Source organism: Phragmites australis, chromosome 19 (genome assembly GCF_958298935.1).
Source record: "Phragmites australis chromosome 19, lpPhrAust1.1, whole genome shotgun sequence".
NCBI classification, from domain to species: domain Eukaryota; kingdom Viridiplantae; phylum Streptophyta; class Magnoliopsida; order Poales; family Poaceae; genus Phragmites; species Phragmites australis.
The window spans coordinates 5,401,144-5,473,232 of record NC_084939.1 but is presented as its reverse complement, the minus strand read 5'-3'; the positions used below and the strand labels follow the sequence as shown (position 1 = coordinate 5,473,232).

Below are 72,089 nucleotides of genomic sequence, written 5' to 3'. Positions count from 1 at the left end.
TTCCTTAGCCCTTTTTTGAGGATATTATGGGGAACATTGGGGATTAAACTTTTATTTTCGACTACTCGTCATCCCCAAACTAACAAACAAACTAAAGTTGTTAATATAACTTTTTATCTACCATGCTTAGGGTTGTTTTAAAATAAAATATAAAGATATGGGAAGAATGCTTGCCTCATAATGAATTTGCTTATAATTGTTCAATGCATTCTAGTACAAAGTGTTGCCCTTTTGAAATTGTCTATGGCTTTGTTTCTTGTTCTCCTATTGATTTGTTACCTCTTCTATCTTCAGAAAAGTTGAATTTTGATGTGGAACAACGTGCTGAATTGATGTTGAAATTCATGAAACCACTAAACAAAATATAGAGCGCATGAATGCTAAGTATAAACTTGCTGGTAGTAAAGGGAGGAAGCTTTTAATTTTTAAACCTGGAGATTTGGTTTGGTTGTATTTGAGAAAAGATCAATTTCCTGAAATGAGAAAATCAAAGTTGATGTCTAGAGCTAATGATCCTTTCAAAGTGTTACAAAAAATTAATGATAATGCATATAAGCTGGAGTTGCCTACAAATTTGGGGTTAGTCCCACCTTCAACATGCAGATTTAAAGTTATACTTGGGAGAAGAGAATGAGCTTGAGTCGAGAATGACTCAAATGCAAGAAAGGGAGGATGATGGTGACATACTTTCCACGGATACACGTATTCCTCCTACTACACAACACACTGAATATGTGATAGAAGGACCAATAACGCATGCACGAGCACGCCAACTTAATCATCAGGTGAACTTGTTCCTAGGGCTGCCCACAAATGTTTGCAAGAATGGATAACTATTTAATTGTTATGATGATTTTATTGTCCTTAGGAACTAGGGAGAAGAACCACACAAGTACAAATATACAAGTGGAGATGTGTTCAATTTGGATTCGGTCCTCCTGACAGCTGCAACTGACAAATGTCATAACTGTTGATCCCAAAGTTTTCTTGGGGCCCATGAGTACTTGATGGAAAGATGGTTTCATCTACTTTTAGATGTATCCGACCTCACCTCGAAATTCCTCTTGAGCTATCCGGAATTGTCAAAGAAAGTCGCATTTGTTTTCCAGTCCGAATCAAACTTGGGTCTTGTATTAGAGTCCAGTTCGGTTTCCTGTTGTTTTAGACGAAACCTCTCTTCTTCTATCTCATAAATAGACAGCTGCACCCTCTTCTAGGGTTCGGGTTTTGATAGATTAGAACTAGCTTTTGCTACTTTGCCTTGTAAACACACGTGTCGGCTAGACCGCCCGATTACTTGTTATCAGAACCTTGCCACTTCTATTTTCAGATTGTGTTCTTTATCTATATTCACAATTAAGTTGCTTGTTCATCTTGTTCTTACTCATTCTCCGATTACTTGCAGGAACAAATATCCTCGTGGTTAGGTTGATCGTGCTCCGAAAGATCACAAACAACTTATGGAGTTGATGTATCGATTGCTAAGACGTAGCGTTCTTAGACGGTGTAGTCGGATCGTCAACGTCTACTCCACCTAAATCGAAATATACCCCTCTCATCAAAAAATCGTGACCAATACATCTATCAAATCGGCATGCAAAAAATTGTTTGATTTAGCTTTAAACACTGTCCTTTTGTGGGTCGGTTATATTTTATTTAACTTATACAAAAAATTAGGTTATAAATAATCCATAGTATGAGTAAGAATTTTTCTGAATTTTTTAAGTCAGTTACTAATTTTTAAATTCAAAAAATATTTTAGCCCTAGGCCAACATCGCCATGTCAGCACTCATCACCTAAAACCACTCTAAATTCATGCCAACAAGGTTGAAAAGTAAATGGTTTTAATATTTAGGGGTTTAAAAGTGAACGATTTCATAGTTGAGGGCTGAAACCAGACCGAGCTCATAGTTGAGAGTTGTAAAATGAACCTTTTCTTTTAGGAAAAGCAAAGGTTTCTTGTGGACCTTAGCTCTTCCAATGTTTCTTCATGTGTGCCGATGCAACTAGCTTTCTGTTAGCGCACATGAAAAACTAGATGGAACGGAATGGCACTGCACACGACTCACACGGTGACGGAAGTAGCAGAGGAGAAACAGAATTGGAAACCTCTTATTTCTTTGGGACCTGTACAACTGGCCACGCAAAAAGGAAATTTTTTTGATAGCTGTGACTAGAGATTATAGATCCAAGATCTCAATCTTGATCTTTACTTGTTGAATTGTCCTTTGATTTGATAATTTGTTAGAGGATTTTATGCTTCATGGGTCCAAGCACGCTATATTGATCTAAATAACATCTCCCTTAGAATGTAAGAAGATAAGTGAAGGCAAGCGGAATTCTAGGACGTTTCGAGGGTAGCAACTTGATAGTTGTTTCTATTCGGATGGCTTTTAGAAATAGTAGGAACGTTTTCATGCAGTACCTCCTAGTAACGCCATTGTCTACTAAAAAATCTAATGTTTATTGTGGCAACTTGATAATTGTTTCTAATCGGATGGCTTTTAGAAATAGTAGGAACGTTTTCATGCAGGAGCCTCTGTCTGTTTTTACCATTCTAACGCCATTGTCTACTAAAAAATCTAATGTTTATTGTGGGTGTTGCTCTTCACATGTTCCGTCGTGTGTGTGTGTCAATGCAATTGGTTTTCTATTTGCACAAATGAAAAAAACGAAGTATAGTATCAGTCATGTCCAATAAAGCTAAAGGTCTCGTGGCTGATAGAAATGGAGATCGGAATGTCTTGTCTCTTTTTTTGAGAGAAGTGTGCGTAGAATATGGCGTACATGTCATGTGCGACAAGATATTAGAAAATATAGGTAACTCCTAAAAAAATGCTTCTTGAGAGCTAGTCTGTAGTCTTGTAAAAAGAGGCGTACTGACATGGGCTTCTAGTGATACTTGTATGCCGGAAGCAATCCTTAAAATTTTTAGATTGCAATTGGACTTTCAGATTTTCCCTGGTTTTCTTTCACCATTTGAGGGTTCTATATCCTTTTTTTCCCTATAGATTATGAAATAATTTCATGCTTAACTCGAATTAGATCAGTTGACACAATTGTGCGCATTGTGCTGTATCTTGGTGCAAGTTTCTTCATTGGTAATTTACGAGTCTTTACCTTCTAGAACAAAAACGACTATTATCTTCAAAGAACTATTATTCTAAACTTCGAGTTTGACATATAGTACATGTGTCATAATGCATTTATATATTACTACATTTTGTGATATTACAACTATTATTTATCTTAAATAGACAGGCAAATTTCTGAAATCCGTTGAAATGCATGCCACCATCTTTTACTATACAATATGCTATTAGTACTGCTATTATTTACATGTATAGCCAAATTACATATTTTTGTGCACATTATCAATATTCCTGTTGTCATCTTGATATTACTGTTGATGAAAACGAAAATACCTTGTACCTGAGTAGTGGTAGGATTGTAGGAGCAAATTTCAGCATTCCATACTATGTGAAACCTTCTAGAACAACATATTTTCAAAGCAACTGAACTACCACTACGTCGGCACTCAACAACCAATGGGTCCAACAAGAACAGTGGATTGAGTATGTAAAATGTGTGTTTCTGACTGGTGATCATGCATGCTGATCATTCACTCTGCATGCAGTCGGCTGTCATCACCTCCTTCCAAAACATTCGTCAAGGAGTAGTAAAAGGCTGCTCGTTTGTTAGGTATGGTCATTGGACAGCCAATCATGCCTCGTTAGGTCGGTCGGTACTAGATATCGGTCCAAACCGTCTATAGCACCACTCTTCTGACTGACATCTAGCTCAGCTCGTCCTGTGAAAGATAGATTAATCAGGAGGGTCCAAGGTTTAGGTAGCACTGTTGGCAACAACCGAGCATATGTAGTCATCCACCGAAGATCGAGGAAAGTTACTTACATATGTAATTTCAAATGGTAGTATCATTTTGGTTGGCAACCTCTGGTGTTCCACCATAACAAAAAAAGAAGAACGAATAGCAATACCATCCACTTTAAAGTTTTCTATGGGAGTCTAGTGACAAACATCTCTTCTATACCATCATTACCACTATCCGACACCAACACCTATGTCCTCTACCGTAGAGCTGCCGCACCACCCCATTGTAATGATCCCTCTTCTTCTATCTCGAGCTGCTTGCCACTGCTAAAGCATCTCTAATTGTCATTGATCTCTTGTGCCTACCATACCAACAACGTGTCGTGCATACCATTGACGTCGAGAATGATTAGTTTCTAATTGAATATTGATTTAATGGATACAATCGTGAATTACGCTTAAGAATTACTTGATAATAAACAAACCCCCCCAAAAAGGACAGATTGAAGAAATTTCTCGTGGTGATAAATTACAGAGTGTCTAGTTGGCGTTCTACTACTTGTACTCCTATCTTCTGATCACCTTCTGCGTGGAATGCCCTATCGTCAGGTCAATTTATGTTCACCAGTCCTTCCAAATGGAGTCAAGAAATCAAAAAGAAAAGGGGTGAAAAAAATCAAAACTACGGTAGCAGCACAATCTTTTGCATACTACATGATAAGGTGTGCCTCGAGATCTCCATCTTCTCCAGCCCTCCGTTTGACCCAACTGGCTTCGCGCCCTTTCTTCCCCGGGGCCGTGCACGGCGTCTCGCACATCTTTTCGCACCGCGACCGCGCACCCGCATCGAGCATTTTTTTACGGCGCGTAACGCAAGGTGATGAGTAGTACCCAGATGAGATGAGAAGGTGTAGCCATCTCCTCTCTCTCTCTATCTCATGCATGGGTGTCCGTGATGCTGCGACGTGACTTGCCGGGGATGCAAAAAACGAAAGGTCACTTTTTTTTTATTTACTGCACAGAGAGAGAGAGGAGAGAGCTCTTGGTCTACGTACGGCGGCCGGGAGGCTGACCAGCGGCAGCGCGCGCGAGAACCCATGCACGCCATGCATGCGAGCCGGGCTGGTGGCCGGCCGGCCGGCGCGTTCGGCGACACCACCCCGGTCTCCCAGCTCCTTTTTGAACGCCTTTGTCCCCGGCGACGACTAGCTTTTCCCCGGCGGGCGCGCGCCTGCGTGCGCCGGCATTCGCGCGCGTGGCCCTGCTGGATCTTCTGCCGCCTCCTCCCCTCGGTCCACCCTGACCTCCGGTCCAGCGTTGAACATGCTGCTGCTCGAGTTGTATGCCTGCCTGGCCACTGGGTTGATCTATTGATGATATGTCAGCCAAAAAACATTTTTTGACTAGTTGAGGGAGATCAATCTGCAAACTAATAAAACCGATGGATGAACTTTCCATCTCCATGGGAAAAAGACTACCATCTCCGACAAGAAAAAAGAAATCATAATTCACCTTTTGGAGTTTCTATTCTTACCGCAAGATTTCATATTCTCGTATGACTAAGAGTAGTTCTAGGTAGTTTGGATAATTTTCGAAGGTGAAAAGAAACCAACCACCAAAAGATTACAGACTAAGAATTCCCAACAGGACTTTGACATAGAAATAAATATGTAACAATTGTACAAAACCATCGATCACTTATTAATATAAACTCTCGAGAAATGTTGGATATCTTGTAGAGCTTTTCTTTTGATAATTCAAAACTAGGTGAAGTTTCTGAGAAACTAAGTTGAAATGTACCTTAGTTTATATGTGATGAGTGATTGATAAGGTTGTCGATTTGGTTTGTCGAGTTTTGGATTGTTTGAGCATTTTGATTATGGACTAACTGGAGTTGAAGTTGAAGAAATATGTTTGCTTGTATCATGGTGTGCAGGTGACGGATGCAGTTTGGTGATCAAGAAGGTCAAGCGGAGTCAAATGTGATCCTAATTGAACACGTGTAGGTCAAGCAAAACATGAAACAGAGGATGAAGACAGTGTGTTGACAAAGTAAAGCAAAAGGGATACCGGTGCAAGTGATAAGACGGCCCGAGGGATCGGGAGCGGGAGAGACTTGGCAGCGGTCAGGATCGCAAAATGGAGTACAAGTGTCGACATCAGAGCATTTGTTTAAGGTGTAAGCAAGTAGCGAGTCACGTTTTAAGAAGCGTGCAGAGGGTTTCACGGTTGGGCCTCAAAACTGTGGGAGAATTGTAGGAGTATGTGGCACCATCGTGAAGCTTGGGTCAAGGCGAAGCTAAGTCGTGAAGGCGTCACGGCCGTTCGATGGATGGAGCAAGAAATGTATCAAAATGCCCTCGGTGGTATGTAGGAGTATAGTATAAGAGAGGAGTATTTTGGTAATAAGCTAGGAAACTTATGGATCAAATTTTCTAGACCCATAAATAGAGATGTAAGGCTATAAAAAAGTTTGAACCAACCACTTGAGCTATTTATGTCATCTATTTGAGGGTATAGTGCTAGGAGAGAAAGATAAGTGCTTAGCCTATGTAATATGTGAGAGTTTTTAAGAGAAAAATCTTTATAACCTGTCTAAAAAAGGTTGATCTCTTTGAGTAATGAAATTTATATTTTTGCATATGCTTAAATTCCCTTCATTCTAGTCTCTCTCTATTGGTTTCCTTGCAAGTTTGTAAGTTTTCCTTTTTCGGTTGTGATTTTCTTGTTGATTTTTGTTTTTGCCTTTTAACTGCAATTTTTCAACCTTAGGAAGTTGTTCTTCTTATTACTAGAGGTATAAGAATTCATATACTCATGTATTTGAGAGGATCTTAAATCTCCTTGCCTCTATACCATCAAGTTAGAGAGTTGTTTCTTCTGGTGACCGTCATTTTTGCTTTGTTATTCATTCAAGTTTAAAGCTTTTGTGCATAAAGATATATGAAATAATTTTGAATAGAGTCTATGGTTTATATTCAGTCCGTGGAGTCATGTTGACTTAGAAACTTCTTTCTTACTTTATCTATTTAAAGTTTATGTTTCTGTTTGTATGTTTTTGAGAGTATTGAGTGAAGAGGAGTAGACCATTTATTTCATAAAAATTTTATAAAATGTTTATTCACCCCTCTCTAATCGCCTATCTCGATCCTACAATTTCTTACTAAGAAACTGATCAAAATCATTCCATTCCAAGTTCTTGCTTCCTTAAAGTGTCAATATAATAGGGAGTAGTTCCATTTTTTTACCAGCGAATTTATGACCCTGAGTAATGTCTATATAGTTGGCCATTCAGAAGTACTATGTCTTGTACGTTTTTTCCTCATGTTTTATTATTTTACCCTTTTTAGGATTTATTATTTTACCCTTGAGCAAATGTCAATGCCCACGATTGATCCTATCACGCCCTATGGCTAGAATTTGTGACTTAGGCCCCGTTTGGTTGCACGAATCTGAAACGTTTCTCAGGCGTTTCTCAAGAATCGCAAACAAACGGTGTTTCACGTGGGCGGATTCTCTTCGGAATGGTTGGAGCGTTTCTTCTTTTTTTGCCTTGGACCGAGAAACGGCTGCAGAGGTGTTTCACGCGTGAATCACCCCACCTGGAACCAACCTCCCACTGAACATTGAAGGGAATTACCCACCTGCCATTTGGATGGATGAGGACGAGACGAGTCGTTGAGATTTTTTTAAAACGGGTGACTTTATTAGATTATTATCAGTACAATTTTAGATTGCAAGAAACGTTTCAGATTCTCTGCTGATTCTCTAGAATCTCTGCCAAACACATCAAAATATGAAACGTTTCACCTTAAATCATCTGAAACGTTTCTCATTTTTAACACTACGAGGAAAATCACCTAAAATGGTGTTTCACCCATTTCGAGAATCACTCAGGTCATTTTTCTTCAAGAATCCGAATCCAGAATCCCTGCCAAACGTTTTCAGAAAATTGAGGGTGATTCACCCGAGAAACGTTTCCAGGGAGAATCTGAAACCGAAACGTTTCTGGAAGAATCTGGAGCCCTGCCAAACGAGCCCTTAGTGTCTCCCGATTGATGATTTCCCAGAATCTGTCCATTTCACTATGAAGAAGCATAAGACTCGCACGTCGCACCTTGTTGTGGCGTTTCTTTAGTTTCTAAAGATTGTCACATAAGCTATATATAAATAGTGATTAGTGGAGATTCATACTTTGGGATCAAGGTTTCAGTAACACTACTACAAAGCAGATCATAAATAGTGATTTATCAGTGTCAATTATATAAAAATCAAAATTAAAAATATATTACTATCAATTCTTAACCTCCCATGCCCGAACAATGATCGAGGTGTTAAGAACCACCACTGAAACCAACTATTAGTGTCGGTTGGTGTTATAAACCGACACTGAAGGTATGCCTGGACCCAAAATTTCCCTTGAATCACATTTTGGCTTGCCCCTGATGTCCATTCGGCTCTGACCGCTCCACCTTATCTCTTCCTCTCTCTCCCTCCCTCACTCCTGCCTCGCCGCTTCTTCTCCTCCTCTCTTATCTCTTTCCTCCACCACAAGATAGCCCCTCTCTCCCTCTTATCTCCATAAGTGCATGAGCCTCTTTGTACAAGCTCAACGAGGCAGTTCCTACTCCAGCTGCTATGGGCTACGAGTCGACGCACGCAGCTAATCTGCCAGGCCGGGTCCTAGCTCGACGAGGCGGTCCGGGTCCTAGCTCGACGAGGCGGTTCCTACTCCATCTACTCTGGCAGCTGCGGGCTGCGGGTCGACGTGCACGCAGCTGATTCGGCAGGCCGGATCCCAGCTCAATGAGGTGAGGGCGGTGGACCTCCTCATCCCGTTGTCATCTGACCCGTTGGCGTCGTCGTCGACATACAGCTCGACGAAGATCCTCTCACATGCGTGCAAGAACTTCGCTCCTCCTCTGACCGCTCCTCTGGTGTGCCGCTGGGGTGCAGCGGCCCCGAGAGATGCAGAGATGAGGGGAGGTGCAACAGCAGCCCTGAGAGCGAATGGCGAGGGGAGCTGCCGCAGCAGCGGTGAAGGAAATGACACCAGTAGCAGCCCTAGGAGCAACAACGAGGGGTGCGGCAACCCTGGAGCGAACGACCCTTCTCCTGTGTGCTGTTGTGGTGAACTTCGTGTCACCGCGCATTTTCTTATATAGGGCCGAGTTGTGGCACGGCAGCGGCAGCGGAGCTTACCAGCGGTGGCGGTAGCCGAGCTAGATCAAAATTGAGCCGGCTAGGCTACCGCCACCGCTGGCAAGCTCCGCCGCTGCTACTGTGCTATAGCTTGGGCTCGTTTCTTTTTTCGCTCCTGAGAACACCTATCACTGCCGATTCTAGTCCCGACAGTAATAGTTACGATTATCACTGCTGAGTAATGAATATCAGTTCCAAGGAACTGGTAGTGATCAACCTGCAAAACCGGATTTTTCCATAACAGCTAGCAGCCAAGCCAAAAGCCCATTGTGGCCAGCCATGACCCAGCGGCAAGCAAAACGAGGTCGGAGCTCTCGGCTCTCTAGTTGCTCCGATCCCCAATTGCACGCGTCGAATCCCCCAACCCTATGTCGCCAGCATGCACTACGGACAGACAACGGCGCTACGGTATGGCGGATGGGCTGACGACTCACGGCAGGCAGGTTGCCAACACGGCAGCACGCGCTGCCCCCCGCCCTCGGCGGCGTGTGTAGCATCTAGGCCCCTAGGTAAGTGGTAAGTGTTTCGGTGATTAATGACAACTATATCATTGTGACTAATGCGTATGTTTTGAAGGAATCAAATTCTTTAATTCACAATGATTGAATGATTTTTCTTGATCCCTCATGGAATTCTATTGGTCGGTCAAAGACTTATGCGTCAAGATTAAGGATCTTCTAGTTCTAAGTGTCACAAGGTGATGAAGTACACTTAGAGTAGTTATAGGTCTCATTTTTGTCTTTTGACCGTACTATAAAGGTGGGTTAAGTGTTGTAGCTTGACCTAGTTGAGTCTAGATATAGTTGAATGCACACTTACAAAAATTTAGTACTAGGTAGCTCAAAGAAATCCATGGGTGAGAAGTTGAGAAGTTAGAACTCAAAGTCGATTGAATTGGATGAGTTCCAGAAAGATTGTTCTCACCGGATTGTCTGGTGTGAGAAAGATTATACTCACCGGATAATTTTTCTTCTCTGTGAAGATTCACAGAAAAAGTGAATGGTTGGACAACGGCTAGATTTGGACCTCTAGCCTATATATACCTAATCACTTGGTTTTATTCGTCACTCTTGCAACCCAGAAGCATTCGTACATATTGTGTATCATCTAGATGCAAGGGAGAGCAATTGAAGTGATTTGTAAGTTCTTAATTGAAGATTAAGGACTCCATTAGTGTTTTAAGAGTAGTGAGTGTGCATCTAGCTGTTGTTTTAGGCTTGATTGGGATCAAGTGAACCAATTAGCTTGTTATTCTTGGTGGTTGGCAACACCTATCAGGTCGTGGAGATTGGAGGTGTCATCAGTGAGCTCTTGGAGGTCTTGTGGGAGCCCCGGGAAGCTCGTGTACTTGGTTTGATGCCCGCCAATCCGGAGATAGAGAAGTGGCAATCACTAGTGAGCACTTGAGTCTTGGTGACTCAAGGGGGAGCGACATCCTTGTGTGGATGCTCCAACGAGGATTAGTGGAGAGTGCCAACTCTTCGATACATCGGGAAAAACTCGGTGCCCTCTTTCCCTACTCTTGTTACATTCCGTATTTTGCTTCTAGCATTTCTTTAATGCAAGTTTCAATTCCGCACTCTACTTATGTTCTATATGCTTGCATGTTTGTGCTTATCTTTCTAGCTTGCTAGGTCGTCTAGTTGCTTTTATACATTCTAGGCTAAGGTTGCTCCTTGTTCTAGAAATCGGTAGTTGGTTTAATTTTTTTATTAGTGCTCTATTCACCCCCCCCCTCTAGGGCCATTAGATCCTTCCAGGCGTGGCCCAGCCACCCAGCGACCCGTGCGGCCACGCGCGTCCGCGCAACGGCTCGAGGAGCCGAGACTGAGCTGGAGCTGCTCACCTGCTCTACTGGCTGGAGCGGTGCTACGGTGGAGCCGGAGCCCTTTCCTTCTCCCAGTCTCTCTGAATCTGGTGTTTTTTTTCTTGGCCTCCATGTTTAGATCTCACTATGTTCCCTTTATCCCTTAGTGTTTTGTCCAAACTAATACCTAAAATTGCACAATGGCACGAGATGAGCTCAGTCCTAGGTGAGCTTCTTAAGATGAGAGGTCAAGCCCATGTGAGGAACAGGACTGGTGAGGAATCCTCAACCCAATTTGCTTCTTAATTTATTCATTCTTTGATCCTTGCGGTTGCACAATCTAAAATTTTGAATGAAATGTGTACGTTTTAATGTAGATAGAGCAGTTGGCTTTCAATTTGAAAATGAAGAAGAAATCAGTTGCTTTGAAAACTTTATGGGAAATGGCTGCAAAGGCACAGGAGGTAGCATCCTCATCGACTCCAACACCAATTACCATTGAGAGTGCAGCTGCAAATCAGAGTAGTCCTCATGATGTAAGTGAGATGCAACCTGAGATGGCAAGCACTGAACCAGACATAGGAATCACTGAACCTGAACCAGAAATAGCAAGCACATAACCATCCTCTTTGCCTCCAATCATAGAAGATGATGAATCGGAGGATGATGGTGATATTTATGATCTTGAGAACCTTCCTTGTGATCCTGGTAAGAGGACACCCATCTCATGCTATGATGTCAATGAAAGAAATTCAGTTATAAGGGGATACATTGCATTGGGACCATGTCAACCACGGGGGCATGTTTTTCCACAAAGAAAGATTGGGGTTATGCGCAGCTTCAATGTTAATTGGTTTGATGAATATCATTGGCTTGAATATAGTGTGGAATTAGATGTTGTTTTCTGCTTTGTTTGCTATTTGTTAAAGCACAGAACAAATTGTTCCAGTGGAGATGCTTTTGTGAAAAGAGGATTTAGAAATTGGCACATGAAAAAGAGAGTTGATAAACATGTTAGTGGTATGACTAGTTCTCACAATATTGCTTAAGAGAAATATAACTTGTTCATTAGGTCGAAAGCAGCAATTGTTGAGTCTATTCCTTCCAATTCCATGCAAGAGAAGGTCACTTACAAGTGTCGTTTGACCTATTCACTTAAATACTTGAAGTTTCTTTTGTATCAAGGTTTAGCTTGTCGTGGACATAATGAAAGTGAAGATTCACTTAATAGAGGAAATTTTCTTGAACTTTTGAATTGGCTAGCAGAAAATTTTGAAGAAGTTAGCAAGGTGGTTCTAAAGAATGCTCCAAAGAATTGTCAAATGACTGCCCCCAAAATAAAGAAAGATATGATCAACTGTTGTGCCAAAGAAACTACCAGACTTATCATGGATGACCTTGGTGGCGACTATTTTGCAATATTTACTGATGAATCTAGTGATGTGTATTAAAAAGAACAGTTGGCTCTTTGTTTGTGTTATGTAGACAAAAAAGAAAGGGTAGTTGAAAGATTTCTTGGTGTTGTGCATGTTAAAAACACTAGTGCTTTGACACTTAAAATTACAATTACAATCATACTTATGGACCATTCATTGGGCTTGTGTATGATTCGTGGGCAAGGGAATGACAGAGCTAGTAACATTAATGGTCATGTTAATGGTCTAAAGAAAGTAATTATGGATAAGTGTCCTTCTACTTATTACGTGCACTGCTTTGCACATCAACTTCAGCTATCTCTTGTGGTTGTGGCTAAGAAAAATACAGATTGTGTTTGGTTCTTTGAGCAACTCAGATATTTGTTGATTGTCATTAAAAATTCTTGTAAGAAGACACAAATGCTTCTAGTGGTGCAAGCTCAACAAATTGTAGAAGCTTTAGAATTAGGTGAAATTCAATCTGGAAAGGGTTTGAATCAAGAGATGGGTTTAAGGACACCGGTAGATACTCGTTGGGGATCTCACTATAAAACTGTTATGCATGTTATCTCTTTGTATCCCTCAATCCGACGATTTCTCATAAAGGTTGGAAAAGATCCCTCTCAAGGCGCAGAGGCTACACAAGCTCAAACAATGTCGAAGTCATTTACTTCATTTGAGTTTGTTTTCATGGCACATTTATTACTAACTATATTTGGATACACATATGACTTGCAAAAGAGGGATCAAGATATTGTTAATGCAATAGAGCTCATCTATGATACAATGACTCAACTACAGTTTTTGCGGGAGGATGGTGGATGGGAAGATTTTTTTAAAACTATCAATTCCTTTTGTGACAAGCATGGCATCAAAATTCCTAGTATGGATGGTTTTTACAAGCCAGTTAGAAGAGACAGGAGGTTCTTTCCAAAAGCTAAGAATCTACATTATTTTCATGTTGACGTATTCTTAAGTGCCATTAATAGGATACTGCAAGAGCTTAATGACAGATTTGATGAGGTAAACACATATTTGCTTCTTTGCATGACATCATTCAATCCTGTTGATTCATTTGCTGCATTTGACAAGGACAAATTGGTTAAACTTGCTCAGTTCTATTCTAATGATTTCTCACGCACTAAAATGATCCATCTTCCTTTTCAACTTGCACACTTTGTTACTGATATGCATAGAGATGAAAAGTTAGAGCAGCGAAAAATCTTGTTGAGCTGTCCATTATGCTTGTTGAAACAAAGAGAAATCTCAACTATGATATTGTGTACAAGCTTCTCAAATTGGTGTTACTTCTTCCTGTGGCAGCCGCTAGTGTTGAGAGGGTCTTTTCTTCAATGAATTATGTGAAGAATAAGCTGAGAAATAGAATAGGGGATCAATATTTGAATGATTGCTTGGTTACCTTTTTGGAGCGTGATTTTTTTGTCCAAGTCAAGGATACTAATATTATAAATCGGTTCCAAGATATGAAGAAACACAAAGTTGAATTGTAATTTTCTTTATATATTTTGTAATTTAGACTATTTGTACCCTAATTTAAGCTATTGTGGACCATTTCTATTTTGGATGGAACATTTTTTTTTTTTTGCGCTTGAAATCTTGAATACCCGGTCAATAAATTCTGGGTCCGCCACTGGCTAGGAGGGCCATTACCTAAAGCAACCATTCCTTAAATGAAATACGACCTGACCCTATAAATTACTACCTCCGTTTCACAATTTCGGAGTATTATATAGAAGGTATATCTACTAGTGTTTTTATCTCAGAAAAAAGTTTAATTATTTTTGAGTGGCATTTCATGAATGTCCCAACTATGAGATATGACTCAGTTCTAGGGGTTTCCATATTTGTGTGCTTCGCATACCTAGAAGTCATAAAAGTTAAATAATTTTTTAAGTAAATTTTGCAAAACTATAGATACATTGATAAAATTATCATAAAACTATATATTTAAGTAATAATTTCATAAAACTACATATTTAGTGTTAATTTTATCGCAAACTACAGATACTTCGATAAAATTAGCACAAAATTACAGATTTAAGTAATAATTTCATAAAACTATAGATTTAACACCGATTTTATCGTAAAACTACATATTCCAGAGGAGCTGTTCCTAACCCCATTGCCATGACGACGAGTCCCGCTTGCAGTCTGGCAGGAGCTGCCGGCTCATAAAACGGATCGTCTGGGAGTTCATGTGACTACAAGTGGGGTCCATTCATCATGTTAACATGTATGTGATAGAATCTATAGTTTTATGATAAAATTGATGCTAATTTTGTAATTTTGTGAAACTATTGTTCAAATTTGTGATTTTGTAATTTGTAATAATTTTACCAAAGTATCTGTAGTTTCATGAGCTACCGAACGGTCCGTTTCATCAGCTTTCAAAATATTTAGTTTGAAAATATAAAAAATCATATATGTAGATTTGTATTGAAAAATACTTTCATAATAATATATTTTTATCATATATTATAACTATAGTTTAATAAAAATAGTGATCAAAATTGCATATCAAAAATTGTAAAAATAAAAAACATCATAAACTTTTTTACCAGATGGAGTACGACAGCTACACTCGAGGTTCGAGGCTTTGCATGCATGGAAAGGAAAGGTGAACACACATACTCACACGAGTGTCACCCTCACACTTACGCCCGCACGCACACATTGGCTCTCCTGGAAACCGTGCATATTGCTCTCTTGAGCTCTGCGCGACTCCGGCTGCGTCATGCGTAAGGAATCTAGTTCAATCCACCCAATCCTACCGTGCATACATACACATTCTTCGATCCTTTAAACAACTCTATCCTCTCCTTTTCAAATCCTCTTCGAGCACTCCGATCGAAACCCAAGTTAAGCCACACAAGGAGCGTGTTCCTCTCCAAGGTGGCAAGCCTTACCAAGTTTCTAGGACACGCATCACAACACCATTGCATGACCTCAGAGAGAGAGAGAGAGAGAGAGAGAGAGAGAGAGAGAGAGAGAGAGAGAGAGCTAAGGGATCTTTTTCTTGGGACGGCAAGAGAAGAGCATGTGATGTGTGGCAGGGCTCAGCTCAGAGTTTGAAACATGGAAAAAGGGTTAATCGGCTAGTGTTGCATCTAAGCTTTGATTTGAGGTCTCATGGGTTAAACTAATGAGGAGGTGCAAATGGATAGATAGGGACGGGCCGGATAGGCCCTAGAAAGAAAGAATTCTTTTTTTCACATCCATGTGTGTTAAACAAGTGCCACTAGATAGCTTTATCTTTCTGTAATATATATGCAAGAGTGATACAATATTCGGGATTATTGCTTTACCATAGTCGGTTTTTTAAGAAATAGTTGAATTTTCTGATCGTAGGATCAGCTTGGAGATATGTGCACAGCTACTTTCACCTCCATCCATGGTGACACACTCCGCCAATCCTTTTGCGGTGTGTTTTTTTATAGGGTTAAGGCTTTGGGTTTACTATGTCTCAAGGCCTTCGAGGGGATGGGGTGACGACACTACCTATATATTGCTTGTCAAAGGAGTACAACATGCGATAGGGGCGAGAAGGCTCCAGATTTACAATGTCTTGGGATGCGGTTGAATATTTCGACAGTAGTTACTGATAATACAAGAAAGGGGAGGTGCGACAAAGGAGATAGGAGTTGAGTGGGGGCAGGGGAAGGGGCTCTAAAGCTTTGACAGCAAGGTCGGCTACGTAACTTCTGTATACGAGGAGGGTACAGAATATGAAAGTTAAATCTAGAACCAACGGCCCAAAATTTGTCCTTTTCACTAGGAAAAAAACGCTTTCAAGATTCAATCAAAAAGTGCTCCCAACAAGATTCATGGTAATTGCCAGGAAAGAGTTTAGTACTGCCTTTTATTTCCTTATTTGTGATGAGCACATTGTTTTTGAACTAGTATCAATTCTTATCAAGACTTCCAAATAAGTATATATCAAGCTCTAGGAAGTAATTCACGTTCGGACAGGGAAAAAAAAGGAAGAGTTAATTATATAACTTGAGAAAATAAGCATTGAATTTGTTTTTTCTTAGTGAGGGGAGGAGTGCAGAGGAGGGAAGAAGATTGATGTGCCGAAATGCACTTGAAAACCAATCATAGACCTTCCAAATTAAAGTATTTCTACTACACAAAATAATATTGTACATTTCTTTAAAGAGGAGGCACACACTCACACAGTTACACATGAGCTACACGAGCGCCTCCGAAAAGAGCGCTGGGGCTCGAACCCGGATCGCTCCCCGAGAGCTACCTCGAGAAACCAGTTGGTTCGACAAACCTCCTAAATAATGTTGTACATAAGTAGGAAAATTGTTAACAACTCCTGTAGCTGGACGGCTAGGAGCTCAAGCCTGTAACCGCCCATCAGAACTCGACTCCCAGACTCGGCAATCAAGTCCAGTGATTTTGGGATTACACATGCGTGCGCGCCTAGAGAGAAAACACATGCTTAACTCATTAAGACTCAGCTCGTTAAAGCTCGCTTCAATAGTAAGCTGGCTCAGCTCTTCTCGCTACGACTAGCGAGTTGAAAGCAGAGATTGGCTTAAAAAAACTCAAGCTAGATTGTTTCCTTCGCAACCCAAGCTTAGTTCAACTTCAATTCAGGGTGCATGTGAGATTAAGCACTTCGATAACATTTAAGCATGTTAATACCATCTAAAATGATAATCCAGGAAAGGAGGCTCGGTTAAGTTTGTTTGAAAAGCGGAGAAGAGCCGAGGGAGTTAGAGTCGGCTCACGAGCCTCAAGTTTTTTCTTTTTCAGCCCTACACACCTGTGTGTGCGAGGATGGTGGTTTAAATTGATATATTGAGTGTGCACGTCTGCCTTATACTCTCTAAAAAAATTATTAGCATCTTCTCTCGGTCATTTGGATGATGATTAGTCCCGGCCCTTTGCTTGGCTGCACAATGCATGCATGGACCAGTGGACCTTGTGGATACGTGCGTCATCGGTCCTACAGGACAGATCCCGTGGCAGCCGCACAATGCAATGAGACAGACATACAGAGAGAGGCAGTAGCTCAGGATGCACACGCAGGCATCAGAAAATGACAGCAAAAGCCAGTCAGTCACAAGCAGCTAAGCTAGCAGGTGTGGTCAATCGCACACAGCATCCGTCGACGCATGCAGCAGTCAATGACCACCACATCATCTGCAGACTATTCCTGCCGCCCATGCATGCACTGACAGCGAAGTCGTAGCCGACCATGACCACTGCCATCGATCGACCGATCGCCATCATCTGTCGATCGGTAGACTGTTAATCTGTTTCCAACTTCCAAGTTCATCTTTGTTCCAAGGCATGTGCTTGGACTAAGTTTCAAGGTTGCATCTCTCTCTCTCTCTCTCTCTCTCTCTTCTCTCTCTTCTCTCTCTCTATATAGTAAATCATTGATCTCACCGTCTCTGCCGGCGGCGGCAGTGGGTCGCAGGTTAGTTGCGACTTGCAACGATTCAGGATGGAGATGTCGTTGAACAGTGGTTGCGAAGGATTAGCTAGTTTTCTCAAATTGACCATTGTTGTGTAGGCATCCCCGCCGTAGTCTCCGGCTGCACTCTTCAGTCTGCAGTGCTTTCCAGATGCTTGTGGGCGCACCTTGAATGATGGTAATCCAACATTGGGGAAAAGTCGCATTTCGGAAAATCAACAAACATACCAACTATAGTGTGGTTAGTGGGACTAACACTTATACAATATTCGTCGAGCATTTTTATAGTACCTTCTACTCTCGATGTACTCCCTTTGTTTCAAAATACTTATCACTTTTGACTTCACTGCTTAAAGTTTGACTAAGGATATTTCTTAAATTATCGGGTTAAGTAAAGTGAAAAATAGTATTATTAGTTTTTCATTTAAGGTGCTATAAGCATGTTATATACATATAATCGTTAGCATATTTTGTTAAAAATTGTCAGCCAAAATTCAAACTAAAGGTCAAAAGTGACAAGTATTTTGAAACGAAGGGAATAAGAGAACGCCGTGCAGGACATGATATATCATATCCATTGGTGTGCGCACCTTTCGGATCGCTATGGTACAACTGCTTCAGTGCTTTGCAACATGTTCACAATTAGAAAAGGTCGACAAGTGTAGAGTTATTTTTAAATATATGGAGAAAATTGATTGTGGAGCTTAGGCTCTAAAGGTGAGAATTCTACAAGTAATGGGGTTTGTATTGAAACCTACATTCTAAATAGAATCGGCTGAATTGACTTTGACTTGAAGCTAACTCAAGTGAAGCCATTTCCAGGTTGAGAATCCCATCTTTAGTTGCATTGATGGCAGAAGGAACATACAACAGTCCAGGCCTCGCCCGATGAGTAGCTTTTCAAGGCTAAAGTTTCAGCCTATTTTTTATCAACTACAAAATGCAAAGAAAAAAAAGAACACGCGTAGAAAAAGCAGCAGGCCAGCGTACAACCCAGCCCGAGGAAATGTCAGCCCAGCCAATATAACCCGGCAGGCCTAATTTCAGGCCTTTCCCACTCAACTAGAAATAACTGATACTTTTCTGGCCTTTAAGAGACTTTCCCCGCTGTAATTTAGCCATAATACGTCTCCTTTTTCTGGAGGGAAACAACACACTGACAAAACATCTGGACCTTCAGATTTCATGAAGCACCTTGTGCCAACATTATATACAGGACCGAGAATGACGATCAGAGAAGGTTGATAGACGTTTTATAATTTTTTTTAAAATAGATGACATACTCCTTATTCATTTAATGTTTCTAAAAAACGTACAAACGAAAGCATAACATTTAGAGACACAAAACGAGAAATAAAGTTTCAATGCAATATAACTCCACGAATGAAATATAAACCATAGGCTCTATTTAAGACTATTTTATGTGTCTTTGAGCTCAAAAACTTGAAACTTAAATGAAGAACAAAGCAAAAAGACAGTTATCGAAAGAAGCAACTTTTCAAATTGATGGTGCAACGATAAGAGGATTCAAGACCATCTCAAATGCATGAGTATATAAACGTTTGTGCCTCTAATAACCAGAAAAATAACTTCACAAGGTTGAAAAATTGCAGCTCAAAGGAAAAAACAAAAATCAACAAGAAAATCATAACCGAAAAAGAAAAACTTGCACTTGCAAGAGAAACAATAGAGATACTAGAAGGAAGGGAATTCAAGCATATGTAAAAATATAAACTTCATTACTCAAAGATGTTAGCTCTATTTTAGACGGATTACAAGGATTTTCTCTTAGAAACTCTCACATATTACATAGGCTAAGCACTCATCTTTCTCTCTTCTAAAACCCTAACACTATGCTCTCAAATAGGTGGCATAAGGGGTTTAAGTGACTGGTTTGAACTCTCTCATAGCTATATCCCTCTATTTATAGGTCTAGAAAATTTGACCCATAAGTTTCCTTCATCTCTTTTAGTATACTCTTACCTACCACTCAGGGTATTTTGGTCTATTTCTTGCTCCGTCCATCGAACGGCCGTAACACCTTATTGACTTAGCTTCACCTTGACGCAAGCTTCATGATGGTACCACATACTCCTCCAGTCCTCTCACGGTTTTGAGGCCCAACCGTAAATCCCTTTACACGCTTCTAAAAGCGTGACTCGTTATTTGCTTACACCTTAAACAAGCGCTCTGATATTGACACGTGTACTACTTCTTGTGATCCTGACCACCTTTAAGTTTCTCCCGCTTCTGATCCCTCAGGCCGCCTTATCACTTGCTCCGGCATCCCTTTTACTTGACTTTGTCAATACGCCATCTTCATCATCTGTTTCATGCTTTGCTTGACCTCCACGTATACAGCTAGGATCACCCTTGACTCCGCCCGACCTCTTTGATCGTCTGGCACTAAGCACCCGTTTAGCCCCGATCACTCGTCGTCGACCGTCAAATTACATATGTCACCTGTACACCATGAGACAAGCAAATATATTTCTCAAACTCCAACTCCAGTTAGTCCATAATCAAAATGCTCAAACCAAGCTCAAGCAATCCAAAACTCGATAAACCAAATCGACAACCTTATCAATCACTCATCACATATAAACCAATATTTATTTCAACTTAGTTTCTCATTATATCATCAGCAAGTTCCCTACCAGTGTATGCTATCATTTGACCCTACATCGTTGATGGACTGATACACCGTTGCCAGCGCCAGAGCCTGAAAGCAAACAAGTGTCAAAACAACCGGAAGTTATAGTTGTCGTGCCGACAAATTTCTTGGTCTAAAGGTATACCTACCGAACGCAAAGGTTAAAAACAGTGTGAAAAAAATAGCGTGGCTTGTGACTTGCGACAGCTTGGGTTCCTCGGGTGAATTTTTTTTCCGCTTTTTTCCGGCCAAAAAACGTCGATTCGGGGACTAACTACCACAGACGGTTCGCTTAAGCGAACCGCATGTAGTAATTGATTTTCACAGGTGATTCGCTTAAGGAACCGCCTGTAGAAACCTATTATCACAAGCTGTGTAGAGGGTTTTCACATGAGGTCTCTTTTACATATGTAGAAATCGAACCACATGTGATAATAGATATTTATAGATGGTCTCTTTTGCGTATGTGAAAATCGTTTATTTTCACAGACCTTCGATTACAAACGAATTAGCTAAATATCTGTGCAAATGAGTTACGATCCATCTCTAAAAATAGTTTTTTAATAATGGTACTAAGTACCCAGGCATCTGAAAAGAACAGTATGTTGCGACGTAAATGCCTGTTGTTACAGTAGTTCTTCGCTTCGTTCCGCCTTTCGGTGGGTCCTCGGTGCTCTTGAAACCCGTCGGCACCACGACCATGGGCATCCCAACAAGGTTTCCTAGACAAACTAGCTCCCAGTCGGTCACATTGCCGATCAACGCGTCAACTGTGAAGCTATATATCTTTGACCTCCTTGATCAGCTTGCCCCGTGCTCGTGCGCCTGTTCGGTTCCAATTAACAAGGTTAGTCAAAAGTGTAGTTTAATTTGACTTGTAAAGCACCTGCATATAGTCAACTGCTGGGATTAATTGTGCCCGACGAAGCTCTACCGGCCATTGGTCTTGCGCCTCATAGTCGTCATCATGTCCTTCGCGTTGCCTGTCGTCAAAATTTTTAGATAAGAGAATATTTTTTTATTCCGATCTCTACATTAGATATGCACACAGCTATTCATTATTATATCGTTCCAACCATAGGCTAAAAAAAAACTAACAAATGGCACAACTAAAACGAAACCAAACATAAAACATAATCAAATAAGCAACTTCACGGATCGAACCTCCTAGTGTAGTTCAACTTAAATGGGATAAGCTTTACTCCTTTAACGGAAAGAACATGGACAAGCTGGTATGATCAAAACAAGAATATAAAGCAGATCAGGAACGAGCAATGCATAAACCGCAGACTGGTGAGCAGATCAAAACCATTCGCTACCTCCATTTCAGCGTCGTCAAGATAGCCAACAGCGAGTTGTGTGACGTCAACAGGAAATGGATCGTCTGAAGGAACCTCACAAGATGATGGATCACTGGCATGCTTGCCACGAATTGTATCGAGTACAATAGCACAATCTACTGCACTTCTGCAGAAAGGACCAAGTTTATCCTGCCATTTTATAGTGAGATACTCATCATTCAAAAGATTGGCACGAATCGGACAGTGTCAACAAAGAGATTATATGTGAATCCCAAGCTCTCAGAAATGCTCATGACGTCGGTCCGTGCAACTGTTCCAAATGTGCAGAAATGTTATGGATCCTGCAGTTTCTGAACCAATTGCAAATGGAACCATTCCTAGTGCAGTGCAGAAATAGCGTTCAGCATATACTTTATAAATTTATAGGTTCACATATACATTTCATATAAACTAACCTGCAGAGGTGCTAGCCGCTGGACCTGCAAACGAACCAGTAGAAAATTCTTCGATGTTCCATGGGTTCCGTGTCCTTCCCCAAAAACCATATATCATCATAGGTCAGTTAGCCTGTGACAAGATTTGCTACAGGGACTGCTCCGGCCGACTTCAACCTGAAGGACAATGACATACATGAAGGAGAAGTAATCAGCTCTGATTTCACAAGATGCTTAAAATATGATGGATAAACTGGAAAAAGGAGCAGACCTTCTGTACACGTAAGCTTCGGTATCAAGGACTTGATTCTTAAACGTCCTTGAGCCCCAAGTGGTCTTCTAGTGTGGTACTTCCATATATGTCATGGCATCGAGATATCATCACCATAACGCCTATATATTGGTGTGGCGGAGAACGACGCCTTACCACGGGAATGCCACGGCTTTGTGCGTTGTGGCAGGTGCAACAGAGGGAGAGGGAGAGGGGTACCTGTCCGTGTGGATCTCCGTCCAGCGTCCGCCTCGGGCTCTCGTCTGGATCTATGAGCCAGTTGCCCCCGACCGCCGCATGTGCTCGGTGCAAATCCAGTAGGAGCAGGCGGGTGCAGGGAGGGTGGAGGGAGCAGCGGCGCGGGGAGAGCGAAGTGAAGGCTAGGGTAAAAGTTAAGTAGAAGAGTGGCTGGGCTGACTTATATGGGCCGAATTAGTGGGCTGGGCTAGCTAGCAACCTCTTTTATTTGTGTATTTTCCTTTTCTTTCCTTTTTATATATACTTTGAGAAATAATATGTACTATGAAAAGTATTGAAATGTGTATTTGTCACGTCGATGTGTTTACAATGTCGCCACGTTATGTGTTATTGGCGTTGTAAAGTTGTGAAGGTGGTGGGTCGTCGCGTATCGTCACGCCGCCGTAACAACTATGGGTACTGAAATTATATCTTTTAGGCCATACGGAATGCCATGCAGAGGACCTGGTACCAAGAGTTGTAAGCGTGGCTTTTGAGCATAACGTTGACTGGGCAGTAAAAACTTGTTTGGGGCTGAAAGGCTTTGTTGTTGTTGTTGTTGACTAGGCAGTAAAAACTTAAAGTTTGAATACCCTAATATTAATAAAAATGGCATAATTAGCCCTAGAAAAAAAAACAATTGTTAACATTTTTCACCACAGATTCTTAGGCAGTCAGGGTAACAATCATATGAGCTTAAACATCGAATTGTGCATTTTGCAACAAAATATACTCAGATAACACCCAAAATGAGCTTCAGTAGTAATGAGAAGCCACAAATACCAGACAATATTCTCAATGAAGCAAAGGGAAGAAGGTAGATCAAAGATACAGCCAATAGTGGAGATAGTAGTAATCTTTAAAAATCTCAGGCTGGTTAGTTAATACCAAGATATTTTCCCTGAGCCAGCAAGTCATCTGCCTCTTTTGCTTGTTTGTATGCTAAATCTTCAGTAAAAGTAATAACAAATTCGAGAAGATGATTGTACCTAATAAACATATCAAACAGTTACATGATTAAAATACAATATTTTTAGCCAATATTGTGTTCACATAAGTCGATATGAAGGACATAAGAAAGACAGAATAGGCTTAATAAGCTCATATGACAGAATAGGCTTAATAACGCGATGTTATTTGGTTTGTCCTAATAAGCTCCCCGAGCTCAATAACCCGACTTGAATATTACTTATTTTATTTGAGAAGGAATAGTCTTTTATAACCAATGTGTGACAAGATGGTTAGGAAAACTGACCGACATTAAGGTAATATCTTCATCATTACTTGGACGATGAACTGTAGACGCACGAGTGTAGTCAAAACTTCTACTCTCACCATGCTATCACCACTCCATGATGATTTAAAGAGTAGAACAGAAGGGTTCTGCAATCCACAATTTTCCACGGCGACCAATTTCCGGTTTTCTCTGAATGCAGGTACATTAATTATTTTGCACCATCTTCCATCTCACGTAGCTACAAGAAGCGAAGCCACATAGATTAGACAACAATGTTAACACATTATTTTGCGTAAAGAATGTAAATGAGTCTTTCAAATTTACTTTTGAATCGTTGAAGAAATTAGCATCGAAGTACTTCATGGATTCCATTAAAGTAATCACATCGCTAACTGGTTCTTTCTTCAGAGCATCTTTTGCAGAAACAAATTCCTTTGTGTCCTGAAAATCAACAGATAAACTAATGGGCCAATAGTCCAGAACTGGATACAATAAAATTTGGTTTAAGTATTTAACATTGAAAAAAGTCGTGCCTTCCAAAACTCCTCCCACTGTTTGGCAAGGGTAACCATATCCATTTTGATGGCCACACCTGTGTACCACAATGAATAAACAATAACGGTATAAGAGCTTTTCTGAGAGGAGACTGTACAGGAACTACTTACGGTCTTGTAATTTGGCAAGATTAATCTTGAATAGAAGTGAAAGAAAAGCTTAGCTAGTAAATAGCTTGCCGTGAATCCATTGTTATTTCTAAAATCAACTGAAACTGTTTGATTTCATCATTTTGTCAAGGTAAACTCTTAGCTGGCCTATGTGCCTACACTTCCAAGTTCTAACCATGTGCCCCTTGAACACCTGTAGTTAGAAACTGTACAGAAAGCATTGGCACCTGACACTGAGAAAAATGAATATTAAAAATGCGGCTGAAGTGGAAGTAACATTTGGCTAATACCATCAAAAACATATCATGATTATGTTTCTATCAGTCTAAACCATTCAATTCGCTCAAAATTTTCTGAATACAAATTCAAAGCTTCGCGCCCAACAGTTATGTGCAGTTCCAGCTTGCAGCAATGTGGCCATGCATCCCTTGAACACGCACACCAATCAAACTAAAATAACGGAGTGATCCTAACTAGGTCCAATCCAACTACAAATATTGTACGCATTGTCATGGTCCATGTCCCCACTAATTTTGACCATCAGTTTGCTGGTTTCCGCAAATTCTGAAGTACGAGCAATCAATAACTGAAGAAAGCACCACATAATTTTACCATCAATGCATCCACTCAACAATAATGTTACCAATGCCGTATCCGAGCCTCAGCTCGGCTGGCAATGACGGAGGGAGCCCCTTCCGAGCCACCCGTGTTCGAGCCACGGGAGCTACGTGGGATGCATGCCCCGTCAAAGGCTAAAAAAACCTTCAGAAAAGGGGCCTGACGTTCTTAAAATAAATAAATAATGTTACCAATGCCCATCTTGGTTGCATTTTTAAGCCCATGCAGTAATGCAATTACCTCCGCTTGGAAGGGATCAAGTAGGTGATCAAGCCGACCATGGCCTGCGCACTGAACATCACCGTCACTATCTCTGATAACAAATCCCCACCCACCAGAGCTCGTCTCTTTGTTGAAAGAAGCATCGGAGTTTAATTTGAGGAAATCAGGCGCCAGTTTCTCCCATCTCTTCTTCCTCTTGGTTTCACTATGGGTTTCTCGAACATAATATTTCTTGATTGCGCTGGCTTGAGCCTTGACCTTTACGTGATGTATGTTTGGTGATTGGAGTGCAATTGAGCAAAATTGGGTTTGGTTGTGGGTTCCATGGGCCCAATTTGGCTAGATAATTGTCCAGAAAAATGGGCCTGGCTTCTTCTTATTCTGAGGGAGAAGGCATGGGCAAAGGAGTTTTTTTTTAATATATTTTTTCAATTAAAAATTTAAATAAATAGATTCCTCGTGAAAAAAATTGCAAAACTAGACGCCTGTAGCTCCCTGAGAGGGCGGTTAGGCCACCCGCCCTCTCAGGGGTGGTAAGGAGGCCTAACCACCCCCTAAGAGGGCGGGTGGCCTCGTTCTGTGTAGGCTGAGTCCGAATTGGAGCACTGAGTACCTCGTTCGGGACTTCTTTAGGGGCACACCAAACTACGGTATCCTCTAGTGGTCCCAAATACTCAGTGCTCCACTTCGGACACAGCCCACATAGGACAAGGTCTCGACACCGGTGCTCCCTACTAGGCCTACCAGGCAGGTCGGTCCACCCGACCCCCTCACTTACTCCAGGGGTCACGTGAGGGTCAACCAGCGGCAGCGACAGCGGGACCACGATGGGGGGAACGGCCGACGGCAGCGGGGGAGACAGCAGTAAGATTGTACATTTGTTTTTGTAACTTACATATGCATATTCGATTCGCGATGTACTCTTATATATTCGGACGCGTGTAATTTTTATGGTCAACTTAGCATGTCGTAACTGTATTTCTTATTCCAATGTGATGGCATGCTAGTTGCATTTCTTAATCCAATATGACCACACGCTACTTTCTATCGCCCTCACCCATGTATGAACCGTTCAAGACAGACCTAGAAAAGTATATCTTACAAAGCTACTTATACACGAAGTGAACGCTCAATAACTCTGTCGGGAGTCTAACTTTAATCACGAAGTGACCACACTACTGAACTTCAAACATTAAACGGCCTCATCTCTTTCCTGGCGTAATCTGTAGAAACGATATGACCGCTCAACTTTAACCATGAAATGACAACACATATCTCCTTGCGTAGGCTTTAGACAAGAAGTGACAACACGGGATAGCTTTTACCACAAAATAAATGACAACACATGTATCAATACACATGGAATCTCTGTCCAGCATCAATGCCACAACTTTCCCATTCTTCAAGATGGAATCCAATGCTCCTGCCACCTTCTAAGCCTTCCACTCACTCCTTTCTTCAAGAGGGAATCCAATGCTCCTGCCTTCCTCCACCATAAATAATCCAACCTCCATACATTGATGCACCACTCATTTCTTAGATCTCTCAAGTGCAATATCTTCCTCAGCTCCACCAAGCCTACCAAATAAACATTAGGGGATTTTTATCCCTCAAGGGATCGAAGAACCACCGATGTGCTTCTGTGGTGACCGTTGCAGACTTCGCGAGTCGCAGGACATCTCATACACCTATGGGCTGCGCTTCTTCATGTGTGCTAACTACCAATATGACAAGCCTCAACATGGAATATATGAGTATCCATCGGTATAGCAACAAATATTAGCCACAACTTTTCCGATTTCGCACCCTGTTTTACTAACCTCTCATCTTGTTCTATTTGTTCAGTCCCCTCCACCGCTCTGTGATTTTATTCAATGGCTCGACAATGAGCAAAATGAGGAACAGAAGTAGTGGGTCGACATGACCATGAGGTGGAGAAGGGAAGCTTACGCACGTCGGGAGTACGAGCAACAGTAAGAGGAACTTCGCCTGAAGCGGCAAGAAGAAGAGCATATGAGGAAGAAGATGCACGACCATATCGTGGCTCAGGCTCGGGAGGCTGAGAGGGCAAGGAAGCAGGAGAGAGCCTGCCGTGCTAAGGCAGCAGATCCCAATGCCCTCCGAAAGTGAAAATATCCTAGACGCACTCAGTAGAGAGTATCTAATGTAACCCGACATATTTCAACTTCCTAAGGTATGTTATGATTAGGAGCGGCGAACTAATAAGTAGGTCTTTGTGCGAACTGTACATGCTACATTCTTTTTCTCGTCGTGTCGTCATGGTTACAGTCTCATGTAATGTTTTCCACCATATGTTTAATCTTATGTTTGTTGCCGTTCGCAACCTTATACCCGTGTAATATGCTGCGAGTGCTTCACATATACAATTTGTTCACAAATATTAATTTTTTATTTTTCGAATATTACGTAACCTACTCCAAATTCTCGCTTCCTCAGTATACCGTTTTCACTACTATTCAACCTTTTTAATTCCAAATTCTGCAAAATCCATATTTCAAATTTTGACGAAATACACTAAATTTTGCATATTTTACAAAATAATATGCCATAACCACCCCTTAGGAGAGCGGCAAGGCTGCTAACTGCTCTCCCACTGGACGGCAAGCCCTACTCGCCACCCGCCCTCTCAGGGGGTGGTAAGGAGGCCTAATGGCCCTCTTAGAGGGCTGCAGGGCAGGGGGCTGCAGACGCCTAGTTTTACAAATTTTTTTACGAGAAATCTATTTATTTAATTTTTTTAATCAAAAAAATATATATAAAAAAAACTCTGGGCAAAGGCAGCACCTACAGTGCCACCATGGATTGGATTGGCCACGCTTAGAACCCTCCACAGTGTTATCTCCCCATCAATGCCTCAAGAGGAGAGAGAGCGTTGAAGAAGGGTGGAAATTTTGATTACATCATTATACATTGAACAATAGTTTGCTGGATCACACTTATAATTTGTAATTGCGGAAAAAGAACGAGAATTCGCTGCTTGATTTAGGTGCACTTGAGGATTCTCCACTCCATTGTCTCATTGACACGCTGGTTCTAGGACCACGTGTCAGTGAGATATCAGATGGCAAATCATGAAATAATATTCTTTATCGCTGCAAATCAACTATAACTTTTATCCTAAGGGTGATACATTTAATATATAATTATATATTCGACCAATGGTTTGCTGGATTAGAGTACTCACTATTAATTGGAAATATTTGGATACACTTACAAGGGATGAAGCTAGAGTGAACTCAAAGGATTTTTCAATTAAGACCCGATTTATCCTAATGATGGCAGAGCATTCAAGTACATAAGATATGTTTGACTAGCATTGAAGATTTGACCTATTTGGACATGTTTATATTGGCAAGGACGAGCTCACGAGGAGGATAAACGGGGTTGCCAATTAATACTTGACAAAATTGTAGTGTGATGTGGGATCACAATGAGTACGCGCCTTCTGTCTTGAAAATCAATAAGCACTCTACTAATACATGGTAAATGGATGAAGTATAGAGTCCATTTCTTTTCAGTCAAAAGATTTCATTTTTTTTTTCAAAATGGCAGCAGGAGCTTTGCCGATATTATTAGACGAGAAGGAAAAATGAGTTTGGCTAAAGAGAAAAAACACGGAAAACAAAAGAAGAGGGACAAATAACAGAGCCCTCCGCAACAATAGCCAGATAACACAGATAAGAAACAACTACAGGGGGCTGAAAGAAGTCTTACTGGAGGGGAAGGATCACCCTATGTTGAGAGAGGTCTCAGGTTAAAATGGTGGCTACTATCACACCCAGGGGCGACTTGAATCTGCATCTCAACACAATAACATTGCCTTTTGAAACTCTTCAAGTTGATCCAACGTTCCCTGAGCTACTTACGGTGCGTTTGTTGATTTGTTTTGAAAGGTTCTTCGATTTCTCTCCTTCTAAATGTTCCACCAAAAGGTTATCACCTTGCCGTTGAATTCCCTTCATAGTTGCTTGTCAATTTTGTTTGATGCTACCTTCCTCCAACCCTTCAGGGTTTGAAACTGAGAGAACGGCAGCATGCCAATTATATTTAGTCCTTGAGAGATAAGCAACCAAACTTCCTTTGTGAAAATGCAATCTTTGCACAGGTGTATTGATGTTTCATCTTCTTGATCACATAGAGTGCATATTTGATTCCAGGGCCAACCTCTTCTCGCTAAGTTATCTGCAGTAAGAATTTTGCTTTGCAGAAGTATCCATGAGAAGAGTTTGCATTTTTGTTCTTTTTTGGCTTTCCACACTTGCTGCATGTTGTGCTTCCTTGTTCGCCCCACAAATTGAATTTTGTATGCACTCTGAGCGGAGTAATTTCCATTTGTCGTCCATCTCTAGGTTACAGTGTCCATCACACCTCGAAGTTGTGCCCACAAGCTCACAATCTGGTTAAGTTCTTCGTTAGTCACAATGGACTCAAGATAACCAATCCATCGGTGATCGGCAAGGCCTTGACTGTAAATTTTTTTCTTCTAGATTTTGCATTAATGAGTGGCGCGATATTTCTTGGGGCTTGTCCCTGGAGCCAATTTGAGTACCAAAAGCTCGCTTCCTCACCATTGCCAATAGTTATTGTGGTTGATGCATTGAAAAGCTCTCTGTCTCCTTGATCGCAAGGCACTGGAAGGCCCTTCCAATGTTTATCTTCATCTTGCCACTCATACTAAAGCCAACGTAATCTGAGGGCCCTTGAAAATATGTGCAAATCCTGTATGCCTAAGCCTCCTAGTTCCTTTGGCTTGGTGACGATCGCCCAATTGACCAGACAATGGCCCGCTGCAACATTGTCTGGTGCTTCCCCTTGCCAAAGAAAATTGCTCCTCAAATGATTGATTTTCTTTGAAAGCCATTTTTTGAAGAGGCAAGGCTGTTAGATGATACGTTGGTTGCGCTGACAACATGGATTTAACCAAAGCTTCACGGCCTGCAAAGGAAAAGAACCTGCCTTGCCAACCTAACAGATTATTGTGTAATTTATCAAGAAGAGGTTGGACGTCAACTCTTTTGAGCTTTCTTGTATGGATTGGAAGGCCAAGGTACTTGGATGGGAAGGTCTCTACCTTGCTAGGGAAACCTTGTAAAATGTTTCGCAGAGGGAGCTCTCGGCTTTGGATAGGATAAATTTATGTTTTTTTTTAGGTTTGTCACAAGGTCGGAGCATTTTTCGAAGGCATCTAGGATCTGTAGCAAAACTTCCAATTCCTTTCTATCTGGGTTCGTGAAGAGTGCGTCATCATCAGCATATAAGGAGCATCTAAGCTTTGCTTGTCCCAGAAGTATGGGTTTAAGAATCTGTAGTTGCGCCGCTTTGACGATCATCCGTTGCAGTGGGTCAATAGCCAAAATAAAGAGCATTGGTGATAAAGGATCTCCCTGGCAAAGGCCATGAGTGTGGGTGATAAGTGGCCCTGGGATTCCATTTAGCATGATCCTCGATGAAGATGTAGCAAGAATTGCCGAAATCCAGTTTATCCATTGCCTTCCAAAACCCAAGTTCTGTAAAACATCGATCCAGTAATGCCAACTCACTAAATCGAAAGCCTTCAAAATTTCCAACTTAATAAACAACGATGATCATTTTCTTCTGTGCAGCTCCTTAATCACATTGTTCCCATACATGTAGTTGTCATGGATTGAACATTTCTTTATAAAAGCACTTTGAACTCTCGACACCAGAACATCAAGGTACGGTGCTAATCTATTGGTGAGCATTTTGGTTATGATCTTCGACAGACTACTAACAAGACTGATAGGGTGATAGTATGAAACCGATGTTGGATCCATTTTCTTGGGAAAGAGAATGACATTTGTAGTGTTCACCAAATGAAACTTGTCAGAACCTAGGCTGGAGAACACGTTGGCAACATCCACAAGGTCTTCATTAATAATATTCATGCATTTCTTATAGAAAAGGCCGATATACCCATCGGGGCTTGGGGCCTCTTCAGGGTGAGACGAGTTTATTGTATCAAGAAGTTCTTGCTCGCTGAAAGGTGATTCTAGACCGGACAAATCTCTTCGTTGGTAACCAAGTGTTGTCCAATCTAAAGCTAAATGCCTCGGTTTGTTGGTGCCCAATTGATTAACAAAGTGGCCATGTATCACGATTTCCTTGTCTTTGTGTGTTATAGCGACTTTGTCACCTGTGTGAAGGGCCTGAATGTATTTCTTACATCTTTGAGCATTTTCCTTAATGTGAATTTTTTTGTTTGCATCCGATTTCTTTATGTGAACCCATTTGGAATATTGCTTGGCCCTGCACTTCTCTAGAGGCGCGAGGCCCCTAAGCTTCCTTTTGAGATTCTTCTTGAGCTCTAACTCATATTTATAAATGCTATGGTGTTCCTGCGCTGCATCCAGCCTAAGGATCACCTCACGTGCAATTTCCATCCTTAGCTTAAGATGTCCTATATTTTCCTATTTCCATCTTGTTAGCACCTTGGTCGTCCTGTTTAGTTTGACATGGAATCTCATAATTTCATCAAAGACCAGCACTGGCTTAGCCCAGGCCTCTTGAACTGTCTCAAAGAAACCAGGTATATTCACCTAGAAGGACTCAAAATGAAAGACAATTGTTGCTGGGCGTAAAGTCTCCCCAGTTAAGAAGAGTGCTACATGGCCTGATTCATTAGAGGAGAGGGCTTGCAAGTATGACGTAGGGAAATGAAGCTCCCACTATGGGCTGGCCAGCATTGTGTCAGTCCTCATCTAGGTTGGGTGATCTTTCTCATTGCTCCGAGTGAAATTGTGACCATGGAGTTCTAAGTCTCTAAACTGAAGATTATCAATCAACTTTCTAAAGCGACGCATCATTGGCAGGTTTATTTTAGCGTTGTTCTTGTCAGCCATGCTACTTATGAGATTAAAATCCCCCACGATTAATCATTATGGCCGCATCAAGTTTTTTAGGAGAGTGAGTTCTTGCATAAGCTCGATCTTCTCATGATCTTACTGAGGGCCATAGACTGTGGTGATGGACCAAGCAATGTTGTCAGCCAACATAGTAATGGTACCTAAAATGGTGTGGTATGTCCGGTGTTGATCTGTTAGATTGAAGAAGTTGTGGTTACAAGCAAGGAGAATTCCCCCGCTAACACCTTGAGTAGGAAGCTCAGCAAAATTATCAGCGAAGTCTGGGCCTAGGGTCTCCACTATTAGCTGATTGTTCCAAGATTGAAGCTTTGTTTCCTGGAGGCAAACAATAGTTGCCCCATGCGAGGTCACCAGGTTTCGAATGCTTGATCTTTTGGCTGTTGCATTAAGCCCGCGTGCATTCCAACATAATATATTACAATTACATTGTGACATAGGCGATAAGCAAAACAACTCTTCTAGTGTAGAAGCATAGACACATTGAGGTTACACAGGTGGAGCCTTCCTAAGCACCGAAGAATGATTGACATCGCATCATGGTGAGTGGCTGGTACACATCTTAGGAGCAGAAGCACAGACACAGCGACGACTTGAACAGGGCCTAGAGGAAGCGAAAGGTGGAAACAACAACATCTGGGCTGGAATACTACAAATCAACAAGCATAACATGATGAAGAGTAGTGGATGGTGACTTGGACTTGAGCCGGCAATCTGCATCACGCAGTGTCGACCTCCCCTACAGGTGCCAGGACAAGGGCAACCCTATTGTGGCTCCTCTTCTTCTGCTACTGCTGGCCTTTGTCCACTAGCACCTTAATGACCTCAATCGAGTCCTTGGATAATGGTTGGACAAAGCGCTGCATATAAGATGCTCGAAGGTTAGAGATAGATTTAACTCTAGGCAAAAGCACCCTCAGTTTTCTTCTAGAACATCTTTGGCCATTTGCATCTGGTCCTTTCCTGGCATGGTTTTTCTTGCAAGTTGGTCACTTCTTCTATTGGATTGAGGTGATGCAGATTCTTCAGCAGAGGCCATGACTGTGTTCACGGCTAGTGAGTTAAGGAGAATATGTGAAGGCAGATGCCGAATAACGCTGTTGATGAAAGTCTGTACCTCGGATGTCTCTTGTTGTGGAAGGTCAGGTGGCACGTTGGTGTGGATCATTGGCAGCTACACTTCTCACCTCATTGTTCAGTGTCCATCTACTGTAACGTGGACTCCACCTGTGTCCTCACGCAATCGACGAGGTTTGCGAGGGAGCATGGAGTTGGATCACAGCAGATGGGCGGCATGGTTGGCTAGTGTAGATCTTGTAGATTTGGGAGCTCAGCTGTTGCAGTGTCATTGTTATCCCCACTGACCTGGGAGCATGTGTGTTTTGGTGTTGGGTCACCAAGCGACAGGACCATCCCTAGAGGCATCTGGATCTGATCGTCAGTTTTAGGGGCCTCAGTGTTGCTGTCAGAGCTCGGAGGAAGAACAAAATGACCTATAGGCACATACAGCATACAAAATTCATCCAGCATATGGAGTCGGGAGGATTTGAGCTTTGTCTTTCACCTATTCCAAAATCCAGAATGATAGCTATGGGTGAAGTAAATCGCACTTTTCTGTAGGCCGTCGTAGTGGCACTGCCCACCAGCTCGTGTTGATTGCAGATTGGGTTGAGCCGGGGGGACGTAGACCCATGTCGATGATGACTGAAGCCGTCTTGGTGACGCCCCTGGTAGCCTCGGTCGACGTGGACCCTGGCGAAGTCCCTTGAGTCCCGACAGGACCTGGATAGCTAGGACCAGAGGGAACAGTTGCGGTGCCTCTGGCACACCACCTGGCGCGGTCTTCATTAGCGTCATCATCACGAACCCACCTAGGGCCATCATCGTCGCGGCACGACCTTGGCAACGGGGTGACAGGAGAAGCCACACCCCCATCAGGCACGCCATAGATCCAATCAAGGGTACGCTCCTAACATCTTGAGTCTCCAGTCGCCCTCGAAGGATCGTCAGTGAGGAAGGTCAGGTCATGCACCACCTCCAGGTGGACAAAGCACCGGTAGGACTAGCCCCTTTTAAGCCCCGATGGATGATCGTAGCGGATCTCCACCTGAGGTAGAGGTATGTCGACCGATGACAACTCCCTAACACTCTCTAGGACGGTGAGCCAGATGATTCTCGAAATTTGGCACGTTTTCTTGCACCACGCCAGAGGTCATAAGTCCTTGTTCTCTCCCTTATGCGTGAGCATTCCTCCACGTAGTGGATGGCGCAACATGTACCAATAATCTGAGCAGCGATATCTTTGAAGAAGCAATGGGTCGGGAGGCCTTCAATCCTCAGACGGACATGGAAGTCAAAGTGAGCTCCTTCTGCATACCTCTGCTCACTCCAATTGGCGAAGCGTAAGTCCCTCCCATGGTACAGCAGGCTGCACGAGGAGACCACCTCATCACAGTTCCAATGGTTGCTAAACACAATGAGGAAGTCCTCCGGATGATGCTTAACCACCTTACATTCGTGCACCGCGACACCAAACTCCACCGTAAGCTCGTTTGCGAGGAGGTACTCTTCCGTGCCTGACCTAGTTCCAGCCAGCCAGGACACCACAGCTCAATCCAGAAGTTTCTCCATCTGGCGTGTCACCGTGCCAGTTGCCAAGACAACCACCTCTGCCTCGAGAGGCCTAGCAGCAGGATCACCAGGTAAGGCGGCCATGGTCTCTTGGAAACTAACAGTGCTCTGGGAAGCAGGCTGAGGAGAGGTTTAAGAGGTGAAACAAGGAAGAACTTCTTTGTAGGATGATCGTTGATGTTCTTTGACTGGAATAAGGCAAGGTGAGGGTGAAAATGTGGGGGGATGAGCAGCGGATTTGGGAGGAACTGGAGCTTTCACTTGAACTATGCCAACGCACTCAAAACACTAGTGTCCGAATCTCCTGCACTTCCAACACCGAGGAGGTTCACGGCAAGAGGCCACTTTGTGTTCCAGGGAGAAGCAGTTGAGGCATCTCCCCTTGAGCTCTCTTAAGGAAGGCATTCTTCCTAAGATGCTTCTCCTCTGCATAAAGAGATGAACCTACTGAAGGATAGGGCAGTGAATGAAGCTCTGGCTTTCTCCACCAGTACCGTGGATGGACTAAACTCCAACCCTCATCAGCGGCCACTGGAACTTTGCCTCGAGCCCTTGGAACGTCTACATCAACGGATTATGTAGAGGGGGAATCTAGGGTGTGAAACTGACATGGTTGCTGAAAGCTCGTGCTGCTTGAATGCTGAGTGGAATTCACGCTAAGCTAAATCTCTGGGATGCTGAACTCTGACAACTAAAAGCAGGATGATGATGAACTAAACGGGAGGTCGAATTGAAGACAAAGGAGATTTTGAGGGAGATCCCGCTCCCTTCCAAAGGTAACAATGCCCTGTCACATCAAGGAATTGTCTCCCGCCATGGAGCGAAAAGGAGATGGCCTCGGCCTCGTCTAGTGTCCTGTGGTGCCGTGAATGCTCTGATCTAGACCTCTGAATTCCTTCGCTGAAGAAGGGGGCAAGCCGTTGCCGCACGGCAGACGCAAGATCCCAGCAGCAGAAAGCACGAGGCCATGATCTGAAGGGAAGCCATTACACTGGCGGTTGGGAGCCAAAGGACAAGCTACTAGGCCCCCTTGGCCAGCGACGAGAAGACTCTGCACGCCGTAGACTGAACTGCTTAGATCCGCGCCTTGGTGAGGGAGAACAGGCTCCAAAACACCGACCGGTGCCAGCAATTGATGCAAAAATTGAGGGATCTATGGAGAGGGAGGGAGAAGAGGAAGAAAAAGTGGTGGATCTAAGGTTTGGGTGGGAGGAAGAAGGGATTTGTGGTTGGAAATGGGAGGAACCAGTGGGTCGCCCCCCCCCCCCCCCCCGGTCGCCAGATGGCTGCAATGGCTCCGTCTTTTTTCAAAGGCATTGCATGGATGGAAGTATGAAAGTCATGAGACAAACTTGAAGAGTTCGGCCCTCGATATACCCATACATGCATAACTGCCCAAACTAGGTTAATTTAATGGTTTGAAACTAGATTTAGTGCCTAATGACTAGGTAACCAGATAACTCAACTAATATAATCAACAACAAACCAATTAAAATTCTTGCTCAACTAGTACCAAAGGCAGCACATGTCATTAAAACTATATCCGAAATCAACACTAGAATTTTCTCCATCAAAAGAACCTAAGGTTATGTCGACCTAGCTAGCTGACAGTTTGCCGAAAGAGGCATCTTATCTTTTGGTGTTCAGACTCCAGCAAGATAAGCAATTTTCATGCCAGTGAGGGTGGACCATGGAAAAAAATTCAGCCAATTTTCGGTCTTACCGGTCACCTTTGGTATTTGTGTTACCAGCCAAAATTGATTGAAATTATTCAAATTTGGCTGAAATTTGACCGAAATATTCTGAAATTTGACTGAAATCTTTTTACCAGTGCCATCCGATTTTTTTTAAATCCGATTTTTTTTCCATGGGGTGGACAGGTCAGGAGCAATTTTGAAAAGGCCGGTACGCTGCTTGAAGAATGTGGGGCTACGATCTCTATCATCCTCAATATAGATAATAACGGATCTCCCCCTCCTAGTCATTCTCAAATGGAGGATTAACACCAACTACCACAAATATATATGCAAATAAGGATTCTGGAGAAATGATGTGTTTGACGAAAAGGAATAGAAGCATCCCTTATGTAGAAGAAAATGAGTTGTAATTGGAAACATGTTTCCGATTAATCTAAATTTAAAATATGTTTTCCTTTCAAGCACTGGAAACCATGGAAATAATGCAACAAATAGAAAGTCAAAATTAGTGCCGGACTTGTGCACGTTAAAAGGATTCCATGCTTGACCATAAAAGCCCTGGGTATTGAAACAATAAAATTATTATTGTGCAGCAATTAAAACACCAAATTGCAACAAAACTAAAAAGGCAATGGTTACCATCTGCACCATCGGCTTCTTTCTCATGCTCCTATCTAGATCCGGTGAGATTTGTCAACAACCGTGATGATCCTAACAAATTCACTTGTTCCTAGGCTTTGAGACGTCCTGCAATCTTCGACCACCACAAGTCTTTTCAAGCATGAGGAGACAAGTGGGAAGGGATGGCTCCATAGATGAGGCATTGTGGCTAAACACACGGTGCTTGGCGGAGGTGATGAGGTGGGGCCGGTTCCCGGCTACGACATCACCATGCTCTCGCGGCATGATAGTCCTAATAACCGTTTTTGTCCCGTCAGTCTCCGAAAAATTGAAAAAAATCACTAAAACTTGTTTTTACCCGAAATCGAACACATAACCTACACAACCTTCTGCTTGGGAGTCAAACACACTACTATTGCACCACATATTCTATATGGTATTAGATCTAAACAAATTATATAAAATATTAAAAAATAGAAATAGTTAAACGGGTCGTGTTGTGCCGCGGCTCCTGCCCAGACACGACCCAAACCGTCGTGACGTACCAGCCCATTAGCCGTCATACCGTGTCATAGCTAGACCGGACTAAAATAGCCATGTCTCATACCGATCTATTTTATCCGATCCATTTGGTCACCTTTAGCGAGGATCAGCCCGTCACTAGAAGCAGGGACGCGTGGGTGGCCGAGCAAGATTACGGGCGGGGAAAGCGCCCCATATGTTGTGTTGCGTAACACGTCTACAACATTGCTGTATTTTGAAATCCTTAGAGTTCCCTGTCTTGCTATATAGGTGTATCTTAATCCTCGGGATAATTAATGAGTATTGTGATCCAGGAATTTTTTAAATGCTAATTTTTTGTTTGCTACGATTACAAAATCCTTGGGCTTTGAATCATCTCACCTTTTACGCACACTTACTACAACTTTGAAACGAAAATCCTATTTTTTTATAACCATTTCAAGAAGATCCTCTAAGTAACTGAAGGCACACCATAATAAACCCATGTAACCACCTCTCATTCACCTGGAAAAAAAATCCCTTACGCCATCAACATTATCTTAGACTCCACATTAATCCATCCTTAGCATAGTAACGCCTCCACCCTTAGATGCCATGTTCACAATATCTCATGCCCCTTCTCTTCCCTTGTCATAGTCATGCAACTACTTCACAATCAGAGTCATGACGTGCTTTCTGGAATCATTCATTGAAATTCAGAGTGCATGGGTGTGCAAAAAAAATGCACTTATACATAACTTAAAAGTTCTGAAATAATGCCAAACAGTTGGTACACCCGGTGATTCATTACAAGAATTCCTCAAGAGCTGTTTGTTAGGATAGTCCCACACATCAGTTGTTTAAGTGCATAGAGTGTTAGGTAACAACGGGTAGGCTATGACAGCATAAAATAAAATTTTGTACTATGTTAAACCAAGAAATCATACGAGTAGGGATCATGGATCGTTACCACTTAACACGCATCGCAACAGAAGAAGAGTTGGAGTAGACCTGTCTAATGTCATAGGCATCGATGTAGAGGAAGTAGCCAAACTCAGTAGGGTGATCATCCATTCCTCACGATCTCCTCCTCGAGTAGATGCAGATAATCGACTTTCTAGTCGAGTGCGTTCTGATTTCTGACTCGGAATATAAGTCAAATCAGTAGCCGCCAAGTTCAAGTCATCAAGTCGATTAGCGTCGTAGTTGTAGCAATGCCACTATTGTATCTACAAGTCCTGGGGTCGAACGCCGAGCGTTGGTGTGCTAACACAATGTGCACGACTAGGGTTTAGGAGGTAGGGTGGAGGGGGCGCGACTAGGATTTGGAGTGGTTAAACCATGCGCGCCCTCACCCCATGTCTCCCATTATATAGATCCCACAAATGGGCTTTCATGTTGGTGACCCATGATGACTCTAATTCTGCATGGATCACGATCCGATCAAACGTAATAATAGATTCAATCTGTATATATTGTTCCAATCCATAAGCATGTGACCTGTTAGGTTCACGTATAAACGACACAACTCGAAAACCCTTTTCTGAACCAAAATTGTCAGTGATACCTTGCAGACCATATTGACTCTCGAGTATACATAAAGATCTTATCAGCTGAACATTGATATACACATGCACTGATCTCTTTGCCTCACAATACCAGTCAAGCTCAAGGCAAGACATGTGCCATAACTGTGATAGCTTTACTATAATAAATCTTGTAGTGGATTACTGAACTCATGATTAACTATTTAATCATATTAGCATGGCAATGCACTTTCATCTTGATCGCTCACACCCCATTATATAAGTTATAGAAAATCCCAAAACTACCTTTATGACTACCAAGTTACGGAGTAGGGTTTGACAACCCTAAATTGTGCCACTACATATTTTGGGAATAGGGCCGGCAACAGGGTGGGTCGGGTCGGGTCCTCGCGGGTTTTACACTTGATGAGGGCAAGGGCAGGGTTGGGTTTTTGCCCGCGGGTGTCATGGGTCGGAGCCCCGATTGCAGGTCGATCGGGAGCGAGGGCCGATTTTCGCCCGCGGGCCCTCGACATGTGCTTGACTCTCAGCTGTCATCGCATGCCCGACGTCGCACGCCCACGCTCTCCTGCCTCTTGCCCGTCGCCTGTCGCCACCGATTGCCTCGTGCCTGCCCGTCGTCGGCCACCCCACGTCCGCCCGTCTCCTACCCGCCACCAGTTGTCCTGCATCCGTCCGTCGTCCCCACTGCTCTTGTCACCACCCGCGCCCGCCACCGCTCTTGCCGCCCATGCCTAAGGCCGTAGCTCCCGCCCGCGGGGTCCCGTTGGGTTTCAGGTCCCCGCCGGGTTTGGGATTGGGGGCGAGTTTTCACGTTTTAAAGGTTTTTGTTGTGTTCTTGCTGCACCCGGCCTCGACCTACCCCATTGCCGGGCCTATCTGGGAATCAATTATGATCTCAGGTCTAAGGATCCTGCAGGTATACCATTTAAGATTACAATTGATGGCACATCATATAACAATCTCAGTAGCATCTTAAGATGGGTTTATCCAATACTATGTTCTCTAACATATGTTCATACTATTGTTTTGATATCTCTATATCTATGATCCATGAAACATGATCATCAATCAATATATGTGCTAATCTGTGAATCATTATTGTTCCACATAATGATATAAGACTAGAGATCATTTAGAGTAATATCACAATAAAATAAAGAGCTTCACAAACGAGTCACATACTTGCTGATCAATGCAAAATATAATTATCCAAGAAACCGAATAACACATTATTCAAAAGTATATAAACATAAACATGATACAATCATCTTTATGATTGCCTCTAGAGGATATCACCAACTCATAGGACACCTTATAAGGGTGAGGATTGCACCACCTATTAGGCAACTCGTGAGTCTTAATGCCTGAGATCCCAGAAGTTTCAACAGGCCCAAAAGCCATTTTATGACAAATGGTACAAAAGTCACATACTATCTATCCCTGAGCATCTCTCAGGCATCATAGATTCCAAAATGTATACCCAATGTGCGAGGGGGAGACTAGTTGGGATAGTTCCACATCATCTATAGAAGTAGGCAGAGTACAACTCATAAGGGTGAGGGTGATACCACATATTAACCGGCCAAAACCTTCTGATGGGGGCACTTGTCTGCTGTCTTGGGAGTGCCACCTCAAGTACGAATCAAGCATGGTGCAATTGTCATGGTTCTTCATGATGAATTTGGTTTGTTTAATGGAGTGAAAGCAAGGTGGCAATCTCATTGCATGGGTGCTTTGATTATGGAAGCTTTGTGCATGATGTGATGGTGCTTCTCTGGCCAACAAAGATGGAGTACAACAAATCAAGATAGAAATAGATAGCCAAGTGCATTTGTCCAAATGTGGAATGATCTAGAGCAAACAAGGACGATATATTACCAGTCCTATTTGACCTGAAGTAGCTCAGCAGTTGTATCTAGGTTGTATGCATGCCCTATAGAAGCACCTGCTTTCATGCATGCAAATCAATTATAATCCTGTGCGATCGTAATCAAGAGATCCTTGATCTAAGAACAAAGTTCTCCACTGACCCCTTCTGCATGAAGATGCTACTCCATTTACTTTTTTGTGAATCCGAGCGCGCGGGATGACACATGAGCTTCAGAGCTTGACGACCAATCTAGCCAATGTCAAGTTGCTAAAGAATGCCAAGCATATGCTCGTGTTTAGCTACGATGACTTGTCACACCACTACAAGAGCTGCTTGTTGCAACGAAGGGCTGCTTGGGAAAATTGATGGCATCTATATGCTTTATGTAGCTAACCATTGCTTCGACATGCTTCTCGATGGGGGTTTACCATTCATGTGGACATTGGTGCCATAGAAAAGGTCAAGAGATGTAGGCTGGAAGCTTCTCAGTTTAGCGCCTGGATTGCCAGGTATGGACACCACATGGGCACGGACTTCCCTTTGTCTTTGATCCACACCTTTCCATCCGCCATGGGATTTAGCTGCAACAAGTCTTGAAGAAATGACATGCCTCCAATTGCAATGCTCTATGGATAATCTATTGTTGTCACTATATCAAGAAAGTGTCCAATTGCTAGGGCAACATTGTGGTGTTGCTGAAGTACATCCCATCAACCCCTCGAGAACCTGTCACCGCTGTCAGCATGAGATTCGTCGGCTAGTGGTGCTGGGCGATGACGAGAGCTGTTTGAATGAAGAGTGCTGGGATGTCGTCTCAGGCTCTCAATGTTCTATCTGGGTCATGCAAGTGTGGGGTTTGTACTTAGTGCTATGTGGGCCCAACTTCCCACTGCAATCTGGGCCCACCTCCACTCCTGACTAGGGATGACAATAGGATTGCCCCAATGCTGAACAAGAGCTCCCGCTACAATCCTCATACCCATACACGGGTACAACATTTCCCTTTACCCGCTCCCGTGTGGTTAACAAGCACCTGACATGTTACGCAACCCCAGTAGCAGCCATGTATCACAATATTAACATTCATCATTTCAGCATGAAAAATGCCTATTTAAGGTGCAAAATTGACATACATTAAGAGCACCACAATAACACAAGACTGGCAACAAGACTGTATAAGTTTGCATCACTACCACTAGTTCAACACAAGTAGCTCTTCACTAATCATCGACACAATCCATCAAGTTTAAAGCAGCATGGCTCTATGCCCACAGAGTTTAAAGGACTTAAAGTACTTAACATAGCAATACAACATGTCATCCCACATTACTACATTAGTCTAGTCATTACAACGAGGAGGAGGAGGAAGGATTACCAACCATCGTCGTTGGTGTTGTTGGAGAGTGCCACCATGGAGCCCTAAGCCCCTAAACCCAATCGCTCTCATTGTCTATCTTGCACTCTCGCTTCACTCTTGTTTTTTTGCGTTGCGTCTGTGTGTTGTGGCGGTTGGTGGAGTAGAGCGGAGAATGAGTGAATTGGTCTAAGATTTCTTGTCTCTCCTATTTTATATGGCATGTTTGGGCTGATGCACAACAAATTTTGGGCCAGGGATCACTAATTTCAGCTCACTGACTCCTAGGCCCACTGAAACATCCAGAGAAACAAAGAAAAAAACAAGAGTGAATATCATAAAATTACATTTTTTATTTAACTATCATAAAATTACACTTTTTTTCTCATATTTCACAAAATCACACTTACTTTGCATCACTTTATCACAAAACTACACATCTTTTAGTTTAACTATCACAAACTACACTTTTTTTCTCCTATTTCACAAAACTACACTTATTTTACATCACTTTATTAAAAAACTACACTTCTTTTGGTTTAACTATCACAAAACTATACTTTCCTCATCTCATTTCACAAAACCACACTTACTTTACTTTATCACAAAACTACACTTCTGTTACTGCGAACAGATCTGACAAGATAGGTATACGTGTCATACTTATAGGCTTTATCCCTCACCGTTTGCTAATATAGCCGACTACGTTATATCACAATTACTTATCAAATTAGCAAATCATACATGGTCTTTGGGCTCTTTCTCTTAGAAGCTACAAATCTGACGCGAGTTAAATTCTTGGACACGAAAAACTAGCGCCGTTGGGGTTTGTGTGGCACCATTTAGCTACCAGTTTTTCGTGTCTAGGAATTAAACCTGCGCCAGATCGGTAGCTTCCAAGAGACCACGTAGGATCTGGTAACTTGGTAAGCAATTGTGATATAGTTTAGCTAGCCACATCAGTAAACGGTGATGGCCGAAGTCTGTAAAAATGACGTGTGAACTCATCTTGTCAAATCTATTCACAGTAATATAAGTATAATTTTGTGATAAAGTGATGCAATATAAATGTGTTTTTATGAAATAAGAAATGAAAATGGTAGTTTTATGATAGTCAAACCAAAATAAGTGCACTTTTATAATAAAGATGTAAAGTAAGTGTGATTTTGTAAAATAAAAAGAGAAAATGTAGTTTTATGAGAGTTAAATTAAAAGAAGTGTAATTTTGTGATATTCACTCAAAAACAAAGACATCTTCTTCAATCCTCACAGCGTGGCATCATCTCAAACCGCAAAATCCAGATCCGACCGCCCACATCCCCTCAGCCACCTCACCGCGCCGCTTCGTGCCCCACTAATCTCTCTGGACGCCGCCGCCGTCGTCTCGCACTCGACGCGTACGCAACCGAGCCAAGCAGCAGCGCGTCGGCGATGGCGAGGAGGAGGGGGTGGGCCCGTGGGGCGGCGGCGTTCGCGGTGGTGGTGCTAGCGGTGGCGGCAGGGCGGCGGTACGGGTGGGACGGGGAGTCCGCGGTTGCGGCGTTCCGGCGGGCGCGGGGCGCGCTGGGGCCCTGGGCGGCGCCGGCCTACGTGGCCGCGCACGCGCTCACGCTCGCGCTCTGCCCGCCCTACGCCATCTTCTTCGAGGGCGCCGCCGCGCTCATCTTCGGTTTCCTGCCCGGCGTCGCCTGCGTCTTCTCCGCCAAGGTGGTCGGGGCCTCACTCTCCTTCTGGATCGGCAGGTCGAGACACCCCTCCTGATCTCCTCTCTTCTCGGCTGGTTGCATGCATAGTTTGCTGCGTCCTTGGATCGCTTCTTTTGTCTGTGCATAGGCGTCGAGATCTGGAAGTGCTCGATCTTTGTGCGTGCGATCTTGAAATTTCGTGGAGTGATTTGTGGGTGGCACCGATCGTGGGGGTCAGGACAAGAATGGCGAGAAGGAAAGTAGATTTGGGGTGTTCTGGAGGGAAAATGTTGCCATTTTTTTTTTCTGTTTCTTTTGGCTTTCTCGCGCCTTGGAATTTGGAATTCTGTAGTAATTTAGTACTTGGTTCTGTAGAATTGTAGCAACTGGGCTGCATTTGGAGGAAATTAGTGAGATCTAGGTGTGACCTGCTCCATAGCCTGTTGATGTTTATAGATGAGTGGTGATCTCTTGAGAAAATAAATGTGGGAGGAACTCCTTTTCTTGTTCTTGTTTTTGCTAGAAATTGAGCAGCTGCTGAGATCTGAAAGGCTAGTCCTTGACCTGAGGAGGAACGGACATTTTTACACCAGCAGTAGTCGGGGGTAGTAATATAGGAAGTAAGTCGAACTTGAGACCCAACAAGAGGACAAGAGAATGGATGTCGCTAAGAGTGGCAAAATAGTAGGCTGGAACTAGCAAAAGGCACCATCGTACCATTGATCGATTGTAGTTGAGTATGTCATTAGTTTTAGATAAATCATGGTCTAGGTTACTTATGGTCAGGCTCTCAGATGGTTGTTGATTGCTTGATGCAACGTAACACAGTGTTGAAGCCAGGTAACCCAAGAACACAACTTCTTAAAAACAAACAAACATTTATACCATTAATTAGCTGAGAAAAATTACTGAAAACATTTGGCAACTTGTGTAGTGGACTATTATGATCCTATTTGCAGATCTTTGCGGTAACAAATCTTCCATACCTATGTCTATCAAACCTTGTTCGCTCCAAAATAGATTAACTTAGATTTAAACTGAGCTGCTGTGCCGAAAGATCGAGTCATGTGCATGCTTTGGCTCTCTGCTCCACTAATGGCAAAACGGTGACAAACAAAAGCAGACACTGACGAGGATAAAAATTGGAATAGATCAGTCACCAATGGCATTGTGTCTATTAACGATTGTGTTCATGATATCCCAAGGTAGATTAATAGGAATCATACAAATGGAAAACAGAGTCAGTTTAGTAGGATATGGTTCCTCCTATAGGTTTCTTTGCTATATTTGAATAATTGAATTATATCTCTTCTACAACTCTACCTATGCCATATATACGATTATCCACACCAATGTAATCTGAACCTATCAAGAATTCAAGATAGCAGATATTTATCATTTTCTTTTTCTGTTGATTAATGTTAGAATTTCTACGATTTTCTCTTTTTCCCCCTTGGATTTCTGATTTTAAGATTTTTGCAGTGCCTTGATTTCCACCAGCTGTTTTTAATATGTATAGATGAAGTAGGATATAGAGTTGTAGACATTTTGACAATGTAAAATATATCATATTCTTGGGATAACTGAAAAATGTTCAATTCAGACAATATCATTACACCAAACTTAGTCTTGGATAATGTATAACTAATCAGGATGACAGAAGCCACAGTAACTCTTTACTTTATTCCATCAAAATAACACTGTACAGGGATTTAATCACTAGTGGTAATTGCACACTTGGACTACTCTATGGTGATGTTTATCGGCTAACTTTGTCAGATAGATGTTTTGGATTACTATTTTCTGTCGGTTTGTGTGGACAAGGCTTTGTGTTATAATCATTCACAGATCATAGTTGCCTGTTCTGTATTGCTTGTTTACACACTGTAGTAGTTGCTCATTCGTATCATCTGTTCTGGCTCACTGTCTGATGAATGTTTTCTAAATTTCTTCAGGGCAATTTTCAGATTCTTCACTTCAGCAATGGAATGGCTGGAGAGAAACAAGTACTTCCATGTAGTGGTTAAAGGGGTTGAACGGGATGGCTGGAAATTTGTCCTGCTTGCTAGATTCTCACCGTTGCCTTCCTACATCATTAACTACGCTCTATCAGCCACGGATGTTGGATTTTTCAGAGATTTTCTCCTTCCCACAATTGTCGGCTGCTTACCAATGATACTACAGAATGTGTCAATTGTAAGCCTTGCCGGTGCAGCAGTGTCCTCCACTACAGGATCTAAGAAGTCCCATATCTACTCTTACTTGTTTCCGACAATAGGTATTGTGTCCAGCATTCTCATTTCTTGGAGGATTAAGCAGTATTCTTCTGCCCTTGCTATCCCTGAAGAGCTTAAAAGTTCACCTAGTAATGGAAATGCCAACGGGGATGCTAAGCTGGTTTCGGTGCCATCTGAAAGTACCAACTCCGGGAAAACTAGGAAGAGGAGGTGACTGAAAGTATATCCCTGTATTTACAACATTGTGATGACAACCACGGCACGTGAGGCAGCTGCCGCCAGATGCTACTCTAATTTCCACTTTGGTCAATGGCCACAGTGAGATATGCTATCTGTTTCATGCCATTGTTTTTGGGCGTTCTACAGATACTGAGTCAGCTACCTTCTTGTTCCTACCTTTTGAGCTTCTCGTCTGATGATAGCGTAAGGTGAATTTGGTAGGAGCTCGGATGTTGTACACATAATCTAGAGTAATCTGGTGTTTTAGGTTTGTCTTGTTCAACTATATTCAGGGAAACCATTATTGTTTTTTCTCCATAATTGTATTGAACTCGATATGCACACAACAAGGTAAAAATCAAATGCTCTTTTGGATCATAATTCGATTCGGAACTGTGTTAGCTTTTGTGATGTAGGACAGCTGTTGGGACATTCTCTGTAAGCAGTTGTGTATGATCTCTTTGGCCACAATCCAAAGCAAATCATGCAGTGAACTCCAAGAATCTTGCACAGGATGCACAAACTTTGGTTGCACTCCTTTCCCATCACATTATTTAACCCTGGCTCTGCTCCTCCATCCTTGTGCCCAAAAATTCCAAAGAGATGAAGCTCTTCACTGCCTTGTGTTCCTACATACTTCTCCTTGGCTTCTATGCTCCAAAAACACTATCAGATAGTCCTCCCCTGCAGGATGTATGCCCCATGGCACCTCAGAGTGAGAGGAAGCTGTTATGGTTTCCTCTGCAAGCACCCTAGCACCATAGTGGCATCTGATTTCAAGACATTGCTGCTTAACCATGCCGGAAACCTCGACAACATGGTCCGGTCATCGGTGAACATCGTCACCGCCACCGAGTTCCCCGGGCTGAACACCCTTGGCCTGTCCATGGCGCGCACCGACATTGCTCCCAGTGGAGCAGTGCTCCCCCACTATCACCCGAGAGCATCAGAGTTGATGTTTGTTCATGGCAGCAGTGTGGTGGTTGGCTTCTTTGATACCAAGGGCAGGCTGTTCCAGAAGACCCTTGGCGAAGGGGATGTGTTCATCTTCCCCAGTGGTTTGGTTCACTACATCATGAACTATGGTTCGGGCCTCGCAACCACGTTTTCGGTACTCAACAGTCAGAATCCCGGTGTGGTTGGTATCACTCAGGCGATGTTCGCGCCTGATTCAGATGTAGTTGAGGGGCTAATGGCCAGAATGTTGAAGTTTAGAGAGATGGGAGTGATTGGAAACAGTACTGATGATTTGCCATGGACATTCTGATTGTGTGTTGACTCAACATAGTGATATAATTTGAATGAAAATTGATCAATTCAGATCATTGCCTGGTAATAAATACCATACGCTTTGAGACGAAGTTGAATAATTTCTGTAACAACTGTGGCCCTGAATCTGAACTACTAGCTGGGCACAGCACGAAATAGGACCAGAGACTTCTATTTGTTTACTCACAGGTGGCTAAACCTCCTATGCCTTGTCTCTGTATGACTATGATGTTGTTGCAATCTCTGCTATGTCTTTTTTTTTTGTTGTTGCACAATCCAATTTCACTTTGCAATCTTATGTCAATGGTGACGCGAAAATTGCGTCAAGCAACAGTCGCCATCCTCTTTGCTTCAGAATCACCAAGTTTGGCATTCCCTGGACTGCAGCCTTCCTTTGCCTTTTGCTTTACTCAGTGGATCTCTACACCATTGTTGCTTGACATTATCTCCTGCTCTTTGAAGGCGAGATCTCTTTTCTTTTCTCTGCCTTCTTTTTCACACCGAAAGCTCCTCTACCTGATTAAGGTAGACTACTAGCACCAGGCCAATGAATCATATTCACGCACTGCTTTGCAGGATGCTCTTGTAACTTTTTTTTAGGGTACTCTTGTAACTGAACTTGTTAATCATTGATGCGAACTGTGCTAAATTGCTACACGAAGACTAATCGGATAACTTGTTAGGTGATAAATTTTGAATCCCTCATGTTCTTGTCAGATGTTCCTTTCTGATGGTCTATTGCAGTATAATTATGCTGTTAATAATGACCAGTCGTAAAGAACTTGTGGAGTTATGCGTTTGCTTCTCGTTTCAGCTGACTCGGTTGCGCTATCCTTTTTTAGCTTAGTTTTTTCATCATTGACGTTTTGGGATGCAAATTATGGAGGATTTTCAAACGTCAGTCCTTCTTTAGCGACGTGTTTCCTCATTGATAGTGATGATTCATGAAAATGGCTTTTCTTGTTCTTACAAGGAAACAATTAAGGAACTTTTTGCCTGATGAAATATTCTACAAATCACTGTTTGATGTCAGAAACTAGCATTGCCCAAGATGATCCTGGGGAAATCTGTCAGTTTGTATGTCATTCCAATATAATAATTCTTAACCTTAGTCTTTGTCATGGGCATTATTATTTATACACCCATGATTCATTTATGAAAGTGATCACAAGAAACAATTGATCACGCAAGTACTTACCGCAAAGTCAACCTGTAAACTTTATTGCAGATTAAGATGGCTACATGATACTTCCTAAATTCTTTCTATTTGATGTTTCTTCACTTGTAAATGCGGGTGCACGTACCATCAGGATCATCAAATACGCCTCAAGATTGTTGCAAAACTTCAAAACATCGCAAAATATCAAAATTCAAATAACATTTTATATAATCATTGCAGTGTCATTTGCACCGATATCTAGAGACTTTGATAATCTAAGATAAGTAGATGTACCACCGGGTACGAGTGCTTTTCATTTTCCCTTATCGCAGTTACAAATCTTTCTTGTAAAATGGAATTTTTAAACATTGAAATCTGTATTTACTTTATTATCCTAGAGTTTGATAACCTGTCACACCCCATGGCCGTCGGCGGTGAAGACCGGGATGTGAGGAACTCGACGCTCTCACCTGGATAGCTTTAGAATGAAGAAGAAGACTAGAAAGGGGAAAAGTTTTTGTTTCTCATTGTATGGAGTGTCCACCACAAGTCCAGGTAGCAGACTCCTTTGGCAAGCTCGTCCACTTGATCAGAACTTGGGGAATGGCCGCGTTTCCTTTTTTACCAACCTTCGCTCAAGCACTGCCTATGGTTCAAGTGTATTGCTGTTCAAATCCACCACAGTCTGTAACTATGAATATACAGGAGCATAATCTGGGGTAAACGGTTTCAATTGTGACACATGGAAGACCGGATGCACAAGGCTGCTGGCAGGTAGATCCAGGTGATATGCTATAGATCTGATGTGCTCCAGAACTTTGTACGAGCCAAAAAAATGTGAAGGCCAACTTTGGAAAAGGGCGATTTACCACCGAAGATTGAGCATATGGTTGTAATTTCAGTAACACTTGCTCGCCAACCTGAAATTCCCGATCAATACGCTTCTTATCTGCCTAAAGTTTCATCATGCTCTGAGCATTTGCTAGATGTTGAGCAGCACTACATAAGCCTCTCTTTCTTTTAACATTTCTTCAACTATCTGATGCTGAACTTGAGCTAGATTAGGAGCACCAAAATTTGGCTCATGGCCATACATAGCCTCGAATGGAGAACAACCCAAAGAGGTATGGTAAGAGGAATTAAACCAAAACTCTGCCAGGGAAAGCCAAGATTTCCACTTCTTTAGAGTATCATGCACGGTACATCTCAAATACATCTCGAGGCATTGGTTGAATCTTTCACTTTGTCCGTCAGTTTGCGGGTGCTATGATGTGCTAAGTAACAATTTTGTTCTAGTTACTTGAATAACTCCTACTAAATTGCACCGGTAAACACTTTGTCACGATCGGAGATAATTGTACGAGGTATACCGTGCAATTTAACCATGGAATCCAGCACAACTCTTGCAACCTAAGGGGTCGTGAGAGGATGTCACAACAGTAGAAAATGTGCATACTTTGAAATCCGATGCACAACAACCAAGATGATATCATAGCCTTCAGATTTTGGAAATCCCTCAATAAAGTCCATAGTGATTTCTTGCCATGCTCCCATTGGAATCGAGAGTGGTTGTAGCAAGCCTGATGGGTGCACACGCTCCTGCTTTGCTTGTTGACAAATAGCACACTACCTTACATAATCCTCCATATCTTGTTTCATCCCGCGCCAGTTGAAAACCCACTTGAATTGCTGATAAGTCGGTTGCACGCCTGAATGTCCACCAAGGGCACTAGCATGTAGTGCGGCGAGTAGCCTGCCCTGTCGCCTCCATTTGTCTGGCCAACAGCAGTTGCTCGCGTGTTACTTGATCCACCGCGCGAGATGCGAGATCGTCCTGTGCCAAGAGTTGTTGTGTGGCGTCGATCGTACCCACACGCGCGAACAACAAATCCAGTGACTCAAACACCCTACTCCACCGTTCATCTTCTTTTTTTTTTCCGCCTCCTCCATCGCGTCCAAAACAAATTAGGTTTGAGCCGAAGGTTTCGAGGGCGCTGTCGCGACCACACCATAAGCTGAGCTAACTAAAATTGGGATTTACGGGATATCGAGTTTGCAACGAACAAGTCGGACAAACCCAATCTCAACCAACCACCCTCCGGAATTTTACAGCTCCAAGCCGATGGAATCCAGCGATCAGATGTGAATCTGATCCCAGCTGTCACACCCCGTGGCCGGCGGCGGTGAAGATTGGGACGTGAGGAACTCGACCCTCTCACCTGGATAGCTTCAGCACGAAGGAAGAAGACTAGAAATGGGAAAAGTTTCTGTTTCTCATTGCATGGAGTATCCACCACGAGTACAGATAAGCTATATTACATTCCCCTATAGACTGACCACTCGGGTCCATGTGACAGCATACAACCACTTTATAATAAAAGACTCACAAAAGACTCCTATGTCTTCAACGTGCTTATGCGCTGGTAACGTATTCGTCGAGTGCGCCTTGTCCCCTAGTTCTACTCCATCTACAACTACCTGGCTTAAAGCACTCTGTGTAACATAACCACACTTGAAAATTCCAAGGCATGCTATCAGGTATAGAAAAACTGCAAAAGGGAGGAACTGGAACCAAATAAAAAGGACACCTCTTTTTGTTATTCAACAATGTGTATGCCTTATAGCCTTGGACACTCATTATTTTGCCATATCCTGTATTCTGCTTCTGACGATGCACTACACAAAATACAATGGAATAGAATACTAAAAGGCACATAAATAAAGAACAGGTACCAAGAAAACAAAAAAACAAAGATAGCTACCCTGGTTGCTCTGTGGGCCAGGATGCAACCATGCTCATCATTCTCTAGAACCCTAATATGTCAGGATCACTCATCGGCTGAGACCGTTCATGGCTGTTGCCCACCAAACGGTGCTCCAACATGAACGAAAATGTGGCCTGCAGTTCCTCAGCTGATAGCAGCCACAAAAGGTGCAATTTATTTCCTGCATTGTCTCAACTTGCTTGATCTTGCTAGACATTGTGATACTTTTGACCTGATCAGGCCATCAAACTCTATATCATTCTACTTGATCAAATAAACTGTCTAGTCTAAGTGACACAAAGTGTATCATATCTGAGAGATGATCTGTACAAGGGCATTGGATTATTATTCTTCTAGAGCAAAAACTGATGGAATTTCGACCCAACTGTACTGTTCACAATCAAGCAATACCTACTTTGATCTACTCCCTCTACACCCATATATACGCTACACGTATAGAATACGGTATGTACTGGACTCGTCATACAAAAACTTGTTGAAGCACTTGTTGAGGCTACATAAATTAGAAATTCTCCTTATGGAATTCGAACTTTGTGGTGGTTTTTCTCGAGAAATCCTGCGCGAGTTCACGCAGCTCCTTTGTCAGGACCGGAGCACCACAGTAGAACACTCCTGCAACATCCAAGCAGCAGATATCAGTTTTGATTCAGAGGATACTGTGTGCAGAAACTAGGATGCTTATTGACCCTGTTGTTATTATCCCTAATCGGTAAACGGAGATGATAAAAGCATGCCTGATTTGACATAGTTAGGCAAGGGAGCACCTCTTGGATATATGTTAAGAATCTAGTGTCTATCTAACTGAACTTTATAGTATTGATTTTAGATACCCCTGCATGAGTATTTATCTGCATCTAGATTGACTATGCTCACTTTATTTTTTTGGTGGTTGTAATTGTCAGCATGTAACAATGATTGACTGGCCCAAATCTATAACATATTTCTCGCGCCACTGCAATGTAAAGTTCTTGTAGTTATCTAGCTATGTGTCTAGTCTAAGGCTTTGGTGAAATTTTGTGAATATCTCAGGCATATACACATCTCACAATTTACTTATCGGTTGTGGCTATCAGCAAGTAACAGTGATTTGTTGGTTTGGTCCCTAATATCATGGTCCTGTTCAACCTTTAACCACGACTAGGTCAAATTGATCGCAAGCACCTCAAGCTCTGTTACTGATCGTGCATGTCCTTGTCAGCTAGCCAGGTTCTGCGAAGAAAGTTAGGCCGGCCACATTGCACTCCTAGTTGAGCCTAGGCAGCATCAAGTTTGGTAGGGCGCTTCTTTCACGGCGAGTGAGAGAAGCGTGGCGGCATAAGCCACCGGCGATCGATCTCGACCTCTGTAGCTATCATGTTGGCAATGGCTGGAAAGGGAGGGCGAATAGTGTGATGGGAGAGACTCACCGACGCGCTGATCGCGGTGGTTGAGCGCGATGCGCTTGTAGACGTTGCGCCAGTTGGGCCGGGCGAAGTGGGTCTTGACGCGGGTGCCGGAGACGACGTCGACGCCGTGCTTGGCGTGGTTGAGCGACTGGAGCATGGCGATGAGCGCCGACCGAGCGTCGCCCTCCTCGTACACGCTGGTGCAGTAGTTGTGGAGCTCGATGACGCCCTTCTTGTCCGTCTCCGCCACCTCGTCCATCACGCCGCGGAACCACTCGAAGGAGCCCTGCTCCCGCGTCACCCAGTAGAAGTAGGCGCGGCGCGTGCGGAACGACGACGGCACGGACGCCGAGTTGTCGCCGCCGGACTCGAGGTCGCCGTCGAGCTGCTTCATGTTGTTGATGATGTCCTTGATGATGGAGATCATGGGCGTGGCGCCGATGCCGAGGCCGACGAGGAGCACGATGTCGTACTGCTTGTAGTCCTGCGCCGGCGCGCCGTACGGCCCGTCGATCAGCACCTTCGGGAAGCTGCGATGGTTTGCAACAACAAATCTTACTGAGACGCCGATGGACGACCAATGTAATGCAGATTAACCTAAACGGGAAATGAAAATGTTCACAGTGGCACAAGATTCACGACCGGAGTGTTGCCGGCTTGACATGGTCAAAAGCTCGCTCTTTTGTCGGAAGTAGAAGTCAACCATGCATGGTTCAGCAAATCGGAAAACCTAACCCGCACTCAAAACTCACACTTTCCTTTTTTTCAAAGGTGCAGATCGAGCAGAGAAGAGAATGTCCTTTCTTGCGAACCCATTTTTATGAAAAAATGGACAAGAGATGGAATATATTGGACAGATGGACACACACAACTGACACAAGCATCCTTCACCTTGAGAACGCACGTCTATATGTTAGTACTTGTGTTTCTCAAAAGAAAAAAAAAGCATCCTTCACCTTATTCCCAACCACTGGCCGTTTATTCCGAGATGCACACAAACTAACACCCTCCGGCCACCGTCCGTTGATCACCTTATCCTCTGCACCGGCTGAATCGTACACCTCTGCCTCGTGCCAGGCTGCCACTACCGCTCGAAGACAAAGATTGTGCAGCCAGGGGTCAACTCCTGCCCACACGTCTGAACCCTAAACACACACGCCGGCTAGTACCCAACCCAGACAGTTTGCCATGTGAAATGAGTCTCTGAATTCTTCTTCTTATTATTATTCTATGAAAAGAAATTATGTGTATTACATGTCTGAACCTGAGTAACTCTGATGCAATGTCGGCTAATTCTGTCAGTCAGCACAAGGCTCTCTTTTTCGTCCTCCATTGGAAGGGAAAGAGAGAGAGAAAAGGTGTCTAGAAGCTGGAGGTCAGAGAAGGTGGCTACCGACCCAGCTCTTGCCGGTTGACATGTGCCCATGCAGCTGCAGTGGTACCCGGCTAGTGACTCTAGGATTAAAATTTCGCAGACTTTTAACGAAATTTCACAAATTTTAGGGAAGAATTAAATATTTAATTTCGAAATTTCTTTTTTCTGATACGAGACTCACATATCAAAGGACTTTAAATGACTGAAATTTTACAAATTTCAATCTTTTCTCCCATGAACGAATTTTTTTTAAACAAAATTAACATGCAACCACCACGGCCACCACCCCGCCACCACCTACCCCCTGATGACCGGCTGATCCTGAGCCACGCACGGCGACCTCCTCAGGTCCCCTTCCTCATCCGACCCGACCCGAACAGTTCGCCGATTGTTTTTTTAGAAAGAAAATGCAATGGTCCGTTCGACGAAAACGCGAGGAAATCGATCGCACGGTGGAAACGAGAAGGAAATGTACGATTTTTTATTTTCATTTGGTTTGAGAATCCTCACCTCGGGTTGGTCATGGCGCCGTCGCGGTCGTACTCCGCCCGGAGCAGCCCGCTCTTCCCCTCCGTCGGCGGCCGGCACACCTGGAGACGGCCAACGAGCACAGCGAGCTGATCAGCTTAACAGCGCGCGAAACGGTAGCGGTGATAAGCTCCGAGAATCAATCGATGGCGAGAAAGGCACCGTACCTTTGAGAAGACGTTCTTGAGCTCGCGGGTCCAGTCGCCGAGCGTCCTGATGTGGACGCTCACGTAGTTGTCCTGCGGCGCCGACGTGATGGAGAACGGGTGCCTGCAGGATCCAATTCGCAACGCACAAAGTCGTCGTTAGCAATTGCACCGATTCACAGAGCCGTAATGTGAAAGCAGTATGATCAGACGGATGATCTGAGGCGTCGATCGAGATGCGTGCTCACCACTGGAATGGCGAGACGGCGGCGCAGTTGACGAAGATGTACTGGCCGCTCTTGTACCGGAACCCCTGCGGCTTGGAGAAGTGCAGCGACAGCACGTTGCCGGGGTAGACGGCCACCTTGAGGATCTTGACGGGGCGCACGCTGGACCGCAGCGCCCGTGTCAGCCGCTCGCCGGCGTACAGGACCATCGGCACCGCCAGGTATATCCACGTCGACTTCTTGTACCACTTGTGGGTGAGGTACAGGGAGTTCCCGTGCACGATCAGCAGCGCGTACACCACCACGAACAGGTGGTGCGAGTACCAGAACGCGTTGAACCCCGTCAGCCGCCTCAGCGGTCCCGGCAGCCGGAGCCTGCCGCGCCGGAACCACGGCGTGGCGAGCGTGAAGGCGACGGCCATGAGCACCAGCATCACGAGCCCCGTCCACCCCTCCGTGCCCTTCACGAACCACCAGTAGTTGTTGGGCCTCGGCGTGCCGAAGTACTGCGCCAGCGGCGCGTACGCGGCGTCGCTGGCGTGGAGCAGCCGCGGGAAGTCGCACGTCAGATGGGAGATGATGTGCAGGCCGGCCCCGATGGCGATGCCCACGGCGATCACCTTGTGGAAGTTGAGGTTGTCGTCGAACGGCACCACGCGGGCCACGACGGTGCGGTTGCGGACCCAGGTGATGGTGTTCCGGCACACGGGCAGCAGGATGAGCGCCATGTTGAACTTGAGCGTCTCGGCGCCGCCCTTGGCGACGCAGACGCAGTAGCCCATGACGTGGAACACGTAGCGGTGCCGGTACTGGATGAACTTCCACGTGAAGAGCCCCACGCAGATGGAGAGCCACACGAGCATCACCCACACGCGCCGCCAGTTGTCCTCGAAGAAGTACTGCGCGCGGCGGTACCACCGCCGGAGCGGGTTGGGCTCCGCCGTGGGCCGGAGGCTCTGGCTCAGCATCTGGCTCAGGTTGCGGCTGTTGGTGGTGCCGATGCGCACCGACTGGCTCGGCGCCTGCAGCAGCAGCATCTCCAGGTTGTACAGCTCGATGTAGCCCAGGTTGCCCGGGTCCAGCTCCTCCATGATCAGCCGCGCATACTCCTCCGCCTGCTCCTGGATCTTGGACAGCTTGTTCGTCGACGCGCTCAGCATGATGATCTGCTCCATCCATCCATCAGAAAAAAAATAAAATCTTTTTGCCAAATTTTGACTGGATCATCAATGACGTACTACCGATCGAATGCATGGTTTGACGCGTCAATCAGAGCCTCCAGAACGTGCTGTTCGAGCTAGTTGATGCCGGCGACACTGACGTGCAATGGCAGAGCATAGTACTAGTCTGGACTCTGGACTCAGAGTCCAGAGGAGGAGGATTCAAGAACACATTTCTAGGCTGTGCATTGCTGTTCTTGGAGCGACGGCCAAACGAACAGATGAAAGGGTGGTGGGGAAATTACCTCTTTGACCTCCTCCTCGGTGATCCTCCCGTCCGCGTTCTTGTTCACCCTGTTGGGTTATTAAGCCGTCATTAGCTGATTAATCGACAGAATGGTTAGAAATTTAGAGAGGTGTTAAGTGTTAATACATGTCGAAGAAGGTCTGGAGGCGGCTGTCGAAGCTGGTGTCGGAGATTTGGTCCCAGAACTCGAGCAGCTCCGCCTTGCTGATGCTGTCGCCGGAGATGTTCCGCCGCCGCGCCAGCGCGTCGAACAGCTCGCCGGCGAACTCCGGCTCCCTCATCCCTGCAAAACCATCCCATGTGCACCACGTGAGCAGTTAGTTCATCGGCTAATTAAACACGAATCAACCAGAGACTAGCTGAATTCTGAGACGAGGAGTTGTTACCGATGCACTGTCCGAACATGGAGCGTTGGAGGAGGCCGTTCTGCGAGAGGTCGTCGAACCGCTTCTCGACGGCGGGCCACCCGGAACCTCCATCGGCCCTGCTGATGAACTTGAGCCCCTTGAGCGCGTGCGCCGCGGCGGACTTGGACCGGTCGATGCGGGGGCCGGCGCCGCGGCGGTTGACGGAGGCGATCCTGCGGAGCTCCTGCGACACCTGCTTGATCCGCGACGAGGCGTTCCGGATGACGGCGTGGCCGAAGGACGAGGACCGCTTCTCCAGCGTGCGCGCCAGCAGCGTCACGTCCGAGTCGTCCCCGGTCCCGCCGGCGGCCGGCTTGACGCTGTGCACCGCCACCGAGTCGTCACGCACATCAAGGGTGATCTCCACATAGTCGTCGTCGTCGTCGTTGGCGCGTGCGGCGTGGCGTGGCGGGGGAGCGGAGAGCGGCGCGGACACGGACTCCGCGAACCGCGCGCTCTTCCGCGCCCCGGACTTCTTGCTCAGCGGCCCACTGTGCGGGATCACCCGCTCCCTCTCGTGCGCCGCCCCCGGCGGCCCGAAGGACCCTGCCTCCAAGATGTCCTCGCCGCCGCCGCCGACGCCGGCAGCGCCGGCGTCGGCGCCTGCCCTTTGGTTATGCATGGCCTTTTCCCCGCCGCCGGTCCTTGTCCAAGAAAGACAACACCACCACACGCTCCGCCCCCAGGAAACGCTCGTACGGAGGAGCGTCCGACGAGGCTACGGGAGCCGACCAGCGGCGGTTTCGTGAGGAGGAGGAGGGGGTGGGGGTGGGGGTGGGCGTCGAGGAGGGATGGGCTGGGATGGGTATGTATGGCGACGAGGGGCGAGGAGGAGAGGGGAGCTTTATAGCGCGGCACGTGTGGATGGGCGTACGTCTTTCTAGTCGGACGTCGTCGCCGCCGTCGACGTCGTCGCTGTGTGGTGCGGTGGGGTTGTTACCGAGCGGTGTAGCGCGGTGAGGTGTGGTGCAGGGGAGGGAAAAAAGAACCCGCGGTCAAGAGGCGGCCGACGCGGAAACGCTGCTTCGCCGCTCTCGTCCGGTCGTCGCCTCGTGCCGATCCCGGTCTCGTCCGTTCGTTTGTCTGTCCCCTCTCCTCTGTCACCTCACTGGTCGACTAGAGTCACGCACAGCTCAGAGCTGGGGCGCCATTTTCTCCCGTCGCCGTGTACGTATTGTGGTGCGGTACGTACGTACGTACATGTGTCTTTCAGTGCAGCGCGTGTTGCTGCTGCAGCGTGTCTCTGTCAGTGCAAATTCTGCTGTACAGAAAGATTTTCGTAAAACCTTATTTATGTTATTTATTTTATAATTTAATAACTGAGTTGAAAAGTAGATAAATAGTAAATACGTGTCGTCATAGAGTCTTTTGTAGCACCAGATTCTATCTGAAACATCCATTTCTTATATTTGATAATCCATCTACTAATTTTTTTACCTATCTTATATTTTTTTATCTATATTTTTAATATAAATCTCAATATATAATAAACCATATATATAATTTTCCCTTCAGAGCAAGGCCGGTGGCAGCGTAAGTCGCCATCGAGCAAGCTCTCGAGGGGGGAGCTCGGAGAATGCTTCCAAGTGACAGGTGTACCCTCCTACCGATCTCGCGTTGAAGGTTCGGTTGTAGCAAGAAATTTCCTCAGTTTTCTTTTCTGCCTCCGTGAGTATGTGAACCGAATCTAAATCGCTAGATTTTCCTCTTGCTACATACGTTTTCTAAAAAGAAAATAAAGGTTATGATCTGTGTCGAAGGGTGAATTTTATAAGCAGGGATCCGAAGGGACTTCTTTGAGATTCGATCGAGGGATAATTCTAAATTTACCTCGTATATGAAATAAATAGGAGTAACTGAGATGCAAGTGGGACGACTGATCAAATGCAGGAGGAAATAAATGCTCTGGAAATTTTAAACAGGTTCGGACCGCACAGAGCGTAATACCTTACTCTTGTGTGTATGCTATAAATGCTTTGAAAATATCTCTCTCAGGATCTCTTATGTTACAAGAATGTTTGTCTAAATCTAGAGCTTCGTGCTTCTTGTTCTTCGTCGGTTTGAGAGACTTAGTCGAGTTCCGTCCGTGCTCAAGCTCTTTTCGAGAGTTCCTCTTCTTCGGGGAGCCCGTCCCCTTTTCATACCCGTCGGGGCAATTAGCTTGCCCAGAAAGGATGGCGTGAGTTCCAAAACGCCATAAATAAAAAGCAACCATCATGGGCTGTAACTTGATGTTACGGAGAGGGTTGAAAACAAGCCCCCGTCCGGTTCTGTCGTCATCATCCCGCTTTTCAGCGGGTGCAGTGGGCAGGATCCACCGGGCAGCCACCGAGCAACCCCACGTGCCCGTCTGGTCAGAGCGACCCTGACACAACAGAGCGGCAGGCAATATGCCTCGAGCCCTGCGACGTTATCCCTAGGCGCGCCGGATGACGCACGATGGGATCCGCCGCATTAAATGCCCCCACGCCTTCCTGTCAGGCGATGGCAGGGACTGACAACAGGCATGGGGGGAGTGGTTGGAAGTGACAGTCCACGCGCTCTCTTAAATACAGCATCAGGCCTCTCATCAATTAACACCTCACCGCTGAGCCCTTGTGGGGACCACCGACGAAGGACTTCTCAAGTCCTCGGGGAACTATGAGTGCTCGGAGACTACTATTCATAGCCCCAAACATTCTCTCCCGGATATGCTCTTTTTTATCCTGGGGGAACTCGGGTGCTTGGGGACCACTGTTCATGGCCCCGAGCACCCTCTCCCGAAACTTGGTCTTTTTGGATCATCGGAGAGCTCGGCTGCTCGGGGACTACTCTTCATGGGTCTGAGTGCCCTCTCCCGGAACTTGATCTTTTGGACCTCGAGAGACCTCGGGGAGATAATCCCCGAGAGAGGGCGCCACGATGTACTCTACTGTCCTGGCCTCAGGACTCGGGACTCTCGGTTCCCGTGTCATCGACAATTTGATTCGCAAATCTCGGGACCGAAAGTTGTGTGTTAACTGGCTTTTTATTCAAAGGTTTGGATTTTTCATCAAGCAAATATTTTGACCTCCTTATTTGAAAGTTACTGACTTATCATATGTGCGAATTTCTGAGTCGAGGCCATAACGCTTGACTTCCTTTTGCAATTCAGTTGACTGTCAATGCTCCACATTAGTTTCACATGCGCCCGACAATGGCTTTGAGACGTTAGCATATGCGGCGATGGAAGGTTTGGGCCTCCTTTTCGGATCTGGTAGGAGTGAACTCCGGTTGCGACGTTTTTCGTGCTTAGCTCTGCTGCAGTGAGATGCCGACAGGTAGAGATGACCGGAGCTAAAGAAGAAGATTAGGACCTTCAAAGTTTATATGTGCCATTTGTTCTATTGTCAGGATCTTACATATCACAATTTTTATATAATACCACCCTTTCTAAAAAAAAAGACATCGGTGCATTTTCTCTAATTTGGCTCGAGAATTCTTCCCTCCGATCCAGGTCACCGCACAAATTAACCGAAATTAACGTATTTCCACGAAGCCAGAGAAACTAACACGGTGGTCCGTGCAAATGTCGAGAGCGCGTCCGAACCTCTTCCTCTGTTCTTCATGTGCCTCCTGGTGCGAGTACTCTTTAAGTAAGACGCGGCGCCGACGCGCCGTGCATGGCGAGTCACACCGATGGAGTGATGCGTTCGCACCGGCCGGGCAGTGTTCTTCTTCCGGGCGTACACAAGTTTCGTCGTCACGACACGGACCGCCCGTGCACGGCACGAGCAGAGCAGCAGCGTACGGCTACGGCCCATCGGTCCCCGGCCGGCCGGCCGGCCGGCGTGCTGGTTAGCTGGCCGGCTGCCGTAGACCCGACCGATGGCTCGATCTCTCCGGCGAAACCTTTTACCGGTGGCGCGCAGCTGCCAGACGATCGACCAGCCCGGGCGCTTCTGCCCGGCCGTACGTTTCTGCTACTACCAGCTAGACACCACCCGGCGTGCTACCTTTTGGTAACTTCGCCGTCGTTCCAGGAGAGGGGGCGGCGGCCGCGGCTGGGCTCGAAACGGAATGTGGCCACCGGCCGATGTTGACGATGGCCGCGGCGGCCCTGCGGGTTTGACGGCGGAGTAAATGAACTGGCGGTAGGTTACTTCAGGCTGGTCCGTCGGACTGACGGCCTAACGTAGCTATGAGCAGACGGGCGTTGGACTGACACGAGGAGGACGTGTGAAATTTGAGATTCTCTGATTTCTGAAGAATTAAAGTTACGGTGACTGTAAAATATTATGAGTTATTCAATATTAAATGGATGAATAAGATTTAATACTACAATATTTTACTTTTGTGAGAAGAGTGAACTCAGATGATATAAATTCGGATATGTGTGGTTATAGTCGTATGGGTCCCGAGGAACATAGGACAGGAGATTTTGTGTTCTTGCATCGAACAATGTTTGGTGCCACCGAATGTGCTCTCTCCTATGGATTTTAGGTTCTCTTTAGATTTTCTTCTTTTGCAACTTGCATAGCGTTTCTAACTACCCTTCCATTCTTTTTTGTTTGTTGTTTTCGCCTTATGCTCAGGTTTAAGGAAAAAAGCTTAGGTTATGTCTCTTCCTACCGTATTTGAATTTGGTTTGTCTTCACAACCACCCATGATAACCAATTGAAAGCGTTAAGCCTAGCAAAACGTAAAATCCATTAAATATAATGAGACCGACACGCAGATGTGTTTCTTCATCAAAGCCTATATAACACCAAATAAAAATGAGCACTTTTCAACAGCCTCTCTGTGCAAGAAAAAAGTTGCTTGAGTGGATGTTCACTTCTCTCTTCTTCTTTTTTTTGGCGAGGAAGTGGATGTTCATTGTTTTCTGTGAAATTCCTACGCATGTATAAAAAGCTACCGTATCCTACTGTATTTAATTTATCGTCTTGTGCCCGTGTTCCAAATGGCAGGATAGAATCAAATCCTCCAAAATCCATATAAAATCCCTTCAATCCTAGGAGACCATAAGTATCTATAGATTCCATAAACCAAACTATGCTCATAGAGATACCATTTACATCCATCAATCACAAAGAATAACTTTTTTATGTCGTCATGACAACAGCTAACTTAGGGGTGGAACAGGGGCTCTTTCATACTGCTTTGCAGTCAATAGAAGCTCCTGAGCCTCTAATAATTTTTTTAACATGGATAAGAGAATAAAAAAATGATGAAAAAGAGAGAAAGGTGAATAAGCCTCTGCTAGCTTCCTCTGCATCCGGACTAACCCATGACCAAGATAGTAATAGCAAGCAAACAGAGCACGCATAATCTCATCACATAGCTGTATGAAGATGAACCTACCCCAGTCCCCTGGGACGAGAATCCCCTGACTTTCTTTTAAGGGAGATTCTACTATTTACCACTGAATAAGTTATCTGTTCTACGACATGTCATTAGTGTGTCAATGACATATGGGTCCAGGTTCCACATGTCATTCTCACAATGGATGACATATCGTAGAACAAGCACTTATTCAGTGGCAAATCGTAGATTGTTTCTTCTTTTAAGCAAAGTCAACAGGAACAGCGCCCGTGATTTCTCCCAGGTTGTGAGCCATTGTATTGGACTGCTACAATATCTATTGCTATATTAAAATCAGCAAATGATTTCCATGAACAATGCCATGCTAAAGTCACGGAACTGTAGCACACCTAACAAAACTACTTGTGCCCTCTGTCAACCAGGGTGAAGACAGAGGAACCGGATCCGTCCCCAAGACCACTTGCATCACGTATATGCTCCCATCATGCATCACCTAGAGTTCCATGCATGTAGCGGTATACACACAAATGGGTACCGTCGGGTGCGTCTCCAACAGAAAGTGCCCTCTTGAACAGTCATTTTCCTGAGTCGCCGCCTCGTCGGTCGACAAGCAACAGCAACAGCAACACGTGCCCGGCAGATCCCATTGTTCACACCCGTCGCTGATGAAACCGCCACAATTCCCGCGGCCCAGCGCTGATGCGGGCGCTACTGCTTTGCAGCCAATGGAAGCCCCGTAAGCTCCTAACAATTTTTTTTTTTGTCATAAATAAGGAAAAGGAAGAAGAAAATAATGAATAAGAAAAAGATAAAGAGAGAGGGGTGAATAAGCCTCCACTAACTTCCTCTACATCCGGGCTCACCCAGACACGACCAAGATAGTCATAGCCACTCATCTCCCCATTTCTGTTGTTGTTCACCTTGAAAAAAAGGGTAACGAGTGCCTTTTGAACTGTCTCGTTCCCCTCTCTACAATAAAAAGGCGATACAGAGGCAATTTTGTTTCCGACATCGGGAGGAGGAGTACTGGCAGATCGATGTGGGGAGCTCCTCATAGTTGGTAGGGTTGTACTCTTGATAGTTTAGTGTTTAGGTTCCCGGCGGCATTGTCTGTGCTGGGGTCATACGAGCGTCGCCTCGTCCCAGCTTCCATCGGCAATGTTGTCGTTTCAATGATTTCTTCGGCGTGAGCTTGTGGAGGTACGTCTGTGTTTTTGGTTCGTTTGTGCTTGCAGGTTTCTTGCGTTTGGGGGATGCTCCGAATCCCCTTTTGCGTGTGTTTCGGCTTGTTTGGCTTCTGAGCCGGCGACGACTGACGATGTGTCTTGATTCGTCATCTTTGCTGCGGCTGAGGGTGGTGGGGCTGGTTTTAGTTGCTCGACACTTTAGCCAGGTACGGTTCTAACGGCGGCGGCCTATTTCTATATGGATCGAGAGGCGGTTTCGGGTTTGACGGTGAAGAGGAGAGTGGATCTGGACCTTTATACCACCTTCGGGTGGCATGCTCAGATTCGTGATCAGGGAAGCATAGGGTGTGCCTCGGCCGATGGACCACAACGGCAACTTCCTTCCCATCCTTAGGGACGGATCTCTATTGCAGCTCCTCTAAAAGCTTTCAGGCGATGGTGTTTTTCCGAGTCTTGGGTGCTGTTGACTTCCTCTGTCAGGCTCTGGTGTCCTCTTTGGTGGCGATGGAGTCCGGTAAGCACAAGTCTCTAGGGGCTATTCTGTAATTTTCTTTTTTTTAGGGATCTCTGTGCAATTTGGTTGGGACAACCGATCCTTCGTATCCTTGTCTGTACCTGTATGTGTCTTTGTACGTATTCCTTATCTCTTAATGCAGGTATGTTTGATAAAAAAAAAAAAGATAGCCATAGCCAGCAAACAGATCACGCACAATCTCATTGCATCACAGTATGAAGAATTGAAGATGAACCTACCCCAGTTCCCCGGACCACACGCATCACGTATGTGCTTCCATCACGCATCACCTACAATTCCACGCATGCAGCGGCGTACACACAGATGGGTGCCGCCGGGTGCGTCTCCAACAGAAAGTGCCCTCCTGACCAGTCCTTTTCCTGAGTCGCCGCCTCGCCGCGCCGGCCGACGAGCAGCGGCGGCGGCAACACGCGCCCAGCCGACGAACTTTCGCTTTGATCGCTTCGGTTCAGGCGGAACGTGCGCTCTGATTGCTGACCTTTTGCGGCGGATGGCCGGAATGATTGTAGCCATAGTGCTTTCATGATATCTAGATGGATCAAATGTAAGGCACGTGTGGCTGGCGACGCATGGTTGCAGGTCAGACCATCACAAAATGCGATATGTTTTCGTCGTGCGAGAAATCCGGATGAACCATTTTCCAATGTTTTCTCTTTGAACGGAATTTTCCAAGGGTTGACAGGTAAATTAATAAGCTGACCGTAGCTAAAAAGCACATGTTGCAAGTTTCACTCCGTGCGGTCAAAATATCGCCGTGACGCGATGACATGGATGTTGCCAACCTAATGGTTTATTTTTTTCAGCGTGTTGAAATATTAGGACGGGGAATGCGGCTTGGAAAAAAATAATCTCACCAAAAAGAAAGAAATATGAGGCGCGCAAGACTATATTTCTGGACCAAACAATGCTGATATCATGAGGGTAGCCAAACTGAACAACGCAAAGGCGATGACAAAGCGACCGTACAGTGCTATAGACGACTACACCTCATCTTTCGACAAACTAAACGTCACAGCATGCATGCGAATTGCCTTAGCCTTGAAAACCTGAAGAATTCAACGTTTAATTTCTCACTAGCTGATGCAAGGAATACTTTGCTGAATATTATCTGAATTCTCGCAAGGTAAGAAACCATTGAAGAAAACATGTTATTAGTTACGGCCCAGTGTCGTTATCTAAACATTATCTGAATTCTCAGTACACGTCACTAATGTACTATTAGTCACGGGATCAGTACCGATCCATCACTAATGTGTGGCCCGGTCGGAGCCCGGCCACAACCCATCACTAATGAAGGTTCATTAGTGACGGCGAGTGAATAGCCAATCACTAAAGATATTAGTGACGGGTCACATTAATATCCGTACTAATAATTCAATCATTAGTGACGGGTATATAGGGCACACGTTACTAAATGTAGTATACTCATTAGTGACGGATCGTTATATCCGTCACTAATATTAAAGTAATTAATCACGGATCGTAGTTATTACTATCACTAATGACTGACTCATTAGTGACGACTATCCTTATCACCGGTCATTAATTTCTGTCATTCCTATCTGCTCGACCACTCTTATCAGCCTATTTCTCTCTCTCGATCACTCTCATCTATGCTCACGTCCACTCGTCTCCTCCTCCTGTCGCCGCCGCCATTCTCATCTTGCCGCCGACGCTACTGCCATCCTCCCCCCTCCACCACAGCCCGACGTACATCGCTGCCCCCTCTACCCGCTAGGGTTAGGGCGATGGATCAAGGTAGTGGCGGGGGTTGTTGCCGTCACCATGGTGAACTTGGATGGATCCCGACAACTCCTCCATCAGCTCATGCACCATGCGTACACTACTCTCCAAGCGTTCCCCCATCGAGCACAATCGAGACCGATCATAGTAACCTCTTTTTCTTTTTCTCCCTCACTGTTAGGCTTATAGTAACACTCATTAGGACACAATAATTTAATTGAGTTTATAGTACATTAGGCTTAATTCATATCATCCTATCATGTAGGTGCTGAAACTGATCCTATGGCTTAAAGAGGTAATTCGTGTGATAGGTGGTACTGTACCTTTGGTGCAATCTACTTTAGATGGAAGGAATTTTGTGAAGCTATGTATCTGTTTTGACATACATTTAAGGGGAGAAAGTAGTGGGGATATCACTATTAGGGCATGTGGCAAGGTATCACTGATTTCGTTGCATTCCGGAAAAAACCGTCGTTGAAGGGTGACTGAAAGTGTTTGAGGAGCATGGGTTCTTTTTGCCTGACTACAACTATTTTTGAATAAAAGCGCTTGAGGAGGGCGAAGAGGATTTGGCTTCGATCAGTGAGAGGCATGCTCAGTTCGATGAATATGATATGATACAGTAATATGTAGTCCGGTTGTTTTGATATACATGACTGTTAGCGTGTATTATTTTCATAATTTTATTCTTCCTTGCTTGTAGGATATTTTTGGTGACACATTTGCGGTAATGAGCTTTCATGCTATCTTAGATCAAACTATGGAGAATCTTGGGTTAAGCTTTTATGGCCCCGGAGTGGACTTCACTGCCGAGGAAACTTCTAGGCTGATACAAGGTTTCATTTAAGTGGAAATGAATCAACTAATAAGACATTGTTTACTGTCTATGGTAAAACATCGGGCCATCTATATCAAACAAAAGAGAGTGCACTGATTCATGCGCTAATGTATATTGATGAAGTACTAGGATATAGTATTGTAGATTTCAACTATGTTAAATATCAGAGGTTACGCGCTCCGGCAAATGCTCAAGTGTAATGATGTATAGATATTTTCATAAGTACGTAATATATGCATAACTATATTGTATGACTCTCTTAAGTTAAATTCAAGTTTCTAGATATATATCTGTATTCTTGAATGTGAAGACAACTGCCTATCCTGACATTGCTTTAGGATGTCATCTATTGAAGTTCAGTTCTGTTCTATTGAATGGGATGTTGAAGTACTCTCTGTTTGCATGCATGCCTCTATTCTGAAAGTTGATCTTTTCTTGTAGAAGTCATTAGTAGTTTTCACCCGTCACTAATATATCATTAGTGGCGGGTATCCTTATCACCCATCATTAATGTTAAATAATTAATGATGTGTGTTCTTATTACCCATTATTAATATTAAGTCATTAGTGACATGTGTCTTTATAACTTGTCACTAAATATAGCCTTGACGGCTCCCTACCGGGGTCACTCATTAGTGATAGGTTGTTATGAGACCAGTCACTAATGGCTCACTCATTAGTGATGGTGTCCTTATAACCCATCACTAATGAGTGATGTTTAATATTATTTTATTCACCAAACAGTATGAATAGACAGTGTCTGTCCGCCATGACTGTTCGGTAAAGGGGTGATTTTTTTTTGCGATTCTGTTGAGGTCAAATCAAATCTTGATGATTTAAAGTTGGTGTCTGTTCCTGGCCTTTGAAGGTTTGCCTCCCCCCTCTCCTCCTCCTCTTGCTCATATATGCATGGTGGATTCTAGGGTTTGAGTTGGAATCAACAAATTTACTCCTTTTCCGAGAGCTTGATATATGTGGATTGTCCTCCTTAATTAGTGTACATGCGTAACCTATGTCTCCCATTCAAGAGTGTTTGATTATAAATATGACTTGGCAACTCGTCATGTTTATAAGAAGATGCTTTCGAATTGTCCATGTACTTTAGACAGTTTGAGGATATGTGGCCCGAGTAGTAGGTTTCTGTGCTCTTGTCTGGTTCTAGAGAGAATTTCGGTGGCGTCTTTCTATTGTTCTTCGGATACACACCCTCTCGGCTCGTTGTCAAGATGTGTATTTGGAGAATAGTGGGAATGTTGACGCAGATGATTGCGGTTGGAATTAGAAACATGTTGCCAATTGGTGTTCGAGAGGCTATCATGAGCCTGTGCTTTTTTTTTTCAATGCAATTGGTCAGAAGATACTCGATCCGGAAGCGCTATGCGAGCTAGAAAAGACACTTCTAGACTCTATGTCTTCTCAAGATGTATTTCGTACCATCCTTTTTCGATATCATGGTTCATCTCATAGCTCACCTTGTGAAGGAGATTTATTTTCTTGGCCCTGTGTTCTTGCATCAGATGTATCCATATGAGTGATTCAAGGGCGTTCTCAAGTCGTACGTAAGGAATCGAGCTTTTCCTGAGGGGTGCATCGTGCAGGGTTACTCTACAGATGAGGTAGTGGAGTAGTGCGTTAATTACACGGACCCAAATAACCCAATTGGTGTGCCTCATTCTCTCCATGAGGGTAGGCTCACAGGGCAAGAAATTCTGGGGAAACATGCAATTACTCCTGAGCCGAAAGCATACGACCAAGGTCATTTTCTCGTGTTGCAAAAAAATGAGCGAAGTTTCCCCATATATCGACGAGAACAAGTAGTTGCTTCTTCAGGAGAATCCAGGGCGAACCGAAGCTTGGCTTGCGAAGCAAAATATGCAGAGGTTCAACACTTGATTTCAAGATCGAATCAATCAATCGAGTACTCCTATAAGTGATTTGATCAGGAAACTAGCAGCATGCCCTATATACATAATTACAACATATCAAGGGTACGATATAAACGGTTACACATTTTACACGGTTGCCCAAGATCAGAAAAACACATACCAGAACAGCGGTGTCCGTATAGATGCTTATGATAACAACATGCACATGAGAACATACTACGGTCAGATAGAGGACATCCGGGAACTGGATTATTTGGAATTCAAGGTATCCTTGTTTCGGTGCCGTTGGGTTCATGGGACAAAGAGCGTTACGAAAGACAAGTACGGACTCACTAGTGTTAAACTCAAACTTGTTGGATATGAGGACAAACCTTTCATACTCGCTAAACAAGTTGCCCATGTGTTTTATGTGACTGACATAACAAATAAGAAACTTCATGTGGTTCTCGATAGGAAAAGATGGATCGTTGGAGTTGAAAATGTGGTTGATGAAGACGAGAACAATCAATTTGATGAAATCCCTCATTTGCTACTGCAATCATGCCATAAGTTGCACAGAACGAGAAGACTCCATACCTACGTTTTGACCATAACGAAGAGATCCATGTCAAAAAAGCACGAAAACAGCTACCACATGCCAAATGATACATGAATCAATGTAACCTCAAATTTGTAATATTTTTAATATTCAGTTAAGTCTGAATTTCAATGTATCCTCAAATTTGTAACATTTAGTTAAGTCTGAATTTTAATGTAACCTCAAATTTGTAATATTTGTAATATTCAGTTAAGTCTAAATTTCAATGTAACCTCAAATATTTGATATGTTTGCAGGAAAAGATGGCTGCCAAATCCTGGCTTTGCTTCAGGATGTAGCCAGTATACAGGTAAATCCCTTAGAGGGATGAGTACATTAGTGACGGATGAGAACTTCACGCGTTAGTAAAGATATAGATTGTGACGGGTTAATTTACGACTCGCCACTAATGATCAAATCGTCATTAGTGACGGGTGAGAACTTCACGCGTCAATAAAGATATATATAGTTACATGTTAATTTATCACCCGTTACTAATGATAGAATCCCAGGACGGAGAGACCTGTTCATTAGTGATGGGTCATATCTATAACTCGTCACTAATTATATGTTTATAAATAACGGCCCTGAGAACCATACCTTTCGATTTACACATCCTAAGCTTCCTCCTCGCCGCCGCACCCATCGCCCTGCTCCTCTAATCCAGTGCCGTCTATGGCTGCCAATGACAAGGACCTGGTGTCATCGTCCTCAGTGCCAGCCCTGGACGACGAATACATCAACTGTGACCTCTTGATGGTGGAGGCGGAGGAGGAGTATGATAAGGAGAAAGCGATTTCCAACGACGAGGCGATCGCTTGTGCCGTCCATGAGGCGAAACTCATCGGCGAAGCCGAGGGAACGGCGAAGCCCATCGTCAGTGGCGAGGCCATCATACACCTCTTGGCGGAGGAGGTGGAGATGGGCGGTGACTCCGACACCGATGATGATGATGAGGAGGAGGAGATGGGCGGTGACTTTGACATGACCGACAATGATGATGAGGAGGAGGATGAGGAGATGGGCGGTGACTCCGATATGACTGACGATGATAGGATGATGAGGAGGAGGAGGAGGAGGAGGATGAGGAGATGTGCGACTCTGACATGACCGACGACGACAAGGAGGAGGAGGATGAGGAGATGGCTAGCGCCGGTGGCAACTCCTCGACGACACCGATGAATTGTAGTCCATTACTTACCTAGGTTTATGGTGGTAATCTGAATTTAGCAATTTGGATTTAGCACCCTTCTTTTGTAGTCTGGATGGGTATTTTTTTTGTGTAATCTGGATATTCTTTTGTAGTGATGAACTTACTTATCCTAAATTAATGAAAAGGTCAATTAATTGGAAAAGTGTGTTAAATTGAGAATACAAGTGAGACAGCTGATTGAGTACATTTTTTCATCATCGGATTATCCTACTGCCAAATCCTGACTTTGCTTCAGGATGCAATCAATATATATGTAAATAGAGGGATGATCACATTAGTGACGGGTGATAACATCATGCGTCATTAAAGAGGTCATTAGTGATGGTGAATTTACAATCCGTCACTAATTATCAAGTCTCAGTGACAGGGTGGTAAAGTCACCCGTTACTGTGACTCGATCATTAGTGACGGGTGGTAAATTCACCCGTCACTAATGATATGTTTATAAATAACGGACGCTGGAACCCTAGCCTCTGATTTTGCCTAAGTCCCGTCATGCCTGCCACCCATTCCTCCTTGCCTCCTTCTCCCGGTCGTCCCCGAGGCCTCCACCTTCTCCCTACCGTCCCCATCCCCCTCCCCCTCCCTGACGTTGTCTTCCCATGCACCTTCGTCCCTGACTACCTTGATGATGAGGAGCCCACACCGCCGTCACCTCCTCCCCAGTGAGCACCCTGACGCCGAGGAGCCCGTGCTACAGTGCTCTGCGTCGCCATCATCCTCATTCGTCGAGGTAGGCCTCCCGCCGTCCCCTCCTCGCCGATGCCTACCACCATCATCCTCATCCGCCATCGTGAGTTACTTCTGTGCATTCTGCCATACTTTGTGTGCCAGGGGTGAATGCAAATGGTATGTTAGATTATATTACTCGATAATGATAACGTAGTCTACTTAGGTGCGACAATATGAACTTAGCAGTTTAGAACAGATGAATTAGGCGCGCTGTTATCTTACCCATTTAACACTTACTATTGAATATTTAAACTCTACATGTTTCTAATGTTGACCCTTGAGTTACGATTTCTATGTAGTATTTACGGTAATATAGGAAATAGAGGGTATGCGAATCAATGGTTAGCATTTTATCACAACCATGTAGAATTTTTGCTTTTCAATATGCATAAATATGGAGGCTGCAATGGATGTTGTTCTTGGGAATGATTTGAGAATTAAGAGTGCGCTAGCACACATACCGATGATATGAGATAGCCAATTTGGCATTTAAATGGAGACATCAGTTGTAACCCACTTTCTAAGTGTAAAACTTGATAACATAAACATGTTCTTGATATTTATATGCTTGGTATATGCAATTTCCATGTTTACCTATTTTTATTCTTGCTTATGTTCAGTTCTGGCAACACACAGTAATTCTTATTCTTGTTTATCTGTTGCTGTATATTCTTGTCACTAGTGTATGCATATTGCACAACACGTTTATAATGGTTAAAATTAAATT

At 44.1% G+C, this 72,089-nt stretch overlaps 2 protein-coding genes and 2 pseudogenes across 2 annotated transcripts; 2 read left to right on the top strand and 2 right to left on the bottom strand.

The window, feature by feature from the left end:
• Window positions 1-20,367: 20,367 nt before the first annotated feature.
• On the bottom strand, window positions 20,368-25,331 carry LOC133900154 (uncharacterized; annotated as a pseudogene).
• An 18,486-nt stretch (window positions 25,332-43,817) lies between these two features.
• LOC133899939 (uncharacterized) lies at window positions 43,818-47,000 on the top strand. Its single transcript, XM_062340983.1, has 2 exons — window positions 43,818-44,220; window positions 46,119-47,000. Exons 1-2 carry the CDS (start codon window positions 43,910-43,912, stop codon window positions 46,612-46,614), a joined length of 807 nt encoding a protein of 268 aa, XP_062196967.1. The 5' UTR covers window positions 43,818-43,909; the 3' UTR covers window positions 46,615-47,000.
• A 101-nt stretch (window positions 47,001-47,101) lies between these two features.
• LOC133899940 (germin-like protein 11-1) lies at window positions 47,102-48,292 on the top strand (annotated as a pseudogene).
• Window positions 48,293-51,613: 3,321 nt separating this feature from the next.
• On the bottom strand, window positions 51,614-58,326 carry LOC133899937 (respiratory burst oxidase homolog protein B-like). Its single transcript, XM_062340982.1, has 8 exons — window positions 57,348-58,326; window positions 57,088-57,244; window positions 56,960-57,008; window positions 55,516-56,660; window positions 55,289-55,391; window positions 55,104-55,183; window positions 53,240-53,748; window positions 51,614-52,445 (listed from the first exon to the last, which is right to left on the bottom strand). Exons 1-8 carry the CDS (start codon window positions 57,988-57,990, stop codon window positions 52,336-52,338), a joined length of 2,796 nt encoding a protein of 931 aa, XP_062196966.1. The 5' UTR covers window positions 57,991-58,326; the 3' UTR covers window positions 51,614-52,335.
• Window positions 58,327-72,089: the final 13,763 nt, after the last annotated feature.

Bases quoted from the DNA above. Each gene is read 5' to 3' on its own strand.
- LOC133899939 (XM_062340983.1), top strand. From the start codon at position 43,910: ATGGCGAGGAGGAGGGGGTGGGCCCGTGGGGCGGCGGCGTTCGCGGTG. The intron at 44,221-46,118 runs GTCGAGACACCC...AAATTTCTTCAG, and splicing joins CTCTCCTTCTGGATCGGCAG to GGCAATTTTCAGATTCTTCA.
- LOC133899937 (XM_062340982.1), bottom strand. From the start codon at position 57,990: ATGCATAACCAAAGGGCAGGCGCCGACGCCGGCGCTGCCGGCGTCGGC. The intron at 55,392-55,515 runs GTGAGCACGCAT...TGGATCCTGCAG, and splicing joins GCCGTCTCGCCATTCCAGTG to GCACCCGTTCTCCATCACGT. The intron at 55,184-55,288 runs GTACGGTGCCTT...GGCCGTCTCCAG, and splicing joins TCAAGAACGTCTTCTCAAAG to GTGTGCCGGCCGCCGACGGA.